Source organism: Haplochromis burtoni, unplaced genomic scaffold (assembly GCF_018398535.1).
Source record: "Haplochromis burtoni strain Fernald_Lab_line unplaced genomic scaffold, NCSU_Asbu1 Contig_145, whole genome shotgun sequence".
In the NCBI taxonomy this organism is placed as follows: Eukaryota; Metazoa; Chordata; class Actinopteri; order Cichliformes; family Cichlidae; genus Haplochromis; species Haplochromis burtoni.
The window spans coordinates 524049-591680 of NW_024582506.1; the positions used below are offsets into that span (position 1 = coordinate 524049).

Below are 67632 nucleotides of genomic sequence, written 5' to 3' on the forward strand. Positions count from 1 at the left end.
CTGGACATGAAGAAGGGTACAGAAACATCATAGAGAAACATAAAACTCCCTTGAATGAATACCAAGGCCAAACATACTCAAAAACCATGACAGGGTTAACAAATCAGTTGTTAAAACAACATTATGTATGAATATTCTCTGTAATAATGCTAGAAAGGTTAAATAGTATATTTGGTAACAGTAACAGGTGTTTGCGAGGTTTCTGATAAAAGGAAAAAAAAACAAATCATAAACTGTGAATGTGTGTTTCCATGTATGCATGAATGCACACAGTATATACTGTGTCTGCCGCTGCTGTCTGCGTCCATTTGGTTTCAAGTTAAACATGCTAATGTTGGTCTGAGGTTGAGGAAAGGTGTGCCTGCCATTCGTCTCCCACCAAACGCTATTCAGAGCCGTAAATACTGGCTGTGTGTTCCCTGCACTCACTGACACACGCTTACCATATACATCTTCAAAGGAGAATTTATTAACAGCTGATTTGCTCTAATTTTGCACTTATTTGCAGACTCTGTTTGTTCAGCACACAGATGAAATAGAGGCATCATGTTTACTCGCCATCATTCATATGAATTAGCTGCTGAATGCTGACATATCAAAAAGAGCAGTGCAAAAATAGAGATGCCTCACAATATATTTTATAGGTTTATGTTGCAGCTTTTTATATTCAGGGAAAGTTTGCCTTGTGATGCACAATGTTTTTTATCCACATTTCCCCCCCATTTAAAGAGATATAGCTCAACAACATTTTCTAATACTGGCAGCCTACTAGCTCTACTGGGAAGCTGTTGTGCAAACATACTTCAACATAAGCTGCTGAAGTCTTTTCTAAGACAGAAGTTCTGGGAATTCCAAATTTGCCTACAATGGTAGTTTTCATAAGAAGATAAACAAGCAGCTAGTGACTGGGAATTGTGTAATACTAAAAGGTGCCACTCCACATGCATTTCAGGAAAAATGTTTGCTCATTTATTTCACTACTGTTCAGTTTTGCCACATGGAAGCCCCCCATCCCACCAACAGCCAGAAGTAACTCGCTTATTTTCTTATCCCAGACTGACTTGTAGTGATTTGTGAGTATGACTTTTCCTTTCTCATGGTAAAAGCGGCCAAGAGTGCTAGTGAGCCAACCTCTACAGATGCTCCACAAGAGAAAAATGTCAGGCAAAGGAACATTAGCTCAAACCATAAGACAAAAGCTGCTATGTCTAGTTTTTTTAAATGATATTGTGAAACAACTAGTGTCCCACATTTCTCTGAAACAAGAAGGATTATCTGGCAGAATTCCAACAATAATATATTAAGGGTTTGATGTAATCAGTAAGAAAATACCTGTTAACAGGAAGTTCTTCTTTCCCACTGTCGCCAAGTGATTACTCTTAGGGGGTGTCTGATTGCTGGAGTTTTCACTGTATTATTGTATGTCTTTACCTTAAGCTTTTACACTCAGAAGCTGCATTATTCTTGTATACTGTCCACAGCTGAAATGTACGAAACATATTGGGTTGTATAAATGACCAAGTCTTCATTGCTGTTGTTCTTGTAAAGCAGATGTAAGACAAGCTCTGCAGCAGCTGCAGTCACAGGTTACCAGTGAGAGAGAAGTCAAATCTTGAAAACCATCCATCTATTCTCTTCCTTATCAGGGTCACGGGAGAGGCTGGAGCCTATCCCAGCTACCATAGGGTGATAGGTGGGGTTACACCCTGGACAGGTCGTCAACCTGTTGCAGGGTTAACACAGACAATCATTTGCACCTTTGGGCCATTTAAAAGGACCAATTAACCTAACTTCATTAATTACAGGTCTTTGGATTGTAGGAGGACGCTAGAGTACCCGAAGGGAACCCATGCAAACACAGGGAGAACATGCAAACTCCACACAGAAAGGCTCCGGCCAGCTGGTGGAGTTGAACTCAGGACCTTCTTGCTGTGAGGCAACAGTGCTGCTAAACACCATGCTCACATTTGTGTTGATTCACTTTCTTTTTACTCGTTTTGCCAATTCTAACATCTCATAAGTATAAAGCCATGACTTGAGTGCATGTTTTGTTGGCTGAACACAGCAAAAAAGAACAAATAACACAAGCGATTGTTGTGAGATTAATGTGTCTGAGATTATCACATGGTGAGAATATGGAAGATGGCGTTTGCACCTACAGTCTGGTGTTTGTTTCTTTTAGAGGTTTTAACAGATTTTTAGTCAATGCTCTGATTCTTTGCTTTAAGGTCAGAACATTGTTCTTGTGGAAGCTGCAGAAAGTGAGACACTTTTGTGTTTTTACTGTTGCAAAAAGTAAAGAAATTATTGTGTCATTTGTCTGAAATTTCACTGAGGTTGTTAAAGCTCTGAATGTACAGTACGGGCTTTATGTGTCGAGCTAACTATAATAAAAGCACATAAGAGTCTCCAGAAACACACAGCCTGTTTTCACAGTTTGGGTCGTAAAGAGAATGCGTGTTCTTGTATCTGCTCACTCACAAAAATCAGTAACATTACTTTTTAAATTGTTGTGATATCCTGTTGCTTGCCAGCTTATACAATATCTAAATGTGGCATGAATGTCCCTTTTGTTCTTAGGAGCATGAGGAATTTGGTCAATTTGTTTTATGAGTTAACTTAACCAGAGATTCGTGTTCACCTAAAATGGTTGTTTTTGTATTTGTTCATGTGTAATTTGTCTGTGCGTCTTTGTCAAACCCTCGCTTGTGGCTTGTTTCAGTTCATTTACTGCCTCTGTGAGGGAAGACTTTCAGCTAGAAGCATTACGCAGCACAGAGTACACCTGAAAGACCTCTCAGAGTGGATGACGGTGGTCAAGACAGAGACGCTTGTGTTTTCTCTCTCAGGCTCAAATGATCCAAATATGAGCAGCCGCATGCTGGAAACAAGCTGGAATATTGCTGACACAGATTTTCAGATGGGATCAACCAGACTGAGGCTTCTTCTTGGGGGTGACAAATTTCAAGCTTTGGAAAAGTGCTGAGATGTTTGTTTAAGTTCGTGGATTTTCTGTTCACACATAGGCAAAACTGCCTATGCACCCACTTACACACTCTTGCAGTATGCTTATACTGAAACATATGGCGATGAATGTTGTGGGTTTATATATCGACGGATTCTTCTTTGATAGGTTTGCAGGATAGCATAACGCACAGAACAAATCAGTGATCACCAACAATGAATGCATCAGACACAGCATGAAAAACAAGGAGCTGGCATAGAGCTGGGTTGCAAAGAGGCTTGGTGAGGCAGTGGCAACAGTAGACAGGCTACTGAAGTTTGCATTGTGCACCATTTAGGAGGTTTAACAGTTAATTGTGTCGAAGGGTATCAGCTGAGAAATCAGAAATGAACTAATGTGCCAAGATCTAGGCAAGAGTTTGAGTTTGTTGCTGCCTTAAAGTAAGGCTATCTTATAATTTAGACTTAATGATTTTGTCATCCTCCCTCAGTCCTTGTGCGACCTGACATTTTCTGTCTGTCTCTCTGGTTTGGTTTTGCTCGCTTCTGTATCTGTGTGTACGAGGTGCACTGATAGGATGCAGCCCTGGTTTACACTTTCCACACGTCTCCGCACACCTGTTGGAAATGATGTACCTGGCTCTGATGACCTCATTGAAGTCGCTTCATGCCGTTTTTCTTACCTGCTTTTCTAGCGCTCAGGTTTGCTTGGAGGACTGGTGGATACTGAGCAGGGAGCAGCTACTTGTTGTTTGGAATCTGTGAGGAGTCTGAAGGGAGACTGGGACAGTCACTAATGTTGTTCTTTGAATATTGTTGTTGAAAATTCACAGTAAATAAATGCATTAAACTCTGACCTGGAGCCTCCATTTGAGTCCTGCGTATTCCCAGAACCTTGACATCTTTAGATGATCTCCTGACATTTGTTCTATAAGCATGAGATTCACACTATTTAATAGGGGAAATTTGGACTAAACTAATGGGTAAAATTACAAGTCCTCCTGGGTTTGTGATTACGGGACTTTTACTGTAGCTTCATTAGGCTGAAGGTTGCAGCTTTGTTTGTTTTTTTTCACAAAAAATTAAACTGCACACAATTATAAATATGTGAAGCTAACTCCAACAGCAGGACTCCAAAACTGCTAAAGGCCCTCAAAACAAGACTTTTCTAAATCTGAGAACACAAACTTTGTTTAGCACACACCACTCAGAGAGTGAGCGGTGCTGCTTTAACACAGTGGTTACCGATCAGTCTCACTCATGCTGCTCATGTGGAAGAGCAATCATGTGTCAGAGAAAAAACGATTTGGCTGTGGTCCTCTGGTTCGACCATGATCAAAGATAGGATGCAGAGTGATGTTTCATTGCAATTTGCAATTTTTTTTTCTTTTAGGTCAGTTCAGATAAATATTTAGTGATAAATAAAGATGAGATAAATATTGCAGTAATAAATAAACATTTCCTTTGTTAGCTTTACGCGTTTGTGCACTGTTTTATTTTAGTTGTGTTGCTCATTGTACATTGTATTCATAAGGTATGTGAAATGATCGAGTTTTACATGTTGATCAGGTTTGTTTAGTACAAATTAGTGTAGATGTTTCTGGTGCACCTTCATGTACAGGTGCACAGATACCTGAAACTATGGTGTTGTTCTATATGCTACAAGTGTTGCTGGAGCTTTAACCTCTAAATAACCTAATGGCCCCTACATATAAAAGTCAGGAAACGCTTTCAAAATAAAACTTGCTAAATTAGAAATGCTTGTAAATGAGTGTAAAAACAACGCTGTGATTTTAGCAGCAGTAAAAATGCACACATCTGGTTTTGCACAAGGACCTAATTTGCTACTGCAAATATCCTATGTAGAATATATTACTGTATAAATGTCAGAGGTCCTGACATGGAACAACTCTACAGTTTACAGAGTTAAACTGGTGTCCATACTCTGCTGGCTTTAAACACACACACACACACACACACACACACACACACACACACACACACACACACACACACAGAAAGACAGACTGGTAAACAGTTAAGAAATAGACAAACATTTACAGGCTTTCCAGGTCTCTCTGCATGGGTGCCTAATGACACTTCTTTAGGATCCAGACACAACCAGATGGCATCTCTATTTCGCAACAGCTTACATGGTGTCATATGGTATTTCTCAGCAACATCATGGGGTCAGGCGACAGCTTGGAGAAACAATAACATACTGTAGGCATGCCAGGAAATCATCAAGCAGAAGAGCTCTTTGCGTTCATTAATTGGCTGCTTGTAAACAATTGTGATTTGATTTAATTGTAATTTCATTTTTTTTCCACGTATGTAATTAAGGCTCATTAGGAGCTGGAGTCTAACACAGCTGTGATACGACAAGAGATGGGGTACACCCTGGGCAGATCACCAGTCTGTCACAGGGCTAACACAGAGATACAAACAACCATTCAAACTCACATTCAAACCTACAGCCAGTTTAGGATCACCAATTAACCTAACCCCACTAACTGCATGTCTCTGGACTGTGTGAGGGTGAACCAAGAGAACCCAGCAAACACAGGGAGAACATGCAAACCCCACACAGAGAGGCTCCAGCCAGATGGTGGATTCAAACGGACCTACTGTGAGGCAACAGTGCTAAACGCCACACCATTATTTGATTTATTTCATGTTATAAACATTTTAACTATGTGACTTTTAGGATGTTTGACAAATCCATCACCTCAGATTGTTTATTTGTACTCCATGTTTATGCAAGATTGCTGGTTAAAAATTTACAGAAGTACAGTAAATGATGGGTCTTATCTTCAGACATATCTCCAAAGCTTTTCTTTTGGAACTATGATTTCTGAGCAGTATTTCCCGCAATGTCACTTCTTGCTCAGTAGATGGCATCAACTCTGCCAAACATACATAGATTTATGTCTGAATGCATGATTTATGTTTAAAATAACTTCAAGGCATGACTTGTAGGGGTTTATCCTGTGAAATGTTAGCAGTTTCAATACATTTTCAGTGCATTCACATAATATATATTCTTATATGCTTTGGAACCTAAAATCAAAAATGTCAGGTGGGGCCACTTTTTTTGACAAATATGATTAAAAATGGTTTTCATATGACACTAAAATCAAAATAAAAACCTTTGCTAAGATATTTTAATTGCTAAGATAAGTTCTAAAAAATAATAACAGTGAAAAGCGTATTTCATCAGACAGATGAGCTCATAGGGTTTTAATGGGGTTATGATAATATTTGTTTCACTCTCTTAAATAAGGTTAAAAATGGCTAAATTCAGCTCTTATGGAGACTGGTACTCTTTCTAAGTCAGGAAGTACAACCAATGTAAAACTAGGACAACCTTAAGTTATCTAAAAAAATCTTTATTTTATTTAAAAATTCAAACTTAGTGCAGGTACCTTAATAAAAGCATATTTAAAGTAGAAATACCTGGGAAAAGTCAAGTGATGCAACCAGGAAGTGAGGAAGAAACATCACTTAATAAAATGAATGATTTTACACTGTAAGGTTATCCATCAGACGTCTAAACTGTGTATCAGATTAAATATGCTTGGACACAAAAATATGCATGTGATGTCAATGACCCATATATAAAGACACATCTTTTCCTCTATTTGCCCAGAACTAAGGAACAAAGGTCTCTAATGTGAAAGTTAAGGCTTCATGTCATAAGGCCTTCTTTCAACCAGTCCTGGCTGCCCACCTCCTCCTGATATCTGTTAAGAACATGGGGTTTTGTGTGTGTGTGTGTGTGTGTGTGTGTGTGTGTGTGTGTGTGTGTGTGTGTGTGTGTGTGTGTGTTGACACAGTCTCTTGCAGTCTATCAAGTGGGAGGGCTACATTTTTACAGGCACTCTGTAGAAGTGAATAGCTGCTTTATATCTGTCAGGCCTTACTCGCTAAATATAAATGCATGTACGCATGTCTGTGTGCCCACACTGATAGCTCTAGTGAGTGCATCTGGGCAAAAAATGGACAGATAGATCTCGTTTTTACCATTCTGTAATTTTCCTTAACAGACTGTGCTATATGCTTCTAGGAAAAGAGAAGAAAAGTAGCTTTATGGTGCAACTGTTTGCTGCAGTCCCATTCCTAATTGCTGAGAAAAAGAAATGTGTCACCAATTAAAAAAAAAAACTAAACAAAAACATGGATACTAATGATTTACAGACTTCGAGAGGAAATGCTGACCAATAGAAAAATTGCACCATTTATGTTTAGATGGATGATAGTTGACTACCCTCCCCCCCTTTTTTTTTTGTTGTTTCAGTCAAAGTTGATCCATTTAGGAATACGCTAACCATGCTAATGTCCTCAAAGATCAGCTTCCTTCAACAATTCAATTCAATTCAATTTTATTTATATAGCGCCAAATCACAACAAAAGTCGCCTCAAGGCGCTTCATAGATACAGAGAAAAACCCAACAATCATATGACCCCCTATGAGCAAGCACTTTGGCGACAGTGGGAAGGAAAAACTCCCTTTTAACAGGAAGAAACCTCCGGCAGAACCAGGCTCAGGGAGGGGCGGCCATCTGCTGCGACCGGTTGGGGGTGACCAATCCAGGTGAGAATCTGTGCATCTTCCAGCATGGTTTCATACCATGTCACAATTCAAAAGTAAGATAACTAAGTGGTTATATTTTGGTTACACAGGCACACAGGCAAACTTAGGCTACTTATACGCACGCTGTGATACAATTACATTGTAATTTCAACTAAAATACATTGGAATTCAGTTTAATTACAGGAGAATTACGCTGTTAAAATAAACACACACACACAAAATCCTACTGGGAAAAATATCCAGGACCATGGCACAGCAGGGTGAAAAACTACAGAAAATACTAACATAAATGGTCTTATTGAGGTGATAGAGCAACTTTGTACTTAGGCACAGATTCTCCAGGTTTCTGGAACTGTTTTGGAGGATGAAGCATCATCGTTCCAACACATTTTCCTTCAGTGGTGTCTTCATGATGGCGGTGGAGAATGTTATTTAATGTTTAATACAACTAAATTCTCCTATAGATGTTCAGTTGAATTGAGATCAGGTGACTGCAAAGGCAATTTCACACGATCATTAATTTCATATTCATCCAACTGTACAGTGACCCCTTTGTGCCTGCTGCAATATCTTTGTATTGATTTGCTGTGACCCTTCCTTCCAAATGAACTGAAAATTCTCTCAGCGAATAGAGCCACTGAATCCCTTTTTCCTTTAATATTTACTCATCTGCATGAATTAGCAGTGTTTTACTTCCTTAAAACCTAATTACAATACTATACTAAAATGCACTAATTGACATTTTAACCACTGTGTTCTACTGTACTGCATTTGTTGACTATTAAACTGTTTTTGATGTTTTTAAAAAACAAAGAACAAAGGTGATTCTTTTGCCGCTCTGTCACTGCTGCATTATTAAACCACAGTGAGAAATATCAGTGTTGTCATGTATGAAGATAAAGGAAATGCGACGGAATGAAGAGCGATAACAAAATGTTCGCTCACTTCAGGGAATCTTTGGGGGAAAAGGAGAGAAGGTAGCACACAGAGAGGCTTGATGAACCCGTTCACCTCTTTAACTGTCAGTAATGACTGTTCACAGTCTTTACCCATGCAAGAAAACTACATGAGGAGAAGTATCCAAGATGGTTTTTTTTAATTATTTGGTTTAACATTAAGCTAAGTTGGCCTCAGTGCACACATTTAACCACCTCCTCTGTAAATGCTCACTGTTACTTTACTGCTTACAGTTTAATGACTTTTTAGCAAAGAAGTCTTTCAAATAAAAAGTTCCCCTCCTGGTTTTTGTCTCCTTGCAAGTGAAACGTGACTTAAAGCATACAAAATAAGAGTGAATGAGAGTGAGCTTACCGAATCAGTGGAGACAGAGTTCTTCAGAGTGCATTTAGTTATTTATTTCACACACAATTCATAATTTCCATTGGGTAAAAAGGAGATTTTTGAACACTGGATAGGTGGTGAGAGAGAAGATGAGAGAAGGAGGGAGTGGTGGTTACTGGTTTTAGTGAACACTACTTCCTTATGCTGCACAGACTGGCTTCCCTTATTCTGCTGCATGATGGGGCAGAGAGACTCTCCACATTTTCTTGACAGGTTGCCAGATTCACATCAGCCTCACCAGGCTGTCTGGCAGTGAACGGTGCTGGTCTCATGCTGGGAACAACTTCATGGGAAGCAAAGAGAACTGCAGCATTGGGAAGTAATACATGTGAAGCTTGCATCATATTTTAGCTGACAGCCTTGTGGAATAAAGTGAAATTAAAAATCTTTGTGTGTTATATAACTCAAAGCATGCAATCCATCCTTCCATCCATGAAATAATGAAGAAGGAGGAATACTTCCATATTCTTTAATTTCACCTCAAATCGACAGCTAGATAGTTGACACTTAGACACAGCTGGATGCTTCAACAGGACGATGATCCCAAACCCAGATCAAAATCGGTTCAGGAATAGATAAAGTAGGCTAGCATTAAACTTCTGGAATGGCACAACCAATGCCCCCAACTGAACCCTATTGAAATGAGGAGATTATGGTTAAAAGCTGGGTCTGTGCAAGGAAACTAACTGAGAAGAGTCATTAAATATTCACCTAAGATTAATGCCAGAAGCCCGCGGATGGCTACCAAAAGTGTCTGGTCGAGGTGCCACTTGGTAAGGGACTCTTAATTAAATATTAGTGGAGGTGTAAATGTGAGCCTGGCCTGCCAACAAAGGAAGAGACGAGGAGGAAAGTGTGTCAGGAGGCATCAAGAGAGAAGGAAACGCAGTAATAGTAGAGCCTCTAAATGTAGGGACGATGCCTGGTAAAGGGAGGCAGTTGGGTGATGTGATTCAGGTTAAAATGTGTTTTAAATCTGCACCACTGCTTTTTGTCATGAAATTACCTCCCACCTACACCCTCATCTTTTTTCTACTGCAGAAACAAAAGTCGGATTTAGGCTTTTAATGAAAAGTCCTTCTGTTAATAATAAAACAACTACATTATTATTACTGGTATTTTTGTTTTTAGGGGTACTGTGATGAAATGTAGGAGCCCAAAAATGGTCTAAACTCACTTATGAGAACAACACAGACTACATGTGTGTGACAGAGATGGAGACAGATGCAAGAGGAAAGCATCAAGGAACAGAATGAGTGAGGATGGATGAAATTCATGGGATCAACCATCCACAGCAATGGACAGTGGACAAGAGAGGTGAAGATGAGACTGCAGGCAGGGTGGAGTGGGTGGAGATGTCAGAGGTTATTTGTGACAGAAAGATAGTAGCAAGAATAAAAGGAAATGTTTACAAGATGGTAGTGAGACTTGTGATGTGTGGTTTGGAGATGACAAAAATACAGGAGACTAGAGCTGGAGGAAAAGTTGAAGATGTTAAGATATTCACTGAGAGTGACCAGGTGATTAGGAATGAGTGGGACAGCTCAGGACACAAGGTTAGAGAGCCGAGATGTAGGTAGCTTGGACGTGTACAGAGGAAGGACAATATGGAGCACCAGGCAGAAGGGAAAGACAAAGACCACAAGAACATCAGAAGATCCATGAATCTTCTCTGATCCACATATCTCCAGAAAACATTCATGGACATAGTTAATGAGGACGTGCAGACTGTTCGTGTGAAAGAACAAGAAAGATAGGGTGAGATTCAGGCAAATGATCGACCTTTGGCGACCCCTAGAGGGAGCGGCTGGAAGAAAAAGAAGCTTTTTAAATATCTGAATTTTCATTTATGTTTTTAAGTGCAATTTTTAATTTTTGTATACTTTAAAAAATCCATTAAACAATTCTTCTATCATTGCTGTGCAGATTCTATAAAATTTTTAGACTATACCAGGGGCGATTCTAGGATCAGAGCTTTGGGCTGCCCAGCCAGGCAAGATAAACTTTACTCTTCACAATGAGACGTCTTCCCTGTCTCTGTCAGTTCCTGCATCCTTAAATGTCTCCAGTTGTCCCAGTTACCTCTGACTGTCTCCTTGGTGTATTTAAACCCCTGTTCCTCCCTGTCCTCATCGTCTGTTGTCTTCATCTCCATTATCAGTCATCATAATTTTACCATCTCTGTGCAAGTCTGCAAATTTCTTTATTAAATCATAAGATTCTTAAATTCATCAAGTCTCTCTGTGCCTGGGTCCTCGTCACAAAACATGACATCACTGTTTTGTACATTTTAACACAATTTAATCCCCACATTTGTGAAAGAAAAGCAAAACACTTTTTTGAAAAGTCTGTAACAAAACCATCAAATCTGATAAAGGTTATTTAAATGCTGCAAAAGAAGAATGGATTGGAATAAAAAAATACATATCCTAACCTTAATTACTGGGGAGAATAATGAATGATGCTCATAGTGAGTAAGAAGTAAACTGAGTGCATTTTTTGGACAGAGATTCACTTTGAATGTGTATTGTATAATACAATACACTCAATACACAAAAATACAAAAATACACTCCAAAAATAGAGTCCTTGAAATGTACAAATGTACAAAATATTGATAAAAAAATGATAAAAATGGAGGCAACTTTGCCTATGGTACAATGTATGAAAAGATCTTTACTGCAGATACTACTACTGGCTCTGCAGATTTTTTCTTTTATTTTAACCTATGTCGCTCACCTTGAGTTGGCAAATCTGTCTTCACTTTTTGGTGGTCAACTCTCTCAAGCAGTTTAACAGTTTCTGTTGTGCCTGTCACTGTTCCCTGTCTGTTTTCTTACCTGGTTCTTCCTGACCTTGTACTTTCTCCTCACGTTCCCCTCTTTCCTCTCTCCCTCTTTGGACTGACAATCATACACAAATAGATTGTATTCAATTAGATGAAAAATTACATTAATATGAAAAAAAATATTATTAAGATCACTAATAAAAAAGTCCTCTCTCAGTGTACTTTCAACCAAAAGGCAAATAACCAAACCACATGTACATCTAATAAAAGATATAAATATTGAAACACTGATCCAACATTATTCTTATTGACGGATCATTTGTTCTTTCATTTTTACCTGAATGTTGTTCCTGGGTTTAATATCGGCACATATGACAAAATAAGCAGCTTCTCTCATTCCATTTCAAACAGGACAGTGGCAACAACAGTAGGCTAAAACAATTTTAAGTTTTAGATTTTAAATAGGCTTATAAATTTCAATCGGAGCAAAAAAGAAACATGGTCTGACTCCTACCTAACCTAACTATATAAAGAGTAACTGAAGGTTAAATGCAGCTAATATGTCCTGTTTTAAGCCAGGCACTAACACCTCCTCCGCTGCTCTCAGCCACCATCGCTCTGGCAGCAAAGCTAGAGCCAGAGTAGGGGAGAGCGAGCTGGAACAAACCATTTTGGGAGGGGGGTTATCTATACTTTTGTTGTTAAAATGTTACGTCTCAACCAAGTACTGTATGCTTTTTATATTTTTATAAGTGTGTCACACAAACAGCAAATATTGTCAAAAAAGTAAGAAATCTTTGGGGGTGCTTTGATTTATTTTGCTGAAGCACCCCCAAAAATGGGCTAAAATCGCCCCTGGACTATACCCTTTTATTCATCTCACCTTGTCTGCAGCGATGCACAATTTGGCCGCTAGGTGGGAGTAACGTCACAGCTTTGACAAACGATACCTTCTGAATAAAAAAGGAGAAAAAAAAAGGAAGGAAGCAGCAGCAGCAAAGCGCCAGCACTGACCTCACGTGAACTTAAAATGTCGTTTACAACTTCACAGGCAGTTCAGAAGTAAAGAGAGAGGTAGTAGCCGTTTCCCTTCAGCTCGGGTCAGTCAGCGGAAACAAGGAAGTGAGCAGCTGACTGACTTCCAGTTCTCTGCTGCCGCTGGTAAGACTTGTTCACTTTAACGCTTTGTATTGTCTCGTCGCGGCGGAGCCGTGTGTTCGGAGAAAGTGTGGGTGTGTGTTTTCTTTTTGTTTGCTGGACTTTGTAGAAATGAAGAAAAGCAGCGCAGCTTTTTGTACCCGGCGTGTACGTGTGCGTGAGGGGTGCTGAGTGGTGGGCAGGCTGACGCACTGATTTGCGCGTGTATTTCGTTTCTCTTTGGAGCCACGTTCCCATTTTTAAACCTCCAAAAGCCTCATTCATTGTTTTTGGAGCGAAAGCGGAGGGAGACCTGTAGTGTTTGTCCCTGTTGAGGTGTGTAAAACATTTAGAGAACGAGGGGTTTGCTATTGTGCAAAAGCCATAGTATCAGAACTCATCTGAACCATTTCCTGAACATGAATTCAATGTAAAACACACTGCAAAGAGACTAGGAACACGTGTGTGTGTGTGTGTGTGTGTGTGTGTGTGTGTGTGTGGCTTCTAACAAGGCGAATACTTGTGTCCAATGAATACGGAAATCGGGTTTTTTTTTGTTATTCTAAACACAAAAAATTGCGTGTCTTTATTTTTGTTTACTTATTTATTTATTATTCAATTTATTGTCGAACTATTTTGGTTCAGAAGTTGAAAAAACGAGTCAGCTGTAAACAAAGATCACAACTATTATCAGTCTGGTCCTCCGTTTGAGCATTTGGAGCACATCCTCTTGTGAAACTCTTGTGAAAAAAGGAATTAAAAAAAGAAAAACGATCTACACAAAACCCTAATTAAACGCTACCTGGTTCACAACAAACTATTGTTCTAACTGACGGTGTTCAACAGATCCGCATTTTTTTTTTTACATCGCTATAAAAGGATCTATTGACTCCAGACTTACCTGGAACAGTAATCAGTTGTATTTGTCTTGGCTTTGGCCTGGTAAGTGTTACAGGGATTGGTAACGTGGATAGACAGGTTGTTTTAAAAACATTTCATTAGGCTGTTTTATATTCTTTCATCTTAAGTGAAGAAAATGGCCTAATGAAATGTTTTTAAAACAGCCTGTCTATCCACGTTACCAATCCCTGTAACACTTACCAGGCCAAAGCCAAGACAAAAACAACTTAAGAAATGTTGGCCACTCTTTATGTATTTTCAGACAGAACCAAATCATCACATGCTATAACTTGTCTGGTTTTGTAATAATAAAACAAAGCTTTTGTTGAACTCAAATTAAAGTCAACACTGTATCAAGACAGTTGGGTCAGGTCACGATTACAAAAACAGTCCTGCTGTACTTACCAACTGTATATCATATATTAAAAGACTTTGAACATTTAAAACTGTCTGAGAGCTGAGCTCTTGTTGGGATGCATTCTCTTCTTGCTAACTGAGATGAGTTGGAGTTGATGAGCATAAAATCTGAACATCATCTTTGAACACAAAGGTTTTGTTATTTGCATCTCCTCATGTAGAGAGAGGTTTATTTCAAATCACACATTTCTATAGTAAATAGTTGAAAAACATGAACTTTTAATTGTTTGTCTAATACTTTGGCATTGTATATGTGACCATAGGTGAGCTCTTTATCAGTAGAAAGAGCTGTAAAAGTAATAAAAATACAGTGAAAAGTCCAAAATGTCTGCCCTCCTGCACATTTTCCAAAGCCAGCCAGTTTTAGCTGTGCTGCCTCTGGCCCCGGGCCTTATGTTTGACACCCCTGCTCAACCGCGTTCAGTGTAAGGTAGCCACACAGTTCTTTACTCACTCTTTAGGATTCCTCTGTCCTCTCACCCCTAAAGCCATTTTCAGAGCTTTTTCCTTTATGAGAAGTAAACCAGTAAAGCTGCGTAATAGTGGAAAAATCAGGTTGTGTATCTTTCAACCTAACATAAATGAACCTATTAGTTTACAGAGGTCGTGTGTCCTGCAGTAACACTCTGATAAGTGTATGTAAGTAGTGGACCTTTATACTGGCAAGCCTTTTATGGGCTCTTTTTTTCCCCCCAGTGAAGGCAATTTGTATTTGCATGCAAAGCTAATTGTGTGCTCAGTGCATAATAAATGTATAATCTTGTAGTGGCCGCTGTACCTGCTGTTCCACTGGCTGTGTCATAAAAACGTCACACGCATGTTATCTAGCTCTCCACGGTGATATATTTCAGGGCTGATGTTCACCTGTGCTTCAACAGGAGGCTTTATTGAATATAATAATTAACAGCTTTGTTAATGATTTAGTTGTTAACAATTTTTGGAGAACAATAACTTTTTCTTTGGACCATCTCAAAAATTATGCTTCAGTGACTCAGTAGTTTTTTGTGTTTAATAAAAGGGAGCCAATAACTATTCAATCAGTCCATGGAAAACAAATAGTCCAGCCGCACATTACGTCTCTGTATTTCTCATTTGATAGCTAATCACAGAATTGCTGATGGCTAAATTGAACTAATGACTGACTCCTCCCCGTCATTATGGCGACACCGGCGAACTGTGGCAGATTGTCTCAAAGGTTAAAAGCCTTTTATTGGAGCCCTGTTGCTGATCTCCGGTGCTGCTGTGATGAGATGACTAATCCCCCCCGGACAAGGAGCTGCAGGTGACAGCTGGGAATGTTATAATTTAGCTGCCTAATTTATTTATGAGCAAGCAAGGTTTTTATTTTTCCAGGGGAACAAAAGAACCGGCAGACTGGAGAGGATGCTGTAGTCATTTTTGTGTGTGGTGCTTTTGTTTATGTCTGTTTGTTCTGCTTTATAGAGAAACATTAACTAATGTGACTTCAGTGGAGCTTCGGTGGTACTGACAGATACAAGATTTCTATTTAGTTTAACAACAGAGAGTGATGCTCTAAAGTTCAATAAATAAATGAAATACTCTCACTTGCCACTGTATTAGGTACACCTTGCTTGTATTGGGCTTGCGCCTTCAGAACTGGCCGACTCCATAATAGCATAGATTCAACAGAGATTTTGTTCCATATTGTCATGATGGTATCACACAGTTGATACAGATTTATCATCTGCACATCCAGTTTCCCTTTCCTCCGCATCTGCATCCTGCTATATTGGATTGAGATCTGGTAACTCTTGCAGTTAAAGCATACACTTATTGGATGGTCTTTATCCCACAGCAAGATGTTATTTCTCAAATAATCCCAGCAAAATGCTTCAAAAGGCAAGCTCCAATACCCAGATCAGATGGAGAAGTTTGTTTGCTTGTGTGAATGGGTGTGATTGGATGTGGCATGTTGTATAGAGTGCTTAGGGTACTCTGGTAGAGTAGAAAAGTGCTATATAAGAATCAGTCCATTTAACATTTACCAAAAACTCTCCAGAGTCTGAGGTTCCTTTCCTCAGGGTAGCTCAGTGTCCCTGCCACAATATGAAGTTAAGTTTGAAGTTAAATAAATGTTCTACTCTATTTTTAAATATTCAGGATTTATGTAATTTATATTTAACACACCCACTCATCTCACTCAAGTCTTATTTTGTTGCCTGTTAACCATTTATTAAATCTAGACATGGGTGGTAAGCAGCGGCATTGCTTACTACCCATGTGTAAGCACTGTGGATACCTCATGAATGCCAATCCAATCTTCAGTGTGCACTATACCTCGAAATATTGTAATGGCAGTGGTGCTAAGAAAGCTGATAGCAAATGCACGCGCTGCTCTCACTGAGCCTTTGCTCAGGCCCTGCCCAGTTATTTATATTAGAATAACTCTAGAATCTGGAATGCTAATTAAAACTTGCACTGCTGTGAAGTGTTTGCATTCAGGTGTTTCTGGCCGTCACGCTATATTTCGCTCTGTTCTTTAACTCTGTCTTACTGGTGGCGTGCTAAAGGTCATGACCTTGGTGTAACAAAGACTGAATGACCTCAGGGTCACTGTCGGTTACTCACAGCAGTTATAGATGTTTATTTACAGTTTATATCTGTTAGAATTCTTTGACCCTCTGGCCAGCAAGAAGGGCTTCCACTTGCTTTACTGCGACCTGTCATCGCCTCAGAGGTCAGTAATGATAAGTTATCTTTGGGCAGTGGCTGGCCTCCCAACTCCCTGCCTTGACTCCTCCCCTTTTAGTTTGTGTATTGCAGAAGAGGACACGGTTATTTCTGGGTACCAAGGTTAGCCAGGGTCACGTGTGGGATTCAGCTTACGTCCGTCCTGGCTAAAAGTCCAGGACACTGGAGGGACGCGTCTGCTCTTCAGCAGCCAAAGCATTTAACTGTGCCACTAAAATAATCTGCTCCGCATGTGAGTGGAAGTGACTTTAAATAAGCTCTTAGAGTCATTCAAAGACTGTGGGGCGCGTGCAGTTGGCTTATGTGCCATCACTGAGAGCTGATATGATCTGCCTCGTCTGTTCCCGACAACTTTTCCCCTGGAATCAGCGGTTTGGTACGGGTGGATGGGTCAGCATGGCAGTGGTGTTTATACCGATGAGAGATCTGGATCTGGGTTTGTGTTCTGTTTGTGGACATATAATAATCTCATACATTAGCAAGCTTCTACTTTAAGCTTGGCTTCATTTCACGTATGGCTCATGGGTTTTGGCTCAGCTAAGAGGGTGTGACACATCAGCTTTGCGTACTTATTGTGTGGTCTCGGGTAACATAACAGATAAGCTGTGGCCCTACAGATGCTTATTATATCAAAATGCTTAGGCTGCAAGTCTGAACAGTTAAGCAACTGGTTTCACTATAGTTAGGCCACTTTCTTCTCACCTGAGCCACAGGTGCAGGGACTGTATCCTCACTGTCTGTCTGACTTAATTCACAAAGGTATAATGACCAAGTATATGTATATGAAAGTCGTAAACAGAAGTTTCAAAGCGAGCACTTTCATTCTGCGTCTTTTATTCTGATAAATCAGCTTTTTTTTTCTTAAATAAACTGTCAAGTCAACTGTAATAAACTCCTTTTTTCCTGCAATAATAAATGTAGAAAAAGTAGTGTGTGTGACCTTTTTGGTGTCCGTTTGCACTTCCCAGTTTTTATGGGTGTTACTTGTACATATTGAGCTTGGAGTTTGTTTGCATTAAGTTCTGCGTTTTTTTTGTGAATGATGTATATCAGTTGGCTGATATTATCAGATGATTGTGGCCTTTCATAGATATACTTGCATTAATATACTGGATGTTGCTCAACATGAAAGCTTTACTGATAATTGCTAGTGGGAAGCCACATTAGCAGTGAATGGTTTGAAACTCCATTGTTTTCTGGCCATTGTTACAACAGTGGCGATAGCGAAACAGCAGCAGAAACAGAGACGATGGCAGGCAGCAGCTCTGGGTTCCATTTACTCGAATGCCTCTGGGAGATTAAACCTTCAGTTATGCATCAGCGTGTTGTGAAGCAGTTGACTGATAACCCTGACCATAAACTTCATAGAGCAAAAATCTAAATCGGAGCGGTTGAGATCTCTAGATCTATGGACACCTAAAACAATGAATGCATTGATGAAAATACTTGGAAAAGTAGAAGATCTACACTTTAATTTAGACTTGTTCATGGTACTACATATGGTAACACATAGAACAGAGGTAATCAACTAAAACTTAACAAATTCTGGGTCAAATCTGTATCAAAACTTAAGAATTTCCAGAATATAAAGTTCCACATGCAGTATCATTCAGTGCGAGGTATTCAGAAATAGCCCGGCAGTTGTGGAAGTGTCGGTAAACAAAGTACAATTCAATTATAAACTTCTACAATAAGCTGAAGGCTACTCTAAAAACAAAATATTAATAAAATCTTATTTTCTCATTTCACATGTAAACTATCTCAGCTTTAGACTCTCTTTTCTCTCTATCCTTCCCCTGACTTACTTTTACAGACTTCTGCATCTCGTGCCTTTATGCAGTCTCTGTTTTCACACGCTCTCTGAGTAAAGGATTTGAGAGGTTGAGTAGTGTCACGTGGGATGAGTTATAAAGCACGTGACTTGTCTCCTGTTTCCTGTGTGCAGTCAGTGAGTGCTGCAAAGGCGAAAGAAATGGTTGCACAGATTAAAAAAACATTTACCGTAAATAGGAGAAATGTTGCATAGCGTGAAACAGAACTGTGTCTGACACGATCATACTGGGGATCTTCTCACTCAGTTGCATCATGTAGACCCAAGACTAGGCAATAAAACTGCCTTAAACCATTTACAGCAGTCTGAAGCTTGAGATTTAGCTTCACGCAGGTTGCATGTCCATACACGGACATCATAAACAGTCTTTGTATGCATTTATATGATAGGTATCGAGCTGTTTGTATTTTCTATCTTAAGAATGTAAATGCTAGCTAGAGTCAAGGCCACAGTTAAATGTACATGTGACTCGATAGAGGGAAGGCCTGGCTTCTGCTTGGGCCTTGTCGTTATGGAAACAACAAGTTTGCCAGACTGGCTCTTTAGAAAACAGATATTCAACTAAAAAAAAACCTAAGCTACAGCATGGGCTCATATTTATGAAAATGACAGGATCTTTTAAAGATTTTTTTTCTATCAATTAAATGTTTAAATTCAATTGGAGGCTTAAGCTCCTCCTCGAGTGTCTAATGAGAGTTTGCAGTGAGGATAAAGCTGGGACAGATTTCACTGATGCATCAGTCTGGCACAAAACTCTGTTTTCTCACACGTCTGTTTGATGGCTGCTCTGTTTTTCTCACAGCACATTATTAGTATAAGCTTCTTTTGCTTGCTCTGTAATGACAAGGGGATTCCTCAGCACTTAATTCCTTATGTTTGATTTGGCAGGGTTGTTTTTTTTAAAATGCCAAATTCCCTTGCTGACACAACGCTGAAAGGATTTGTCTCCCACAGATTATATGTATAAGTGCAATGTCAAACATCGAGGAATGAACATGAATAGACTTAAATAGGATTTAAAAAATAGCAATGCACAATGACTGACAAATTAAAGGAAAAACCTGAACCCTTGACTCCCTACAATGTAGGAATCCAATGGCTCTGGTCAGCATTATGCTGGCATGGGAGGATTCTTCTGAAACTTATGTTACAGTATTCACATACACAAGCTGCCAAGAGATATAAATTTTGTTATCAGAACACAGGACACTATATACACATACACATTTACATAGACAAAATTAGAAAATAGTACAGCAACTAGTCTTTCAGGGTCACCAGAGATCAACTCAGCCCCACCTTCCGGCAGAGGGGGTGGGGGGTGGGGTGTTGGCCTGATATAATGGCCAACTCACTCCATCACCATCGTCAAAACACAAAATGAAGCAAGAAAAGCATTTCATGCTTCCTGTATGATGGTAGTTTTTTTTTTCCCCCTTTCATACTATCTACAAAAAAGCTACTATTTATTTGGCTTTTTAGATGATTCATACAGAACTCATATTTGTATATATTAAAAATAATTACAGTTTTTTTTAAATACCTCCGCTTCCATTTGGGAGGTTTTATGTATCAGGGCGTAAAAAGGATCTTTTCCTTAGTTCTTAAAATACAACTTAAGATAAACTGCAACACAAGATGTCATACTGTGCCATTTATTAATTTAACAAACTAGTTAAAATGCAAAAGCAATGAGTGGGGAAAAAAACCAACAACTAGGGTAAGCACATAAATATTTGGGTGAGTAGTAGCCAGTTGCTGCTAATCAAATTCACTTGATTATCATCAGTAAGTGTTTTCACCATTTTGGCAGTTAGCAGCATTCAAATGTGTTAACAAACGATAAGGTAGAAAAATATCAGAAGTGAGAATCATTCAAGACACAAAGAGTGGACCTCCAAGCAAATTCACCCGATGTCAGAAAAACTGAACAAAACAAAACAAGAGCAACAGCTCAGACTCTACAGGCCACAGTTACCATGTTAAATGTTAAAGTTCATGACAGTACAATTAGAAAAAGACTGAGCAGGAACATGGCAGCACAGCTTAGCTTTGCAAAGTTACAGCTGAACAAACCATAAGACTTGTGGGGGGTCATTCCTATTATCCAGTGCCATTTGAATCCCTGTGACAGAAGTGAAAAACTGATCATTACTTATTTCTGAAAGCTTGCCTTATACTTGTAACCCACATCTACCATAAAATGCAATTATGTGTCAGAAATGATTTAACCAAAATCCCACACCCCCAGTTACCTTTGTTTAAAGTCAGTTACCAAGTAGGTCGGTAACAATTATCACTGTTGCAATCCCTTGCATTCACAAGGACCACAGGAAGTGTCACTCTTTTGTTCTTTCAAAATGGTTCACTGATGTGTTAAAGCATAACATCCCCACCCTGTGACCCTTATTTACAGTTCAAACTGATATTGTTTTTGTAATCTTGATCATATGGATGATAAACATGTTGCAAATTCTTTTGTCTTCTGTGTGTGCATTTGCATGTGTGGTTCTGCATCACATGAGTAATCATAGCTGACTTGAGAGCAACATCTACCCTGTTAGTGCTTTGCATACTAAAATGGTAACGTGCACACACTACTGGGCAGGTTGGTCATTGATGTGATATGCATAATGTTTGAGTGTTTTTAATTTATTTTAAGCATGACTTGTAGAGGTTTACCCTATAAAACCTTTTTAGTTTGAATATTTTTCCGTGCAATCATGTAATATAAATTCTGTCATATTTTGGTATCTAAACCACAAACATGTCAGGCAGTGAGACTGCCCATGTGAGGAAGACTGTTAAAACTATTACAAGTTGTGTTTACACGATATGATAGTAAATTTGAAAGGAAGTACGTCGGAATGATATTTATTTTCAATTTTTTTATCTTGTGCTGTTGAAAGAATTAAAATAAGCAAGCTTTATAGCCGTTTGAGTTTTAGCTCTCTCTGAAATTTGAGTATGAATAACTTCAAAAAGGTGGACTAGTATTCCTTTCTATGCCAGGTGCAGCTAAGAACATATTAACTTGTCATGAAATCTTTATTGTATTTAAATGTTATGTGTATGGTCTTGTTATCAAAACCAAAAGTGAATGCAGGTGTCCAGGTATTTTTATTTAAATAATGTTAGAAACTCTTAAACATTTTAAATGATTATAATTTCATTAAACAGGGTGAATTAAGCATTTCATATAATGATGTAGTATGAGATTGTACAACTTTTGTTTGTTTTTGCTAAGCCCTAGCCATGAAACAAAATAGATCAAACTGCATTAAAATTTCTTTTCAATTCACATATTTTAGATTAAAGCTAGGTTGTAGTTCTAAACAGATCATTCATGTTCTTTGATAATACTTATCTATTAACACACTCTTAAAATTCGTTTCAGCTGTTAGAAAACATAAATACAGTATGAAAGCGACTGTACATTCAAACCCCTTAGTAATAGAGGTAAGATTGTCTCGTAACAGGGGGAAGATTTGACGTACATCACATGTGGAGAATTTGGACAGTTGTTATAGCATAATATCCTGACTTGAACAGTGTGTTTTTCTAATAGTTTAACAACCCCTATTTTTAGTTAAATGATAGAAAAGTCAAGATTTTCATGATTCTATCTACTATCTTGAAATGACACCATATTGTAGGAGTGATCCAGTAACATCCATAGTGGAGAAAACCAAACAGAGGATATCATCAGAACCACCTCATTTCAACTGTCAAGCATGGTGGCGGAGAAGTCATGATTTGGTCGTGTTTTGCTGCCACAGGAACCATGAAAATACAACAGCACAATGATCCCAAGCATAGCTGCAAATCTACAACATAATGACTGAAAATAAGGGGGAAAAAGTCAAGGTGTTGCAATAGTCCAGTGTAGTTTTGATTGAAATGCCTTTAAGAGAGATGTGCTTAAATGAATGCCAGCGAACCAAAATTAATTGAAGCAAAGTTATAAAGATTCAAGGCCAAAATTCTCAACAACGATGTGAGAGACTGAAGTCATAGAAAATGATTACTTTAAGTTACTGTTCAAAGGCAATCTGCAAACTACTGTGTCATGGGTGTACTTAGTTGTTTTTTTTCTTAGTTTTTGTGCAATAAATAATGACAAAGTGTAATATGTTATGTGTCATATGTTATGTGTTTTAATGGTAAATGTTCTATAGGGACATAATTGGACTTCTCCTAATCCTGTATTTCTATTTTGGTACCTGGTCATTATTACTACATGCATTGTGAATATCTCTCGATACAAAAATATAACAATAACAAATATGTAAATGTTATTTGACTGTGGTTCAATAAATGATTGCATATAAATAAACTGCAGTTATCTTATAGGTAGAATGGCCTTTAAAATTGCAATAACCCAGTTTCATCATTGTTTTTATAGCCCTCCATTTCATTCTCAACTGGTAGATGTAACGACACTGTGCAAACTCGTAATGTTGTGTTTCACATACAGTTCTGTCTTTTTTAGCTACTGAGTGCTTCTGCTACTACCAAATACTGCTTCATTAGGCATGCTTTTTAAAGTATTTGTGTACTGTTTGTTCCCAGGGCAAGAACAATGGTATGCAGATGTTGGCTGTGAGGTTTCCTGTGTCAAGAAGACGCTTCTACGCTGGGACATGACTCTCTACCTCAGTCCACGTGGAGTCCACGCCATCTTTTCTACCTCTTAGGACAGCTGCTGTTGTTTTTTTTTGTTTTTTTTCCTGTTTTCTTCTTTCTTTCCTACCTCAGCACATACTTTATCAAACTTGTTATCAGCCAACAGACTTTCGTTTATGACCAGGCCTTCAAGTTTTAGTCACCCAGTCACGGTCTATCACAGTTGACTGGTTTTGTTCTTGCTTAGTAGCCACCTTGATCACAGCCTACCCCCTTCGACGGCAGGAGCAACCTGAAGGAGCCATGTCACATTGGAGTGTGTGATGTTGGAGCCCTGCGTAGGAGCAGCAAGAAAAAAACAGGGTTGGAGCTGCAGAGACATTCCTCAGTTTGTGGTTGGCTATGAAAATTATCAACGTGACATGGGCCAAATGGACGCAGGCATGAAGAACGAGATGTTTCGAGAAGAGGAAATGGACGATGATGATGAGTCGGTAAGTAGCAGGTGTACAATATTAATATAGTTACAATACACTTTTACAGTGCGCAAAGAAGATCTCATTTTATTACAGAACAGGAAGCTGCAGTGTTGGACATTTTTAGGTATGAGGAAGTGACAGAGCTGGAAACTTATAAAAGTTATGTTTGGAATTGGATAATGGAAAAAGAAATGGAAACAAAAATACTCAAAGAATGGCATGAGAACAGTGTAGCAGATAAACAGTGGTAAGGCTTCTGGGCCTTAGTGTCCTGTTGCTATAAATGGACTATAAAGTACTGCTTCATTAGGAGCCGTAACCTTTGTCTCCGTCTTTGAGATTCACAACGTTAGCTTGGTTAATAGGATTGTGGCTGACACTATATTGTGTAGTAATCTTGTATCCAATATATTCACCATAAATGTAATCAAGTGTCCTTATCAGTAAAGCTTTTGTTTCTTTTCGTGTGATGTTTAATGCATTTGCAAAGCTGCAAGAACCATCATATTTTTCAGGTTTCAGAAAGGGTAATTACTGACTTAATGTTCTAATGGTCATCCACGGTTGTTCTTCTCGCCCTGTGGGACTGTAGCGCTCATTACCCACAAGACGGGGTGTTGATGAAACTCCTATTTTAGGATCCTTATCAGATGAGGAAAAGTAATCCAAAGTTTGGCTCGAGGACAGAGTGTGCTGCAACTTAAACACCGCTCTGTCCCCTCTGCAGTGGTCCTCTTTATTATCACACTTGTAGCAGTGCTCTGAGCTGGACTTTGAACAGCTTCAGTTTGTGTTTTTTGCACTTTTCAAATATCATTTTCAGGGTTTCTTAGCCGCATTACTAATTAACAACATAATCTACTCTTTGCCCCCCACAAAATCTAAATTTAAATGTAATAAACAGTCAGAGGGAACTTTAGAAGCAACTGAAGGTGTCTTATTTCTCTGTCGGTCACTCTGAACCCTCACTGCTCACTCATCAAGTGAACACAGAAGAAAGAGAGCTTGCACTGTGCTTCCAGTTGGAGAGGAAGATGTCATAAATCAGTACTGTCTATAGCTTAGATAATAATTCTTTATTGTAAAGAATTAGAGAATTAGAATTACTAAAGCTTCAGCTCACCTGATTTTTAACAGTTACTGCTTTGAAGGAGAGAGATGTCATTTGGATGTTTAGTAAAATAAATAATAACCATAATTAAAATAAAAAATAAATAAATGTGTACCCTAACAAATATCTCAATATTTAAATAATTAGGTTGAACTCTACACAACAGTGCAGATGGCTCAATGATTAGCAAGCTAATGAGACATAAAAAGCTTTAGCTTAACTTAAATTTTCAGCTGCGCTGTGAACTGAAAGTTAGTGATAGTTCAGTTAATGCTGCCCACTACATGGCTTCACTATACATACTTGTATAGTGCACATTTTCCTTTTTTGATAGTATTATTGTGGGTATTACCTTAAACTGCAGCTGTTTATTCCTACTCTGCCCACTTTGCTGCTGTGATAATGTGAATTGCCCAACTGTGAAAGTAATAAAGCCCATCTTTACACTGCCCGGCCACTCAGACATGTTGTCAGGGTTAACTGACTCTTGTCTTCTCTAGCTTAACCTTCTCTGCCCTCTTCCTTGCTCCACCAGCCCTCAGAGCGACAGATTGTGGTCGGCATATGCGCGATGACAAAGAAATCCAAATCCAAGCCCATGACTCAGATCTTGGAGCGCCTTTGTAAGTTTGACTACATTGATGTGGTCATCTTTCCTGAGGAGGTCATCCTGGAGGAGCCTGTGGAGAAATGGCCCCTCTGTGATTGCCTCATCTCCTTCCACTCCAAAGGTAAAAATTGCAAACCGAAGCATCTGTTGCATGAGGAGAAATGCGAAGGAAATGCGAAGGTGGGAGGGAGACATGACTGGGGGATATTAGGGTTGAAACCTTACCTGGTTTAAGTTAGATTTGAAATGCTATTTTTATTTCTTTACTTTTTGTGATTCATGTTTTCTTCTTCTTCTTTTTTTTTTTTTTTTGTACCTAAACAAGATGAGATGCTTCTCACCACAGATCAGTTCATTAGTAAACACAGGAAAAAAACTGTCCTTTGTGAAGAGATCATATAGCAAGTACAGTAAAATAGTGCAACAGTAATAATTAAAAGGACTTTCTCACCATTCTGACAGAGTTTGACTTGTGAGAAACAGTAAAGTAGATCCTGTATACTTCTCATTATTTTCTGTCACACATGTAATGTGACAGCGGCATTTTTCCCCAAGTTTTCAGACTTAGCATCTATGCTAAGACTTAGCATCAGACTCGCACTCATTTAGATCAAATGCTCTGCTTGATCTAAATGAGTGCAGATATCCTTAATGAGCAAATGAGAATGCATTATGAGGCCCGTGTTATTATTTCTGCAGATGTGTCTCCACTGCAGACTGTAAATACCTGTTTGTTAACCCATTTATTTTGACCACCTCACATGTATTGCCCAAAGTCATTTCTGCTCTTCCAGATTTTTGAAGAATTTCATCCCCTCACATGTTGATCACATCTTCAAAAAGCAGGTTGAACATGGCCCTGCTAAATTATACCAACTTCATAACACAGAAAGCAAAAACATCTTTATATATTTTTAAGTACTGAGGCCATTAAAGGACATAATTTTGCTCCTGGGTGTCAGAGGGTTTCAGTGATGACTGTTTAAAACTTCAACGAACTGTAAATGCTTTTAAACACTTCCTGATTAAAAATGCTCATTTTGGAATTGAAGTAAAAACATTTCCAACATTTGCATCTAGGAGATGTTCAGTTTTGTTGATCTCTTATTTGAGGACTCATACACTGTTGTATATCCAGAGTTTTCAAAGCATAAAAAAATCTCGATTACTGTATTATTTTTAAATGCTGGTCCAGCTTGTACTGACGAAGATATGTTTTACTTTTTAGGTTTCCCTCTGGACAAAGCAGTGGAATATGCCAAACTCAGGAATCCACTGCTCATCAATGATCTCAACATGCAGTATTTCATTCAGGATAGGTACGTGTGAGCACACACGCACAGCTGAAGGTTATCACAATGTAAAAACGTAACTAGCTAGTTTTAAAATTAGGCCTCAACTGTGTGGCCGCCAGTGAGATGGTGGCAGCTGTGCCTAAAGGGTCCTCCTAAAATATCAGTTTAACTCTTAAAGTACATTTATCAGATGCTGTTGAATTTTCCAGAATGTATTTAAAAAAACAAACTCACTGTTTTGCTTGGAAGAGTTTTGATGTCAGTGAAGCTGAAGGGTGAGCTCATTCATTGGAGCGGCTTGCAGGAGAGATGGGAATCATTTTCAAACATTTGCATTGCTCTCTGCCACGGTCCTCATGCAAACCCCCACACCTCTAACACCGGCTTTTGCTTGCCAAAGGGAAATTCTAAATGTGAAATTCTTTCATGAATCTGATTTGTTTGCATCTTTGTTTTTGTTTTTTCCTGGATAATCAGAGCAGCGAGAGGTTGTGTCATGTGAACAACATTGCTATTTTCACATGTATTGCATGTTCCCTCCGACTTGCCCGGCTCTTGCATACATACACTGCTCATGGCCACATTAAATAAACTGTGACGTTTGTTCTCGGAGGCTCACTAACTCCAATCGTTCCATGTCAGGAGGGAAGTGTATCGGATCCTGCAGGAGGAGGGCATCGACCTGCCTCGTTACGCTGTGCTGAACCGAGACCCTGACAATCCTGAAGGTGGGCTTTTACTTTGTGTTAAAGAAGTATTTTCATTTCAACAGAATGAACACAAGATAACATGGTAAATCTTAAATGTGGTGATTTCTGCTACCGAATATCACATAGAAAACATCAGTAATCTAATTAACTGCCATCTTTAAGCAAAACTAATTTCATTCCATATGTAAACATCAATGCTGTAGATTTTTCTGTATGTTTTAACTATTTCCTGGCAACCTGAATTTAAAAGCTTTAGTCTTGCCCTGTGCAGAGTGTAACCTGGTGGAGGGGGAGGACCAAGTTGAGGTGAATGGGGAGGTGTTCCACAAACCCTTTGTGGAGAAACCAGTGTGCGCAGAGGACCACAACGTCTACATCTATTACCCAACATCTGCCGGAGGAGGAAGCCAAAGACTCTTCAGAAAGGTACCCGTTTATCACTGAAGCTGAAAAAATACCATGTTTTTATTATGACAATTAGCTTAACATGCTGAACATTAAATGTGGCTATATGTTTATTTTGGGGGGGGGGTTTCTTCTTCTGTGTTTTTCTCTCTCTTTGCTGCAGATAGGGAGCCGTAGTAGTGTGTACTCCCCAGAAAGCAGTGTACGAAAGACTGGCTCTTATATCTACGAGGAGTTCATGCCGACAGATGGCACTGATGTAAAGGTACCGTTCATAGTTATTTGAGGTTTATACATTGTTGAACTGATGTGGTGGGAGCTACCATATTGGTCAAGAATAGACAAATGAAATATTTCATCTGCTCTGAGACGTCTTCTGAGTCGTTGGCTCTGTGCTGTTTCTTAGGTTTATACAGTGGGCCCGGACTATGCTCACGCTGAGGCCAGGAAGTCTCCAGCACTGGATGGGAAGGTAGAGAGGGACAGCGAGGGGAAGGAGATCCGCTACCCAGTCATGCTGACCGCCATGGAGAAACTGGTGGCCCGCAAGGTCTGCCTGGCATTCAAGGTAAAAGACTCGCACAAGCACACCATGTGTGAATGTAGTGAGTGTTCACTGTGAGCCGTGTAACCGCCGTGGTCTCGTGGTCCCTTTCTGTTATTTTTACTGCTTCCTGTGCCTCGAGTGGTCAAAGACTGTACACCTGTTTATGTAACCCTTGTAGAGTCTCCAGATGTGGGGAAAACGATGAGTGAAAGGTGAAACTACTTAGATTTTTTTTAAATAAATGAAAGGAACTAAAATCACTTTTTGAGTACACAGTGTAGTAACCAGCTGCTTTCTGCTGCTTACTCTTCTAACACCTACAATTCACCTTATACGACTCATAAATAGAAGAAACTCCTTCACTCTGAACAAAGTAAAACACATGACTGCAGCAGAAGGCAACAAAAAATGTATTACTGCTAAGAAATTTTATGTTATTTGGAGAAATGTAGCATTTTGTTCCCGTAATGAAATCTTAAAACGGCTTCTCAGTTGCTCTATTTTCTATCCAGTGGAAAACAACACATACGCACATTCTTTATGTCCAATGTCACCAAATTAATTAAAATTAAAATCCTACTTCACCTGTTTAGTTGTTTGAATGTGTTTTCTGCTCAGCGGCTAACTACATTCTCATGCCCTGTGAACCGTCTTTAATGCTTTTGCTTGTGTGATTATAGCAAACAGTGTGTGGGTTCGACCTGCTCAGAGCCAATGGCCATTCGTTTGTCTGTGACGTTAACGGCTTCAGCTTTGTCAAAAACTCCATGAAATACTACGACGACTGTGCCAAAGTCCTGGGGTAGGTGTCGCTGCTATACTGTGTTAAACACTGGACTGTGACTTAGATGGACATGCTCAATTTCAAACAGCCGTGGATTGATTAGCACAAGGAAGAGCTGATGGAATGAGCTTTGCTTCGCATTTAGTCATTTTGTTTGTTTTTCTGCTTTTCTCGACATCTCCAGGAATATGGTAATGAGGGAGTTAGCCCCCCAGCTCCACATCCCCTGGTCCATCCCCATGGAGGCTGAAGACATCCCCATCGTCCCAACAACCTCAGGAACCATGTATGTAGAGAAAAACAAAAGATTAACTAATTCTGAGGAAAGATGTTGTTGAGCGGGCCACTGTGTGTACTACACGTCTGTCTTATAAATTCCTTAAATGATTTTTTTTTTTAATTAAGGGACATGTTAAAATATTTTTGCACTTAAAAATATTTTTAAGTGCAAAAATAATGAAAACATAAATTCGTTTTTTATTTTATTTAATTAAAAATGTTTTGTTGCTTAGTACTACACGGGATAATAAGTTCCATTTTTCATTTCTCGTTTTAGCCTTCACTTAAAATTATTCCCAGATGGGATTATGCAAAATCCTCAAAGGATTCCCAGAATAATTCTTAAGGGAAAAAAAGTAGTTATGGGAAAATGACACAACACATTAACAGATGGTTGCTTGGGTCCACTGAGATCCCAAACTCAGTTTAGCGTCTGTTTGAACTCTCTGGTGTGTTTTGCCTCATTTTTGTATTTCTTCAGGATGGAGCTGCGCTGTGTTATCGCCATTATCCGACACGGAGACCGCACCCCAAAGCAAAAGATGAAAATGGAAGTCCGCCATCCTCTGTGAGTCGCTCAGACTAAGCCTTGAGTTGTCTTCCTTCTTCCCTGTTCATACAACTCAATGCTTAGTTTTGTTTTTTTAAAGTACAAAAATTTATAATAAAGTTCTGTATATGAGGGAAAAATAAACAAGACAAAGGAAAACATTTGTGTACTGGATATATTCCCCATCCCATAATTTACTCATGAGCGTGTCCATATATACATAATTTAACATGAAAAAAGTAAACCTTGTGTTGTTAAGAGATAACAGATACAGCTCACTGTCATGAGTAAATTATAGTATAGAAACATCTATTTACAGGATTTACAAGAAGCAGAATTTATTAAAGGGACTGTGGAAACAATTAGATTTATTTTCCACAGAATGAAATTAACACATTTAGAGGATGACATTTGACGACCTTCCCCCTCCTGTACCCATAATGAGTTTTGACACGTCAGTAGATATTAATATAGATATGGTTTGATGATTAGTCAGAGTAGTTTCCAGGTTTCTCCGTGTGTGGCTGCATAGGCAGAGACCAGCTTATGATGCTCACTCAGTCATTTTGTTTTATAAGCCTGAATGACTTCCCGAAGCATTGCTCTGAGTAGACTTTCAAGGAGTAATATAGAAGAGAACAGATGGTAACAACAAGTTTATAAGCTACCTCACAGAATTAATGCTCACTCACGGCTTTGAATTGGGCAGCCACTGTTGAATGTTGCTGTGCATTTTATTTCAAGAACTTCCCCTCAGAAACTTTAACTCTGGGTCAATGATGGCAGTGTCTGCTGTCTGCAAACCTCCTGGTTGTCTGCTTTTCTGTTTGTGCCTGCATGGGTTTCCTCAGGCCGCTCCGTCTAGAGTGCATGCGTGCATGCGTGCACACGTCACTCTGTTGGCCCAATGATGGACTGGTGACCTGTCCACTGTATAAATAGAATGGGCTCCAGCTCTTTGCGAACTTTTGTTGGATAAACATTTAACATAAATGTTTTGTTTTTTAATTATTTTCTGATTTTTTTTTTCCCTCTGCTTATCCTTCACCAGATTCTTTGAACTGTTTGAAAAGTACGGAGGATATAAAACAGGAAAGCTAAAACTCAAAAAACCAAAGCAGCTGCAGGTGAGAGACAACCCTAATAATCTCCTGCTTCTTTTTTCCCAGGCTGTCTCTTATTTGCATATTTGTTTTTCTTTTGTTTGTTTGTTTGTTTGTTTTGACTGATTATGACTGAATCCTTTAAGAATAATAAAGTACTGTTAAACATTCCCACATATTAAGCGTTATCATCATCATGGACCACAAACCTTCATTGTCTTGTTGTCTAAATATTTACACTCCGCTGTCTAAATCCCGTCTTGCACACTGCGTTCATGCCATCACTGCGTGCAGCTCAAGCTCCAATATTTCACCAGCACTCGAGCTTAAAGGTAAAAACCTCTGTGCTTCCAGGAAGTGCTGGACATCGCTCGCCTGCTCCTGGTCGAACTGGGTCAGCATACTGACTGTGAGATTGAGGAGAAGAAGTCCAAACTGGAGCAGCTTAAGACTGTTCTGGAAATGTGAGTGACATTTCACCTGGAAAACAAACACACACACATATCATCACTCATCACCCTCCTGTCATCTCAGTCATCAGCAGACTTTCTCATACTCACAAACAGACACCTTCACCATGAAGACGCTCCCTCCCTCTTGGCTTGTCTTTAACTGCGTTATCTTTTCTTCCCTCCTCTATCCCTCTTTCCCACCCACCCATCCTTCCCTTCTTCACCCATCTGTTCTCTCAAAAGGGAATCCAGCTTGAATGACAATCAGTACGCACCCTCTCCCTTCTCACTTGTAAAGGATGAGGTTTTACTGGCCTCCTTTTCTTTAGCCAACCTAGACTGTGTGTGCAAAATATTAGAAATATTACAGATCTTTTTATGTTTCAGGCAGACCAAAACTCTGTGAAACTTTTTTTCCCTCAGATTTCACTGATTAAAAAATAAAGGAAGCAGAAGATGGATTAGTTATTGCATTTTAAGATTAGGCATTTGGAAGATATTTCTAATGTTTTGTACACTAACTGTCGACTTAATTTCCATTAAAATTCATTCATTTGTAGCTATTAACGTCAGACACATACACAGTCAAATGTCTCTGATTATTTCACTGTGTTTCTGTGTGTGTAAATCAGTGTGTGTGTGTGTGTGTGGTGCTACTTCGTGTGCATGCTTTCCTCACCACCTATCAGCTACACTCTAAACCTCCTAATGTCTTCCTTCCTCCCGCCTCAGATCTGCATTCTGGTAATTTGATGGCGCTGTACTCTGCACAGGAGCACATTAAAAATCATTAGAAAGACAGGGACGGTCAAATTTGCAAGAAAAGCACCGTTCAAACTACTGGCTGTTTAAACGCAGGGACATCACCATTTTTAAGCCTCAGCGGTAACATTTTGCCTGACGCTATGTTTGTTTTTTGAAGCCAGAGGTTTACCACATTTGGATGAGAGGGTGAAGTACTCAGTTATCCAATAACACTAGCTAGCATGATTGGCAAGCTGCATTCATAAACTGTGCAAGTGCAATGCAAAGATGCACACATGTGCAAATTAGTTTTTAGTAACAGTCTAATAAAATGCTAGACTTTCACTCAAGAAGACTGGAGCACAGTCTTAGACAGACAGTACCACACAGCAGGGTTTATCATTTTTCAGATGATTCCATTAAAAGCGCTCCAGAAAGCACCACCGACGCTAAGACGGCAGGGCGGTCCATTTCAGTGTCTCTAATTAGTTTAGCTGAGACTTGGTAGACAACGGTCGACTACAGCCTTACATGTCGGCACATTTGCCAGTTAAAGCAGCCACACCCATGTTTCCAGTAACAAAGTTGTTTTAAAGAAATTCATCAACTGTAGAGTTGTTAGGAAATCTGTTGTGACGATTCTGAGGCCAGGACTATAGTGTTTTCTGGCAGGCTGTGAAGCTGTGCATTTTATGTCAACTAATTTTACACCTTGATGTAAGTGGGCCAGACCAGCACCCTTTTCTGCTGGTGTAAGGAAGATTAACTACACATTTAATTCGTTAGGCATTTAATTATAAGAACAAGAAGTGCAGTCTCAACAATACGTTTTAGTTTTTCTACAGGATAAAGACATCTATCAGGACTCTTTGGGCTTGGACTGTTTGGACTGTAAGAAATGAATGTGGAGGATTAAATGTCTCCTAGCTCATTTGCCCAGACTGTCCTGTTTTTGTTAATAGACAGAAAATGTCCTGTTTTTTTTTTTTGGTTTTTTTGTGTGGGGGGGGGGGGTTCTCTCAGTTAATTGTTTATCTATTAATTACTTACTTATTTACTTTGGCGCCGTGTGAATGGCCGTAGAGGAGGTCTTTTACGGCTTTTTTACTACCGGTAATGAGGTTATAAAAACGCGGTTAAAACTCCAAATTTTATACTCTCCTTTTTCCATCCACTGGGCCAAACTGGAACCTTTGATGGGCCGATTCTGGCCTCTAGACCTTATGTTTGACAACCCTGTACTAGAGGAACTGCAGTTTTTGACTTTTGATGAATAAATATAAAATTAAACTGTCAGTGAAGTAGAGAGGAAAGCCAGCTCATGTACAGTGATCAAGCGTTGCATAGCAAGGCCCTTAAGTCTGAAGGGCATCTATATGCGTGCTGTGAGCTTATGCAGTAGTGTAAGCTATCCTGCTTTTTCAATCTAAAAAGGCTATAAACAGTGATCATGTTGCTTCCATTAAGACACAGAGCTAGGGAGCTGGCCACTTTAAAATCATGTGGAGCTACGCAGATGAGACCAAACCACATTTCCACATTTCTATAAGCGTCTGCACCTGCTTTCCCTTATTTCCTCCCTTATTATTTATAGACTTTGTTGCATCCTCCAATACTGCGTTTTAATCCAATAAGCCCCACCTGTCTGATTGTTCTGGGTGGTCCTTTTGCTCCTGCTCACATTCTCATGTGCTTACACACAGATACGCAATTACAAAGAACTGCAGTAAATATTTACCTCCAAAGTGACTGAAACAACTGCTAATAGTAGTGCTTACTGTAGCAGCGTGTATGATCGTTGTGTCATTGAAAGTTGTTGCCTTGGTCTTATCTCTCTTAAGCTCGCCTTGTCATAAACATGGAATGAAAGTCAGACGTGTGTTTGCTGCTAAACATTTGGACAAAACTCGTGGATTTGAGATGAAATCTATTCGATTGTCTCACTGCGTACATATGAAACTTTTGTTGTGTTTGCTTGATGGTGTGTGTGTTCATCCCCCCCACCAGGTATGGTCATTTCTCAGGTATCAACAGGAAAGTCCAGCTCACCTACCTGCGGAATGGCAAACCTAAAGCATCCAGTGAGGAAGAAGGTATCGTACTCGGACACCGATTGTTGTGTGTGCTGGGTCACAGAGATAAATTATATGTAAACAAATACACACGAATGGTGATTGGAAGTGAATGTCAGTGTAATCAGTCATCAGTTAGTAACTGTGTTTTGGAGCCTCGCCTTCAGTGTTTTGGTTGCACCTCACCACGGACAACATTATTTGTCAGTATGGCTACAGAAAAAAGAGTTTTGATTATTTATATAAAGAAAAATCAAATGTTAAACTTTCTGCTTCTTGTTTCAGATTCTAAGAAGGATGGCCCATCTCTGCTGCTGGTGTTGAAGTGGGGTGGGGAGCTGACGCCTGCAGGCCGGGTTCAGGCTGAGGAGCTGGGCAGGGCTTTTCGCTGCATGTACCCCGGAGGTCAAGGTACCAGCCAGACACATGCTCTAGCCTATAAGATGTCGTTACAACGGCTCTCACGCCTTCTGCTCTGGTGTCAGTTTTCAGTCCTCCTTTGTAGTTTCTAAAAGCGGCACCGTTTGCAGTGCCAACACATGATAGGAGTCATACATGCACTGTGTGAAAAGAGGTCAGGCTGAAACGGCTATGTTAGAGTTGACAAGCCAGATTTTCAGGCTTCCAGCTGCCGCTGCACTCTTTTTATCCCACTCATTGTCATTTGTGGCTGTGATGTTGTAGAAAGATTGCTGACTCACTGTTGCCAAGAGCAGGAACTTTAAAGTGTTACTCAACAACAATTATATACAATATTATTATAGTGTGGGACATCTTAGATTGTAGCAATAAAAATAAAAAACATTAGAAAGGCTACTCGTAGCAAATCTCTTAAGTTTACTGAAAAGTGAACTGAGCAGTTGCATGCACAGCATCTGTAAATAAAAATTACTGATGCCTAAAGTAATGATGGACTGCACATTTTTCTTCTTGGCGCAGCCCCTTAGCTCATCTGCTGTCTGAAACAAACTGTTTCAGATGGCAGTAAACTTTAAGTAAACTTTGCGTGATTGGCCTGGACTTGCAAGGAAAAAGGTGTAAACAATGGGGGGGGGGGCTTCTGTGCTCACAGTCAAAGCTGTCCCAAAGACAATCAAATTAAAAATTTCACTGTTGTCAATATCGTACAGAGCAAACACCGGAAAATGTTTGGCCAGGTTTAGTATGAACAGCCAGTGCTGTAACAGTGAGACAGAAGATAAGGAAAACAATGATAGGGATGAAGGACTTTGGTGACCTAGTTACACTGTTTATATATAAAAAGATTAATTCATTTCTTTTAAATGGAACAAGCATTTTAAGTTTAAAGAAATTGCAGTTAATTGGTAGTAAAATAATCTTTAGTTTCAGGTGGAAAAATTAATGAGACTAATCTTGCCACTTCAGTACAATCACTCATGTCTTGCAGACACCTTCTGAGGACATTAAGTCACATTTTTACCTCAAGGCTTTAAAACTGTTTGAACAAACTGCTGCTCCATAACAGAGTGAACTCTCTCTGTTGAAGATCACGTGGTCTGCACCACAATAAGCAGGAATTATGACCTGGATTTAAGAGTATACTGTCAACACCGGCTTAAACAGTCTGATGTGAAAGGTTGTTGAGATTAAGCAAAGATGCTGAGCTGCAACTCTAGTGAAGGCTAACAGTATCAGGACAAAAAATGAGAATCGGAGGACCTAAACAGAAATGCACTATTACACTCGTAATAATAACTACTTCTTACTGACACACTCAGAGGTATTCATTTGGCTCTATTCATTCCTATAGTGTTGTAGATTCAATTATACTGATTTGTCCCACTCTAATAAAATTCAATAAAGATATAACTTTAATAAAGAAATAATTCACGTAAGACTGCTGTAACCTTACATCGTAGCCATTGTGCTGGATTGAAGTGTAGCCTCAAGTATGGGGGGGAAGAACTGCTTACACATTTTTTAAAGTACTGATTTAAATTCATGACATTCAATATTTTTTTTCTATTTTTTTTTAAACCGTAACAGTACCTAAGCTGAAAATGCTGCTCGCACTGCCACCTAGAGGCTGTACCAAGTTGTCCTGCAGTTAGGTGTGGCCTCATCTGAGAACACCCAAAATGGGTTTTGTTCAAAGTGTTTTAAAACAGAAAAGCAGCTTTAATTTCTCTCTGTTCAGATTGAGCAGTAAGAAGTCAGCTGCATAAAGGCTTTTCTTGACATTATTTCCTGTAGGGTCTTACAATTAACAATAGTGCCATTTAGTCATCACCTGTCCTACCTAAAGGTTTGTTTTGTGCTGCATGCAAAACTCAAACTATAAAGAAAACCAACCTGAAGCAGAACTAAAAGTAGACCTTGTGTTGCTTCTTTTTTATCTATAAAAAGAAGACAATTGTCTCATCCCAGCCACTGTTTTCAATCCTTTCTTTCTCTCCACCACAAGTTTTGTCGATTAACTCTGCTCTTCTCTGTTGTTGTTGCTCTATGTAAACTACTAGCCGGTAATCGCCGGTCCCTTGGCTGCGATTCCCCTATTGACTTTGGTAAGAGAAGGGTTTCCTGGATATCACCGCTCTTCCGCTCCTCTGTCATTCTGAGCGTTTGTCGCTCCGTCCACTAACGTGGTCTGCTCTCTCCTCATATCATCATGATTTTGGTTAATTTCACATGGCGACTAGTCCTGTTTTGTATCAGATTGCTGTGGACTGCTTTATTTTGTGTCGATGTGTTTCCAAGATGATCCTCCAATGTAGACACTGTTTAGGTCACTTGCCCGTACATATGCGGGCAGCTAAAGTGACTGGAGCTTTTCTTTTTCAAAGCTAACGCGCATCATCTCACACTAATCCTACTGCATTTTTTTTTTCACGAGTTGTTGAGATGTTGTTTGATAAAAATCTATTTTGGCCTGTGTTAAGCTTTAAACAGGGATATGTCTTCATCACGTCCCAGATTTGCTGATCTCTGTCAAATGAGGCATGGCGATGCAGTGTCAGGCTACCTGCAGAAGAGAAATGCATGAAGCATCAGTGTGATTTGATCTGTAGCGTTAGTTTGCATCCACCCCCTACATTAACATGGCATACTGGGAATGTTAAAAGACTTGGTCTGTTTTCAAAGAGAGGTAATCTAGGATATTTAATCTCATCTGCAGGGGAGTTATTGTCACAAATTTTGGGGAGACTACTAAAACTTCAGTTCACTTCACTTTCACTTCATTTTATATTCAGCTTAAACAACAACATTTAAGTTCACATTTAAGTGAAACGAACCCTATTAAAATCTGACAAGCCGATGCATTTGAACTGAAAGTGATGTTGCACTCGCACATGTGCTGTACTGGCCCGTTGTGCAATATTTGATGGAAATCTTTGCTACTATTGGGTACAATCAAAACTAAAATTTGTTTTTCTCTATTCTTTCAACTACCTCACCGACTCAGTCGTTTCTTTAAAAAAGAAAAGGAAAGGGAAAAAATGTGTTGTACTGTACATCTGAGTGCTGTAATCATGCCAGTTAACTGTGGCGCTCCACTCTGTGTTCAATTCTACAGGTGACTATGCCGGGTTTCCTGGCTGTGGCCTCCTGCGCCTGCACAGCACTTACCGCCATGACCTGAAGATCTACGCCTCTGACGAAGGAAGGGTGCAGATGACTGCTGCTGCTTTTGCCAAGGTAACTATGTCACTGTATTGGAAGACTAAACTCTTCATATAAATGTTACTTTAGTACTTAAGCAATTCTGATGGAGCTTGAGGAGAGCATTTAAAGCAGCTTTGCATGAACAAGACCCACTTGTTTGCCATAAATTGGAGCCGCTTGGCTTGCTTTCCTGGCCAGTGTGGAATTTATGTTCCCACTGCTCAATATTAAACACAGAAGTGTGATGGCTGTAAAACGGCTAACTGATCATCTGCAGAGGAATGGTCTGTTTGAAGAGTTTGAGACAGGTTGAGAATTTATCCCAAAAATAGAAACAACATTAGTTAGGGGTGATCGTGGCTCAAGAGTTGGGAGTTCGCCTTGTAATCGGAAGGTTGCTGGTTCGAGCCCCAGCTCGGACAGTCTCAGTCGTTGTGTCCTTGGGCGAGACACTTCACCCGTTGCCTACTGGTGGTGGTCAGAGGGCCCGGTGGCGCCAGTGTCCGGCAGCCTCGCCTCTGTCAGTGCACCCCAGGGTGGCTGTGGCTACAATGTAGCTTGCCATCACCAGTGTGTGAATGGGTGGATGACTGGATATGTAAAGCGCTTTGGAGTCCTTAGGGACTAGTAAAGCGCTATACAAATACAGGCCATTTACCATTTAGTTAAGGTTATGAATGACAAGACAAGCGTAGTGATGAGAATGGACTCATCTACCTTGTTTGCTTCGGGTTACTCGTCACGACTTAACCCTCACATATTTATTTATGTAATTTTTTTTAACCATTTCAAATCTGATGCATGTCTGCAGGGTCTTCTGGCTCTAGAAGGGGAGCTCACGCCCATCCTGGTTCAAATGGTAAAGAGTGCCAACATGAACGGACTGCTGGACAGTGACAGCGATTCTCTGACTGACTGCCAGCAGAAAGTGAAAGCCAGGCTGCACGAGATCATGCAAAAGGACCAGGACTTTACAGAGCAGGACTACCAAAAGGTGTTGTCACACATGGAATTGCTCAGATAGTGATAAGCTGTATGAGGCAATTTCTTGTTTGCAAGTAAAGTCTCCAGTTAATTTAAACAGTTAAATGCGCCTCTTAATCCAGATAAGATTTGGATTATTCAAAGAATTTTGCAACTGCTCATACATATGTTGACCGTCTTTTCTGGCATAATCTCATGCGCGGTGTTTGGCAGAACATGTTATCTATTTACTTCTGCTTCTATCATGTCCCAGTTGGCTCCGACTGGCAGTCCGTCACTGGTGAACTCCATGAAGGTCATAGAGAATCCAGTCAAAACCTGTGACAAGGTGTATGCCCTCATCCAGAGCCTTACATCGCAGATCCGAAAGAGACTAGAGGACCCCAAGTCTGCAGGTACTGAGAACCTGCAGAAAGGCTGCCTTTTAAAATGTTTTACTGTCTTTAAACCCTCAGTATTTATTTTAGTCATCAGGTGTTATGTATGAATAAGACTGATGCAGAAAAGCTTGTAACTGTAGTGTATATATGGAGTTCAAAATTGATCCACCCCTCATTTCTTTATATTCTGGTAGGAAAATTGGAACCATGTGGAGTTATTTATTGAAACATGAGGTTAGCCAGCTTTCTTGTCATTTCTTTAAGAAGTCTTCAGGAATAGTTCTCCAGGCTTCTTCAAGGACATTCAAAGCTCTTTTTTTGGATGTTGGCTGCTTTTTGTTCTGTTCTCTGATAAGATGATCCCGCCCTGCTCAATAGTGTGTTTTTGTTTTTTGTTTTTTGTTTTTTTCTATCCAGTTATGCTTCTTACACTGCCTTCTTACATCGGCAGTGTGATTCCCATGGTTTCATGCTGAAAAGTGAAGCCGTTGCAAATAAAACGCTTTCAGTGTGGTTTTGCATTAATCAAAATCTGAGGGTGTTTTTTCTGTATTCATGATTTCAACAAGATCTCTGACACCAGTGCCTGAAATCCAGAGCCATGACAGAGCCTCCACCCTGTTGTACAGGTGGCTGTAGAATGTCAATGTCCCAAGAAGAAATGTGTGAAAACCTTCAGAAAGCTGGAGAATTAATATTCAAGAACCTTTTTAAAAATCTTTTATAGTTAGGGGTTTTTTTACGACAATGATAAAAATTAGTCGCTGTATTTTTAATTTTTTTTTTTTTCTTTTCTCCAGACCTACAGCTTTACCACAGCGAGACGTTGGAGTTGATGCTACAGCGCTGGTCTAAGCTGGAGAGAGACTTCCGCATGAAGAATGGGCGCTACGACATCAGCAAGATCCCAGATATCTACGACTGCATCAAATATGACCTTCAGCATAATGCCTCTCTTGACCTGGAGGACACGCGGGAACTTTTCAGACTGTCCCGTGCTCTGGCTGATATAGTCATACCACAGGTAAATCACACCAATGTCTTTAATTGCATTTTTTCCAAGTGCTGCCCAGCACTTATTTTTAAATTTTGCACAAATTTGGCATTAGTAATGAGTGATGTAGCAACATTATTCCAATGGCGCATTTAAAATGTCATGCTTTAGTCAGAAAACCTTACCAGCGAGAGCAAGGTTCAAATCAACCCTCTATTCATTAACATGTCTTCTGAATTAAAGTGACTTGTCACAAATAACATGCAAAAACATGGTATTTTAATGGATTGCCCTCTTGTTCATTGACATCAGGAGTATGGCATCAACAGAGCAGAGAAATTGGACATCGCCCAGGCTTATTGTGTTCCCCTGATGAAGAAAATCCAACTGGACCTGCAAAGGACCCATGAGGACGAGGCTGTCAACAAGTTGCATCCTCTGTGAGAATGCAGAACACCACTGAAGCGCACAAACATGTTTATAAGCCACATGCATACATGTATTAACAAGTATTACAGGTGTTGTGTTACTCACTTGTGTCTCTTCCTCCGCCCTGGTGTTCAGGTATTCTCGGGGTGTCATGTCTCCTGGGCGTCACGTCCGCACACGCCTCTACTTCACGAGTGAGAGCCACGTTCACTCCCTGCTCAGCATCTTCCGCTACGGAGGCCTGCTGAATGTATGCAGTGGTTTTGTGTCACCTTTGACTTTTTGATTTCCTGCAGGTGTGCATGTGCACATTCAGAGGGCGAATTGCCAGAACAGAGCTTTTGTAGCGTTGCACTTATTGCAGAGGGTATTCCTTCCAAGACAGAAGGCTTTTTGAAGATGACTTCAGTGACTTGTTCTGATAAGACCAAGCTGAACTGTAGTTCTAAGTTAATAGAACGCTTATGTCTAAATTGGACTGTAGAACTGATGTTTACCTTGCCCTTGCATGAATTTTCACAGATCTGTGGTGTTTCACTCATTGGCTTTAATTTTACATCTGCTTGTCTTTGCACATCAGGAGGAGAAGGACCAGCAGTGGAAGCAAGCAATGGACTACCTGAGTGCTGTGACTGAACTCAACTATATGACACAGATAGTCATCATGCTGTACGAAGACAACAACAAGGTGGGCAGGATGAAATGAAACGCATACCTCCTCCTCCAAACTGCAGCTTCCTTTGCAGGATTGCAGGCTCCTTTACGCAGCCTCCTTTGTATATTTGTGTCTGTGTGCTGAGCAGGACCCCTCCTCAGAGGAGCGCTTCCATGTGGAGCTTCACTTCAGTCCAGGAGTAAAAGGATGTGAAGATGAAGAGACTATTCCTCTTGGATTCGGCTTCCGGCCGGCCTCCTCAGAGGTGTGTGACCATACCGCACTCATATTGCTGGTTGAAAATTGTCTAAAAATGTGAAAAATTTCAGTTTCAAACCAGACAAGAGGCCATTTAAGGTTTTAAAAAATAAAAATCTCCCTTGTAGTTGTGTGTCGACATCAGGTGTGTTTTGTTGATCAGAGATGTCAGTCACTTCTTTCTTCTCTGACCAATTAGAATGAAGACAAGAAGCCTAATCAGGGCAGTCTGGAGGACCTTTCTCAGGATGAGCCGGACCAGGCACTTCAAGTCTCTGATCCAATCAACATTCAGCGAAGGTCTCCCATGATTCGGAACCGCAAGACTGGCTCCATGGAGGTACCAGACTGCCAGAGTTCAGTGTTAAAATGACAAAATGCGGTCTGGGTGTGAACTAGCTCTTCTGACACTTTTGCCTGTCATTTTAAAAGTGCGATGATGCTCTTGAAGCAACCATTAAACATCAGGTCCCTGAATAATATGTTGAGGATATCAGTATTAATCCCTGGTCTCTTTGGCCCCACTCAGGTCCTCTCTGAAACCTCCCCCACTCATTCCGCCAAAGGCTGCACCTCCCATCGACTCTTCATATCCTGCTCACGCCAGTCTCCTGAGATCAAACCAGCCAGTGGCTTAGGTAGGGATCTAATTTTTGGAGCAAGTGTGGGAGAATGTGTGTTTTCGCTGTGTTCATATCTGCGTTCATGGCCTCACCGCTCATTCATTTCCAGCCGTCATCACTGCGCCTCCTCTTCATCACGAGCTGCAGCTGTGACTTTTTTACCCCCTTCACCCTCCCACTTTTCCATTTCACTTTCAGTCTGTCCCTCGTTTCTTTCACATAGCGTCCACCCCAGCTTAGTTTAGCTTAGCGGCAGCCGAACAGGATCAGAATCCAAACTATGCTGGCCAGAGGTCAGCGGGGAAGAGTCATGTTCACAGCCAACTGCAGGATCACTGCGTCATATGGTGATCAAAGACGTGTTCCTCTCCTCTCTAGGTGATAAGGTGACAACACGGTGAACATGCTAATACCTTCATAGTCAAACAAAACCCGACTCTCTAGTTACTAATGTTTGCCTTTTCTTTGTTTAATGTCACTATAACTGATATTGACTTGACTAACATAAACTAATATAATTAGTAAAGATTATTAATATTGTCATATAGTGACTTGGAGACTCAGAGACTCAATAACTCAAATCCCTGCTCCAAATAATGAGGTCAGCATATGTGCTGATAATCCAAAGTTCAGGTGTTTGTGAATAGCAGCCAATCAGAAGAAGCCTGGCTGAAAGGGAAGGAGAAGGGAGCAAAAAAACCAAAAACTAAACTAAACCAAAACTTTTTTGTTTAAAACAGTGGATGAACTGAGGAGCTGGACCGAAGACCAGTATAAGATAAATTATTATTTTTAACAGTGAATTATACAAAGCATCTCTAGTAGAGGCCAAGAATAAAAATACCGGTGACCACCAGTTCTACCCCTCAGCCTCCTGGTAGACACAGCTGTGGTATTAATTTCAAAATCCTACGGCGATGCCTGCCCAGCAGGATTAAGCCAAAACCCCATCCGCCGAACGCAGCTGTGGGGTAAAAAGGTTGGAACTGAGCATACAGTAACAGGTCACCTTTGAGTATACACCTATTCTCAACTATTCACGAGACCAGTTTGCTGCATTTGTTTTTTCGGATGAAGTTTGATTTTTTTTTTCTTTCTTCTTCTTCAAATCTTCACATGTGAATAATCAGATCTGACCAATGCATTTAGCTGCATTTGACAAATGTGTGCTCGAAGTTCAAAACTCAAGACAGTATTGAATTATACAAATTTTCCGTGCTGTTGCCTTGTTGTGAGAAATGGATGAATCCACAATCTCAATTTCTTCCTTTTCTCACCAAGTTGGCATCCCCAAAATTTGTAACTGAATTTCATGTTGTTGTTTTTTACAATGCGCTCGGTGTGTAAAGGCCTTAATTGTGCCACATTAGCATCAAAAGATGTCAGAACAGAAGAAGTGTTATTATATTGCCAGAAACTGAATTTGCTGTAAGCTCACACAGTTGAAACAAATGCAGATGATAATATTACAAGTATTTGACATGTTGCGCTGTTGTAACCACTCCAGATATCAGGTTGTCCTGCTAAAGAATACATCTGTGATTTAAAAGAAAAGCGTCTTCATTAACATTAGTTGTCCCTATATAAATAAGTTACATGTTCCTCCTTCAACTAGAGAAAACTGCCCTCACAAATTCTTAAAAATCTACTCTAAATATTATTAGTCTTATAACAAAACATTTTTGGTCCCATACATAAAGTAAGATATCAGTGCAGGTCCCTTTGACCTCTTTAAAGTGTTCCAAATCAGACCACTCTGGGTCCATGAATGTAGTTTAACCTCAGCCTAAATAAAGGGACTTTTGAAGGACATGCAACATCCAACAACCTGCTAACATGGTGACACTTACAAGCATGACATGCTTCCATCTAAATAAAGACGTGTGGAGAAAACCATAAAACCAACAATGTGAGCAGAGAGTGGAGTTGTGGTGTGGAAAAAAACAAGAGATCGAAAGCTTTCAAAGACTAGCGTACATCAACCTGCGTCACTTCTTACTGCTGGATATCACCAGGGAATGAGTGATGGTCCTTTAAAAATCCTTATTGTTTTAAATGTCACATCGCTACAGTAGGTTAACGTGCCCCTTTCTGTATAATGCACCGATCGTCGTGCTGCTCGGTGCTTAATTATCACGTTTGAAAGCAGCAGTTGGCTTTATGTCCACGTTACACTAATGTTTTAAACCCTCTCTGAGTGGAGCCATTCAGTTTGTTGTGTGCTGCGTTGCTGAGGTCACAGTTCTCCATCAGCACACTGACGCTCCGTTAACACAACGCTTAGTTGGTGTTTCAAATATTTCAATAAAATATTCATTTAAAGTCTTTGGACATTGAATTTGTCCTACGAATATGAGGATTAGTTTGTTTTATTCGTGTACAGCAAGTCTAAAACTCATTTCCACTCTCGGCCTGCTTGATATGCTATTGTGACGTATAGGAAACCCACATGTTCTGTGCATGTGCACACATCACTCACACAAGGGTCTTACACACTGAGTCACTGTTCTGAAAAACCTTAAAGCTTGCGTGTCATCTAGGTATTTTCCTTCTATTATAAACTTTATCAAATCTATATAATAAATATCTGTTTGCAGGGTGTTCATACAGGTAAACTAATTTTTCCCAAAGCACAAACACACTCTTGGGCCACACCATTTAGTGTGTAATTAAAAAATATATATAAAAAAAAAATCTCACCCTTCACATGTCCACTTCACCCATCCCTTCACCTCTTCCCCCCGCACTCCCACGGCTCCTCCACACAGGCTCGCTCTGCTCTGGCCTCTTCAGTGCCTCAGCCCTCGGGGTGTCCTGTAGCGCCCCCAACCTTCGGGACTACGTCCGCACACACCACCGTCACCACCACCCGAAGCCTCCTCTGTCCCCCGGCAGTTTGCCGTGCAAGAGTGGCATGTTTGGTACGTTCACCACGCTCTCTGTCCTCTCGCATGGAGCTGGTCTTTTCATCTGTATCCATTTGAAAAGCTTTTTTTTTTTCCTGGCTTTGAAAAGTCTTGTTTTTTTCCTTCCTACTTTGTGTTTTTTGCTCCTAAATTCATCTTATTGATTTTTGGGGACATTTTTTTTTCCCTTCAGATCAAAACAAATCAGCAGCTGTAATATATTGCATCGTTTCTCCTAATGATTTTTGCCCTGGAAGAATGGGCAGCAAGGGCACTGATTTGACAGCAGAGGGATTGGCTGTGTAGTAAATGCTGAGCATGCAGGCTGGAATACAATTAATACTTTTCCACATCAACCCGCTCTCCTCTCGGACTCAAGTGTTTTGTCTCTCTGTGCATGTTGTGTTAACATATCCTCTTTATTTCACAATCCTTCGTAAAGTGAAGTAGTGTGTCTGTAAGCCAAAAGCCTGGCTTTTTATTTTTTCATATTAATCACAATTTACGGTAATCCTTACATTAAGAAACTCAGCCTGTTATTTGGAACAGATATAAGACCCAGTAATCCACCTTAAAATAATCCCTTTTCCCTGAGTCTGGTAATGGCGGTAATGGTAAGTGAAAGAAAGCTGCTTCCACAGCCACCAGGGGTCCTTGCAACAGGTTTAATTACCACAAACATCTGGAGTGGATAGATTTCTCATGGTTGCAGCTGGTTAATCACACAAATTTGTTTAGTGTGTCCCGAATATGAATGTGACTCATCTACAGGTGATGTCATCATTTTCCTATTAGGTGTATTTATGCATATGGATCCGAACTGCAGGGATTTGTTTTCCCTCCACTGCAGCTTTTTAAACACAGCAAACTGAGCCGGTCAGTTCATCCACTTGGTGTCACTCTGACTGCAGAGCTACACACTGGCAGATGCTTTACTTTCTCAGCTCTGTTGCATCAGGCCTATGGGCTGCTGTCTGAGAGACAGGTCGGGGTCTGGACCTGACGTCAGTCCAGTTCGTTTAAAGAAAAAAAGAACAGGGCAACAAGAGATGGGTTTATTGCTGGGAAGGTGAAAGGAAGTGCACACTTCAGATCTGAAGATGGCCTGCAGTGTCAGTGGTAAGTGCATTTCAGAGAGGCGGTTCCCAACCTTTATTTTACAGCTTTCCGCAATACCAAAAATGACCTAATGGATTCTTACCTGACATAAAAGTGGGTTTTCTTCTTTCGTAAACCGTATATTACATGCATAAGCTCTACAGAGCTTTATTTCACCTGTCAGCTCAGTTTTTTTTTTCTGTTTTATTTTTCCCAGTCTGCAGCGTTACTGCGTTAGTAAAAACTACGTTACACCAACATATTGAATGTGATCAACAGCCAGTAGTAGTCAGGCTGGAGGAAAAAGGAGATGTGTTCCTGTCGGTGACATTTAGATCAGCACACTTCTTACGTCCGTTGTTTACTCCACCCACTCCACAGCAGCCTTAGCACTCAGTCTCCACTCTGTTCATTCAAAGATGACCCACCTTTTCACACAGATCTGTTGGCAGACAGACACTGATGAATCGACAGGCCAACTCTGCTAATCGGTTTTCTCCTTTTTTTTTTTTTCTTTTTCCTTTTCCCCCCTTTGTGTTCAAACACACAGACTCACAAGCAGACTCAGATCCCAGCTGCCCCAGTAATGCCAGTTACCTTTCTTATCTCCTCAGAGCTGTTGTCTATGCCGGCAGTAAAGAGATTTTCTGTGTCGTATGCCAGGCATCCGACTAATGGTATGTCTGCCTTTTTTTTTCGACACTCCTCCAGTTCTCCTCTTATCTTGCATGACGGTTTTGTGGGAAAACATTTTCTATGTTTTCTGTTTTGGGAGGTGTGACGTGTGGCTACATTACTTACATCATCTCAGATTTTTAGTTTTTTTTTGTTTCTCTTCCAGCGCACACCTTCGGTGTTTGGGTTTTGTTTTGGTTTTTACTTATGTTGTCAGCCCTTCACCTCTAACATCACCTGCTCTGCCTGCAAGTGTTTTCATCTCCAATCCTGCTGTTCACAGGATGGTTAGCTATGTGGAATATATCGTGTTCCTTAGATATATCTCCACGGGTAGATAATCAATGCACATAAAAAAACTTAAAAAATCCTCACTGGCATATGCACTGTTGATTCTAAAATAATTTATTTGATAAATGTCTGGGTTTTTGCTATAAATGCCAAATAAAACTTTAAATAGGTGTTTCTCTTGTTTTAGTTTAACCCCAGTTTAACCACACACATACTTACAGTGATGTCATAGTGTACTGACCACACACATACTAAATAAAATCTGGACCAACCCATTTTAGGAAGAGCATCTGTTAATCAGGGGGCCTGTGGTTCAATCCCTGGCTCCTCCGGTGTGTAGTAGTTGATGTACACGTTGCTGCTTTACTGTTTCCATATTTGGGCCTTTTACGGTATTTGGGGTTTTATATGAAAAGCTCAGAGACAGCTGATCACATGTTGGCAGTTTGAGTAGTGCTGGCTGTATGTCAGCAGAATTGATGTCAGCTGATCCACAGGCTGGTCTCACATGTTGGTTCAGAGTGGCTGAAGAGTTGGTGGAATTCACAAATCTCATATGTTGAAACGTGTTTATTTATTTATTTTTTTAAAGACAGCTGGAGCCACAGTCATGAGCCTTTCCCTCCAGTTTGCTCTCTTGCTTCTCTCCTGTAGTCACATTTTGATTTATAATAATAGGCGCTGATGATCCATTTAAAAAGTGACAGTTTTCCTTAGATCCACTAACATTGGTGTGATCTGCTTTGTTACAGGTATTTGCTTTCAATAAATATTATTCTTATATTTTATTTACAATTGTCCAAGTTCAGTTTTGAACAGCCACCTGCTCATCAAGCTGCTGTTTGTTATATATATTATTATTTAACTAAGGACATTCCTCACTTTATCAACGATGAATTATCTGTTGTTATGATGCAAAGCGGAGAAAAGGGCAATCACAGCTGTGGTTTGTTTTTTTTTGTTTTTTTCTGAATCATAACCATGTTGATGGGTAAAATATTGTAGATAAAGTAACGTGTGCTTTACACATATTCTCATTTGCTTGGTCACTCAAATGGCACTAGAGGTGAAATTGTTCTCATTTGGTCGTTTTGATGTGAAAGCCAGGTGGGATTAACCAGCCGAGGAGCGATGTCGGGCAAAAACGCTGAAGAATGGGTCAGTAATGAACTTGCATTCATCAGGTTCACACAGACACATGTTTGAGGGTCTGTGGTGTCCTGTTAACTGTTCCATTTGTAAATATGCAAATGTCTGGTCTTTTATTGCAGATTGAAAGCTCATGCTGCTTTCTGATGATGGGATTGAGTGGTGCATACAAACAAGTTAGGAATGAGTCACCATTAGCCGCCTGCCACACAGTGAACACCGAACCTTTGAACCAACCCCACCCCTGAGTGTTCTGAGCCCTGGGGCAGTTGCCCAATTTGCAGAGCTAGTGATAGAAATCTGTCCGAAAGTCACGCCTTCATGCTACAAATCTAAAATAAGACTTCTCTTGTCACATTGCAGTTCTGTTGCCACACATACAGTTTCTTGAAAAATAGCCCTGGGGGTCACTGATGTTTGAGCACTGATTGACTGAAAAAGCCTCTCATTCAGATTACGTGGAGCAGATCTCAGGTGTGTTTTTATTCATTCGTTTCCCCCCCTGACGTCTCTATTTCACCTCAGGCTATCTGCTTTGCATTTGATTTCTTTGAAATGGAAAGGTGGGACTGAGTCTGTTTTTTTTTTTTCTGTTTGAGCCGTGAGGTTTTTGTCCGTTGCAGCCTACAATCGATCGAATGCCCTCCGGCCGCACTGCTTTTCAGCTCCTCCCGTTTCTGCTCCCGCTCCGCTGCACTTTCCAGTTCTACTCTTCTCTCCCTGCTCTGCCTCTCATCCCCTCAGAGCCCTCGGACGTGCCTCACGTAACCCAGCTGCTGGAGTGGCTCCCTGCTGAGACAGCCCTGCTGGGGTTTGCCCCTCTGGCTGTGGATGGGGCCATGGCCCACCACCTGCGTCACTGCCCCTACCACTTCCGCCTCTTCAAGACTGAGCTGGTGTCTAGTCAGGAGCTCCCAGAGTCTCACTACGGTCAGCCGCTGCAGTCCCTGAAAATACTTGGTGCTGCCTCCTCTTCCTCACTTTAGTCCTAGCCAGTCGGTGCTGGGAAAAGGGGGATGCTGCCAGTGCCAGTTCAGCTTAGCATCTGTTGTGGCTCATTGCTTTTATTTTTCTTGCAGCCTGTGCGTTCATTTTCCCTCCTAGGTCTGCCTGTTAATGATATCTATAGCCCTGCCTCATGCTCCATTTATTGTCCGACTATAAACATTCTCATTTTGCACATCTGCCCAACGATGCAAACGCTGTATTCCTCTGCTTATTTAAAGACACAGTGAAACTATTAAAGCAACTTAGCTTTCACTCGAGCACTGCAGCTCTCAACGTTTTTTAGGTGTCACCTGACAGAGGTGAACGGGGGGGAAATCTAATGGACATCTAAAGGTCATTAAGTTTCCAGCTTCCCAGCTGAATATCCATGTAATGTCTACTCGTGACATTAGTGGAGGTAATTGCCCAGATAATTCCAGTCAAGCAAGGCTGAGGCATGTGTCCTGAATGCTTCACCCAGACGGAGTATTCTTAGGAGAATAATTAGGCCTGAAGTTTGAGAGGCGTGAGGAAGGACAACTTTCTGACCTGAATCTTGTAACACTGTCTTGGGTTCATCTGTAAAAACAACTATAATTTCCAACTCAACCAGAATGTTGTCCTTTCTTATGAATGGCACAGAAGGAAATGGACAAGCTGCATCCACACGGCTGGGAATACACGGATGGCGTCCCTCTGAATTCTCCACCCTGTTAGCTGCTCGGTTTTCACATCATTATAATCCCACATCACACAGCTTTGTACCAGGCATCTGGCAGATTAAGATGCGTTTATGTGACTCAGTTCAAGGGACATTTGAGTTCTCACATTTTATAAGATGGTTCTGATTTGATGTGAGCACTGAGAAATGCTCATGGACTAAGGAGCTGTAGAGACTGTTAGCGTTATTGTAGTTTCATTCTTTCTGCGTCCAAAAAGGGGAGAATACTATGACAAGGAGTGAGAAAAAGGTTCAATCCATATGAAATGTGATGCGTATATATTTTATTTATTTATTTTGAAAGGACCAATAAGTAACCGAACAATTAGGACCTGATAAGACACTTTGAGTGTATTCTTTAATTTCACTGTGTCTTTAAGTCTTTGCATATGATTGGACATTTATAGCTCACTTGTGGAATTGGTAGAACATAGCAATTCATTTTTAACCATAATCTCAAATTATAACAAAATACATCTGCAAAAAGGACGACTAATGGATCTACATGCATGCGGTTCAGTCTGGTGAACCAGACTCTTTTATGCGATGGTTAGAGGCCTGCCTAATTGCATTGTGTGCATGTTCCATCCTGAGCAGTGGGTGCAGGAAAAGGAAGCCTTTACAGCTGGGCTTTTGTTCAGGAATGAGGTCTGTGTGGAAATACGTGTCGGATATTGATGGCGCTAATTTGGCCTTTGCACTGGGAAGTAACAACTGAATCTCCACAGTGTCTTCCTCAAAATAACAAAATATCTCTTGGCTGGGTTGGAGATATTTCAGTGTCTGTCTGAAAGATCTGGGTCATCATCTATTGGCTGATTTTAATTGGCTAATTAAGTGGCGGCCTGTCCGTTAACTGTCGATCGCGTAAAGTGTTTGTGGAGCAGGTCCTGGCACATTGTCAGTTTAACACAGCTTGCCTGCACTCAGCAGAGATGACCGTCTGTTATGACTTGTGCCGTCTTTATCTGCATTCGTTCCCTGCCTCATATGTTTGTCTGCATTTGTGGAGAGTGAATAGTGCAGTGAAGGATCAGTGGGCTTTTTTTCTCTCCTCTCACTGCATCTACTGTGTGAGCTGAATTGTAAAGTCCATGTGAACGCACTGCAGCAGCGATGAGGAGGGAAAGGTGATAAAAGCCAACTAATGTGTTTTTATATAACGCCTGCTCTATTACACAGTACACTAAAGACAGAAGGAGAAATACTGTAGCATGGAACTTGTCTGAACTGGCAAAACATTTCCTCCTGAGGCTTTGTAATATCACTTTAAACAGTAGAATAATTTTTCTGCTGTCATCACATCTTTGGCAGGAAGCTGTTTTCACATTCCACATTAGTCTTTGTTTTGTCAAATGAATAAAGCTGCTCAAGGCTGTATCGGGTAAGGAAAAGATTTTTTTGATTAGTCCATGGAAGGCCTGAAGGTCTTTGTCGTATCCTGCCATTCCTGTTCTTCTTCTAAGCTTTAGATTAAAAAGCAGAAGCAACAGGTTGTTTAATGTTCTTAACTCTTGAAAGTGCACACAATCCCATGAGAAACATTAACAACAAGCAAGTCAACTAATTATAAATTGATATCTTGGCCCCTTGAGGCCTTGAAAGGTTCCTCTCCATTAAGCATTTCGTTCCGCTTGAATTGAATAAGTTGTTTTAGGTAATAGCCGTGCACACATTCGTGGTTGTTGCACATTATTCATGGTGAAGGCAAGGATGACCAGCATGCTGTCTGGGTAGATGGATAAAGGTGGCACTTCAACCTCCATCTATTCCTTACTGTCATCATAGAGCTTCATGTTCTCTGTTGGGCTACTGTGAATGCTGATGGACTGTTTCCTGCATGTGTGAAAGTCACCTTCTTGCCATTGCACTTTAGTGTTTAAAAGTTGTATTTCACAGGATGTAGATGTTTTGTTTTGTTTTGTTTTTTTTGTCCCGACCAACAAAAGAAAGCAAAATATAGAAATGTAATTGTGAATACAGATATAAATTTTATAGAACATAAAGGTATATGTAATGCAATTTTACATATGACGAATCTTCTAATAAAATGAGAAAAAAATAATTAATTGATTTTTTTAAAGAATACAGTTTTTCCTGTTCATTTCCTCTTCATTGTCGTAACACGAAAATTTCCGCACCATTAACAAACCTCGAAGAAAATTAATCTTTTATGTGTGGTTCACAGTTCATTACAACTTGCGCTGCAGCTCATCATCAAATCTATGTTGGTGATCCAACCCAACCGGCTCAGGAAACAGGAGGGGAAATAGACTGAACATTTGTACCGGTCCTATTTAACAAATTAATTAATTAATAAATTTATACAATACAGGCATAACATTATAACCACCTGCTTCATATTTTATTTTCCCTCCCTTTTGCTGCCAAAACAGCACCGACCCGTCGAGGCATGGACTCGTATTGTAGCACCAGGATTGCTTTTAGATCTGGGGAATTTGGAGGCCAAGTCAACACCTCAAACTTATTGTTGTGCTCCTCAAACTATTTCTGAAGCATTTTTGCTTTGTGGCAGGGCGTATTATCCTGCTGAAAGAGGCCAGCGGGTAATACTGTTCAATGAAAGGGTGTACATGGTCTGCAATATTGCTTGGGTAGGTGGTACGTGTCAAAGTAACATCCACATCAAGGTCAAGGTTTCCCACCAGAATATTATCCGAAGCATCACACTGCCTCAGCTGGCTTGCCAGGTGTTCCCCAGGTAAATGCCTCACATGCACCTGACCATCCACGTGACGTAAAAGAAAACACAATTCATCAGATCAGACCTTCCATTCCTCCATGGTCCAGTTCTGATGCCCTTCGTTGGTGCTTTCAGCAGTCAACGAGGTCAGCATGGACACACTGACTGCTCTGCTGCTATGCAGCCACATACACAACAAACTGTGATGCTCTGTGTACACCTTTACATCAGAACCAGCATGAACTTTTTTCAGCCGTCTGAGCTGCACTTACTCGTCTGTTGGATCAGACCACACAGGCCAGGCTTTACTCCTCACATGCGTGAGTGAGTCTTAGCTGCCCATGACACTGTCGCTTATTCACCACTGTACCGAGCACTGCAGATCAGGACCGCCCCACAATAGCTGCAGTTTTGCAGATGCTCTGACAAGCACCAAACTCACTCCAATCCTTACACTTGTCATTTTTTCCTGCTTGCAACATCAACTTTGAGGGCAAAAGGTTCACTTCGCTCTCTAATGTATCCCCCCCCCCCAACAGGTGCCATGATGAAATCAGTGTTTTGCACTGCACCTGGCAATGCTCATAATGTTATGCCACATCTCCCCAGAATTTTATTTTCTTCTTTGTGGTTTCAGAACCTCGTCTGTAGCTAATATAAATTTTTGCTTTATATCACACACTTCACCTGAAGGAAATACCATTTACAGCATCAGCTTAGAAATGAAGTTGACCTCGAGTACTGACATCGTAAACACAAGAATCTCTGTAGTCCTCACCTACTTATTACATATACAAACACAGAACTGTATTTTTTCTTATCTTTAAATCAACAAGCATATCATATCCTGTTAACACACAAGTGAGCTCTACTATAATCACTTCATGTATCAGCAGCAACATGTAACGAGTGTGTTTTCTTGTCATTTTAAGCAGAGTGCTCTGTAACCATGTTAGAAACAAGACAAAAATATTATTTTTGTTCTTGTGGTCTCACTAACTCAGGAATTGGTTATTTGTGTTTGCATTATATCTGGCTTGCTTGTGTTGTGTAGCTACAGCCAGTCAGCTGCTGTGAGAGGTCACACGCTGCCGACTGTAGCTCTTGTGTGCAAACGTTTGTGTGGCTGGTAACAAATATAAATCACTGCTAGATTTTTTTTTTTTTTTTCTTAATATGGCACTCAAATCACGTGGAACCGTAATGCACAGAGAGCAGTACTTTCCTCTCCGCTCTTCCTGCTAGTACACGATCGGCTGTATTGTACCCTTTGTCCTGCAGGCTTTGAAGGATGCTCCATGGTGCCTTCCATCTACCCGCTGGAGACGCTGCACAACTCACTTTCCCTGAAGCAGGTGGACGAGTTTCTCAACTCGGTGTGTGAGAGCAACAGTGAGGTCCAGGCCAAAACCATGAAAGGTGCGAAAGCTTCAGTGTAATTTTTGTTTTATAGAATCTGATCGTCAGATCTTGAGCATGAATATAAATGGCCACAGTTCACTGGTTTTTAATCTGTTAATTCATATAAAGACATTTAAATAAAGCCTGAGAGTCGGCAGTTAAATTTCAAAGCCATTTCCACGTCTAGCAACAAAACAACACTTTCTGAATCCAAAAGCAGAAGAGAGCAGTATTTCTCAGTAGCATAATGAGCTTCAATTACATTTGTAAACTGATCCTAATGTGTTTTCTTTTCTCTCTCTGCTCCAGCGCTCTCTGGCTTGTTTGCCTCTCAGAGCCAGATTTCTCTCTATAGCCCGCAGCAGCCTCTTTCCTCCTCTGGATCTGAAGCATCTCTTCGACCGCCTGGCCAGCCTTTGTGGCGTAAGTGCAATGATTTTCATGGCATTATCAGTGTGTTGACCTGCTTTCACTGCACAAAGTGTTTTTCAAGAGAATGAAACCTCTTTAAACGTATCGGCTTCATGTTTAAATATTTACCCTCCTTACTATCGTGTAAAAGTCTAAATGACAACACAGACCGCAACAACTCAGTGGCGTCACTACAGTTTCACACAGATTTAAATGCTTCAATACTGTGGTTACTGCTACAGCTCAACTGATATAATGATTCTTTTTTCTTCTTTCAGACACACGAAACAAACAGGTTTCCCCTAAAGTGCGTCATGTGTAGTTTTTTTCTGTACATGTTTACACCCTGTCCAGCTCTGCTTGGTTTCACTGTTTGTTGTCTGGTGCTGAAGGGTGTTTGTCCCGTCTCTTCTTCTTCTAAATTGTTTTTTATTGGCTGTTAGAAATGCTGATAAATCAGCAAATGGCTAATGGCAGCTCAGCTAAATTGGTTCTAGTTACCACAGTGAAGATGGAATCTCAGGTTGGAGAGGTGAAACTCAGCACTTTATCACATTCACAAATATCATAGACTGTGCAGGGGGGGGTGGATGTAGCCATCGAGATGTCAGCCATGCTTTTGTGAAGCGTTCATATGTGGATGAGACGGGGGAGTTTCAAGACAAATCAGCCAAAAGCAGCCAGCTTGGTTAGCAGGGTACTGCATGGATATATCGCACAGACACAGATGAACTGCTAATTAGTGTGTAGGGGAAAAAATGCACAGTTTCACTCAGTTACACTGACAGACTGTCCCAGTCTGCTCCAGTTTTAACTACAAAACAATCCACATATTTGTCATATAATATCACTGAAATGCTTCGAAATGCAGATTTTCACCCACCATACAGCCGCTCTGAAAATTATTATAGAGACCAAAACACAGGAGTCTAAGCACACTGATTTACAGACTCAAGTAGCCGAAGGAGGAACTGCAATTTTTGGCAATTTGTTGTCTTTTTTTTTTTTCTTTTTTAATCCCTCGATATCTTATTAAAACTTTAAAAAACAAAAAACGGGGGGAAAAAACAACCAATTTATGACCTAGTAAACAATAGCACACTTATGAATTTAAAAAACAGCAACAAAATATCCAAATAAAGAAACTAGAACAAAAAAATGTGTGGTTGTTGTTTATAAGTATATAAATAACAGCAGACTGTGCAGCAGATTACACCGCGGCATCAACCGTCACTTAAAACTGAAGTAAAAAGTACTCTGAAAATCACAGCCCCTTCATCTTTAACCAGCTCATTGTTCTCCTTTCTCCCTCAGATGGTGAGCTGAATTCATGCACATGTTATACGTGTGCACTCGGTTTGGGTGGCTGCTCCAGATTCTGGTGCCTGTAACTGCACAGAACTCATTTAGCCTCATTTACCACACAGTGTGCAGACAGACGGGGAGGCACTTCTTCTGCTGCTCGTGTAACTCTGTTCTCTTATCAGCTGTAGTTACAGGGCAGCTGTTTACAAGTGCAGCCCTGTGACCTGTTCAGGAACATTTTTTAACCGCAGCTTCTATCTTTAGTGTAAAACACTTTAAACCCTTATTCTTGATTTTGCTGATTTGTGATTGACGGCAAATCTTCATTACATTCTAGTCAGATTATTGATATAAACATTCATGTGGCTCAATTTATGAAACCCAGCACATAAAGTAACAGTTTACATAAAGTTCCCCATGGCAACGAGATGAAGAGACGAGCAGATGATGCTTTCCTGTTATTGTGCCAGCTCCCTCTCTCATTTGTGTTCACTTTGTGTCCTTCCCCGTGACGCATGTACAACAGCAAATAACATGGCTCCTGACTCGCAGAGTGAAGCCAGGGCTCCGGGGTGGAAAGTAATGGGATTATTAGTTGCGTCATGGATGGACTTTTTAAAACATCGACAGTTTGTACCAGTGGGGGAAAACAAGTGTTTACAGAGAGCTTGTGTGTGTGTTTTCTGTTCAGATGGCAGCATCCCCTCCAGTGCTGTATCCAGTGCGGGCCCCTCATCCCCGATTACAGAGTCTTCTGGTCTGAACTTCAGCTTCAGTGAGTAGGTCGTCTGTTTGGAGAACCACAAGGACCTCTGGGAATCGGAGGCCACGGTGTAACGACTTCACTTCCTGCGCTGTTATTCAGCCTTCTGCTCATATTCACGATGTCAGACGCGATATGATCAAACAAACTGTGCACAGCGATTCTCCTGCTGCACCCCCGCTGCACCACCACTGACTGCACTATCCTCACCACGCCTGCTCTTCTCCATAAAGAGGAAATAAAGAAAAATACGTGGGACCTCTCATCGCCTCGATCCACCTCCTCAGATCACTCACACTTTCCTGAACCGTCCATTGTGCCAACATTCAGACCATTTGTGCCTTTAGTTTAATTTGGATCAGAGCAGTGCTTGCTATTTGCTCTGGAGATGGTTTTTCCCCCTCACACATCAGCAGTCTGTTTTTCTCACCTGAACTGCCGACATTTCAGGTTCAAATGCGTCACGGACTTTAAGTCTGTGGTGGATTTCATCCAAAGATCAGCACGCCTGCTTTCTAACCAAGAATTACATTATCAATACTGCTCTCATATCTAGCTGTTAGCTCAGCTTGGCAAATAGACTGGGAATGGGGAAACAGCCTGTTTTAAAGATGGCAGAACAGTAGTAGTCTTTTCTTTTTATAAATTCTATGTTTTATCTTTTTTCTTTTTTTAATAATAGGTAAATTGAACATTAAGTGTTAGTTTTTCAAGCAGTTTTACCTTAGACAAGGCCACTGTTAGCTGTTTCCATTCCTTAAAAAGGCTGAACTACCTGCTGGATTTGAGAGTTAATCATGTTATTTAAGGCTTCAGTCATACAGACTTGGAGACCAGTTAGTGAGCACTGACGTAAAACGTCCTCATGATTCCTTTTTATCAGATTTGCCACAGTCACGTGTAGTTTGCATGGAAGATGCCAGTCTGTCTGTAAACACCTCCGTCAATAACTCAAAACCAAACAGGATGCTCAAACTGATACCAGAGGTTCATCTACTAAAAATGTCGGACAAGTTTGAATCTAAGAGGTGTGAAAATCGAGTCTGGTTTCCTTCGCACTTTTCACAGTTTCACTGCTGCTTGGTGACTGTTTGTTGACAGGTGTGCAGACAACAGATGGGATCTGCAACAGCCACCAACCAATCGCCAACTGGATTTTGGATACATATTTTTCCCTAGTTGTCGCCGACCCGTCTCTAAGCCTGTTATGACTGAAGTCTATCCTGTTGCAAGAAAAGAAGGAAGGGTAATTTAACCAAAAATGTCAAAATGTTCCTATATCTGTTTCACACATCAAACGTCTGGATTACAAAATCAGGTCTCCCGCAGACTGAAAACCATCATGTAAAGCTTGTAACACTGTAACCAAAGCAACCACAGCCCAAATACTCTCTAATGTAACATACAAAGCATCTGCAGAGATGCAAGTTTGCAGTGTGCCTGATAAATTATTGCTCACATGATTTGTTTTACTTCATGCATTAAACAAAAAAAGAGTAGTATATTTTATAATTTTTCACTCATGCCAGCCTGATCAAGCTGTTTAGCTCTGTGTTCTTCAGCTGTTAAGTAGGAACAAAGACGCATCTGTAAATGTGCCTTCAGATAATAATGTGATATTAAATCCAAATGTTAGGAACCTGCTGTATTCTTTTACTGAGATGTTTTAGAGTTACAGGGATAAGCCACTTGATTAAGTCAGTAGTATAGTTGTGTCTGCAGTCTGTCACCATATATTGAGATGTGTTTTTAATGTCAAATGACTGTTTCTCATCTCATTAATCATGCTCAGGTAAAGCAGTATAATCCAAAGGTTGCAACTGGTTCATCAGTTTGTGACTGAACTGTTGGACGGTCAGTTCACTTTCAATTCAGAAAATAATTACAGTTAATTGAAATTCCAAAATATATGTTATTACTTTGACAAAAGCCTGTAAACAAAATGAAAAGCTGAATCTGATTGTGGGCATTGTGGTCAGTCGGCATTGTCAGCTTTAACAAAGTATAAACAGCAGGGGGGGAGTCCCTCTTTTCATTACAAAGCGGTTCAATTGAAAAAAAACCCTGACCTTCGAAACTTGAAACTTCTGCTGTTGAATGAATTTCTGAATTTTAGCCATCTTGTAAAAGAGTTCTAGATTTTTGATTTTTGAAGGCTAATAACCTGTTTTTATCGTAATTGTGAGTTGATGTTGGTGTAGTTGTGTATTTATGTGGTTATTTAATGTCAGCCAAAGAGAGGTGCGTGTGTGTGCGCGCTCTGTTTAACGAGGTTTAAAGGTGTAAGATGTCTGTGATGCCCTGTCTTCTGTGGTTCAGGTCAGGCTGTGACATCGGGGAAAGGAGAGGGGCAATAATAAAAAGAGAAAATAAAGACTGAAAGTGTTGTTTAGTGTGTTATCAAGCACAACAAATCATGTTGTCACACCTGCTGCAATAGATGGTGTGAGAGTGATGTTTTATTGAGCACAGTCCAGACACAAGTCTGTTAGTGCTGCATAAACAAACTGGCCAACCTCCTGTGCTCATCTGTCTCTGCTCTTCTTCAGTCTTTTTCTCTCCCTCCTATGTCTCATTTTGTCCTTTTATCCATTTCAAGACTCATATTTTTTTCCCAGTCTATTGTCCAGTTTTGTCTTCTCTTGCAATATCAGAGCTTCAACCGCTTGTGTTGACCATGGCTGCATGCTAAGTGGATTGAGTCGATGCCATGTGATCAGGTGATTAGCTATTTGCATTAACAGTTAAGCATTTGAACAAATGAAGTGGCCAGTGACTGCATGTCAGCTACTGATTGTGAAATTCATCATGTTTGAGAACACAAACATGGGTGAAGAATTATTTCCCTGTAAAACTGTACAAGCAGGCAGCTTTTTGAAACCAGAGAGGTCGCCCCCTGCTGGACATGAGAAAGAATACACTTCTACGTCACCTTTACCATGCTGGCCCAGAATCTACAAATGTTTTGAGTTTCTGTGGCCCCAAGATATGGTTTGCTGGTGTGCTGACCACATTAGGCTTGCTCCTTTTTTTTCTAGTTTTAATGACATCTTGAAGTTCTCTGTAAAACGGACAACTTGAGCTCAAACAGGACACATTTTGGAGTTTCCAAAGCATTTTTTTTTTCCAAATTGATATATGTATATTATTTGTAATATTAGCCCTCTGGACCTCTCCTGATACGGTCAGTAAACACCACATTTTAAATGTTATTAGCTACTATAGTGCCTTATTAAATAGGGGTCGCATATTAATCATATGAATCATATTAATCATTTTACCGATCTTTACCCACTTGTTTCCTCCTGTCTCCTGCTTGCTTCCTCTCCTTGTTTCCTCTCATCACTTCTTTCTTCCCTTTTCTTCTGCCTTTCCTCTCCTGGTTTTCTCCTCTACTTCTTGTCTCCCCTTTCTATCCTCACGTTTTCTCTCACCGACCACCTGTTTCATTTTTTATGCTTTATTATCTTATTTTCTTCCTGCCATTAGTGCTCACAAAAAAACAAGAGAGTGGACTTCTTTTCCCTCTCTACCTTATTTTTCCTTTTCTTTTTCTTCTCTTGCCTTCTAACCTCATCCTATTTACCTCTCTCCTTGTCTCCCTCTCCACTCTTCTCTGAATGGCTTTTAAGAAAAGTGATGACTCATGTCTCCTCGTATTGCTGCCATGCGTTGCTATGGTGACACCCCCAGATGTAATTGGCTACTCCTGAGCGATGCTGGGTGAATGGAAGGAAGGGAGGGAGGGATGGGGGTACGGACACAGACTGCCAACTCACCGGAAGCCAAAAGCTGATGTCATTTATTCTGTCTGGATGACAAGTCTTTCCCTCCTGGGTTTTATGTCCTACATTCTCTCACACACACACTCGGCTCTCATGCATGTACACACACACACACACACACACACACACACACACACACACACACACACACACACACACACACACACAACATGGTTCATCTCCAGACAGCTTTTTCCAGCTTCAAAACAAATAACAGTTCCCAGCTTCTATGAGACAGCTTCTATGGCTGTAGGGTAGTTTTTGTGACCTTTATCAAATTGCAGTCACTCCAGCAGGAATCAGAAAAAGATGCATTAATTACTTTCATTTGTGTTTACTTCTTAAATATTCTAAACCTACTGTCACATATTAGGTTTTACATATCGCAACGTGATTCAAAATCATCTGGTTCCAAATTTGTCTAAATACAGAAAAATAGATAACATATTACACTGTGTCATTATTTATTTAATAAAAACTGAATGAAAATACAGAAGCATTGTGTCAAGAATTAAGTGCACCCTATGATTCAGTAGCTTTAGCAGCAATAACTTGAAGTAGCTGTTGACTGAGTCTCTCACACTCCAAAACAGTATTTTAAACACTTATTGAAATTTGCAGTTTTACCCAGTTTAAAATCTACTTAAGCCCTATACATGTGTACACACAACAGAAACGTTCCTATTCTGCACAGCTAACGGTTGGGTGTGTAAATGATGGGCGGGAGGAGGAACACCGAGCACATCTGGATGATTTGGGGGAAGAAATCATGGGCTTCTGAATGTGAAGATCAGAGGTGGTACTTGACTTTGGGACAGGATGTTGACATGGTGGAAGAGTGGTTGGTGGAAGCACCTGGGCGTCCACACCAACAACAAACTGAAGATCGACACAATTCAATTCAATTTTATTTATATAGCGCCAAATCACAACAGCAGTCGCCTCAAGGCGCTTTATATTGTACAGTAGATTGTACAATAATAGATACAGAGAAAAACCCAACAATCATATGACCCCCTATGAGCAAGCACTTTGGCAACAGTGGGAAGGAAAAACTCCCTTTTAACAGGAAGAAACCTCCGGCAGAACCAGGCTCAGGGAGGGGCGGCCATCTGCTGCGACCGGTTGGGGTGAGAGAAGGAAGACAGGATAAAGACATGCTGTGGAAGAGAGACAGAGGTTAATAACAGATATGATTCAATGCAGAGAGTGAGAAAGGTGACTGGAAAGGAAAAACTCAATGCATCATGGGAATCCCCGGCAGCCTACGTCTATTGCAGCATAACTAAGGGAGGATTCAGGGTCACCTGGTCCAGCCCTAACTATATGCTTTAGCAAAAAGGAAAGTTTTAAGCCTAATCTTAAAAGTAGAGATAGTGTCTGTTGAGATTCGAACTCGGCAGAGGCTGTATACAAGAATAGTAATAATATAAAGATAGCTTTATTTTTGAAAGTCACTTTATAAAAACACCATTATGTATGTACACGTGTGGGTATGTGTGTGTGTGTGTGTGTGTGTGTGTGTATATATATATATATATATATATATATATATATATATATTGCAGAGTTTACAGCCATGTAAAGAAGAAAAAAAAAGACTTTTCCCTGTTAATGCCCTACCTGGCCTCCTGGCAAAACTGTGGCACGTGTGCCTAGGGTTGCCGACCCCTGATTATAGTACATAAAACCTCAGAAATAAAAGCAGGCATACTTTTCCACATGACTGTAAAGTCCTTTACAGTCACTCAGAGGAAGCAGAACCATTCTTTAAAAACAACCTTGACAACCTTTTAAGGTTGTTGAGGCAAATTTTGGCATCGATCATTACTAAATCCAACAGTTATAAAGCACCACATCATCATTTTGAAGTGATATTTTTGGCCACCTCATTAGTGAAATAGTCTGAAATTTTGGGTGGCATCAACTGCCAGGGGATATGTATGGTTGTCAACATTTTGCTGCAGATATTAAAGAAAGCCAAAAAAAGTGTTCAGCAGTGCAAACATGAAAAAAACATTAATAGGAAAAAATGAATTTGCCCCACAGAGAGACGCTTCGACAGACAAGGATTGGATATGGTTTGATTTCAGATGAAATGGGAGGGAAAAGCAGCAGCACATAATCAGATAACTGTCAGAATGAATCAACTTTATAAAATGACAATGTAAATTTGCCACTCTGTAAAATGCTTGAAGTCTGTTCCCACTGTATGAATAACCTGACCAATATTAGAGTGAAGTATGAAGTGGAGGTGGTCATTCGGTTTATTTCTTGCATTTTTCCAAAGCCAAATTATTCATCTAAAGGCAAAAAAAAAGTTCAAAAGTATTGATTTTTCTTCTAACCTGATCTAAAACTCCAACTAGGCTTCCACTCAACTTGTTTTATTTAGCTATTTATTTCAGTTACATCCCTTTTACATGACTTGTTTACATTTCAGTTTCCCAGAGCATCAACTTCCTGCTGGTTCCATTTATTTGCACTCAGTAAAGAGAGAAGTGGGAGGGAAAGACAGGAGACAAGACTAACTATTAGGCTGGTCTTGTTGATGAGACAATTACCCTCATCCAATGGGAAGGTGTCTGGTTCGACCTTCAGTGCCACCTCCCCACCCACCTTCCTCCAAATTGTGTCGCCAAGGTAACGTAGGAAAGTAAAGTAAAAGGGAGCACATGCTGCTTTCCTTGATGATGTGGCAGGACCTGGGTGATCAACGGGTCACGTTTATGTTTTTTCCTTCCCTTTCATTGTCTTCTGCTGTGATCACAGACAGAAAAAGAACAAGAGACTGCCACACTGACTGCAGAGGAGTAATGAAATGGAGGCAAAAGATAAATTAGGAGCCATTCATCAGCAACTGACACGAATGCACCGAGTTTGCTGGAGTTTCAGGTCTGGGTGTGGATCCATCAAGTTTGATGCTGAAGCCCAAATTGATCTGCTTAATTCTCTCCCCGGGAGTTTTTTCCTCCTTCTATTATTGAACCATTCTATCTCTGTTTGTTTCAGTTATCATGATGAGTAACCTCAATAAACAGTGTTGTGCAATGCAGCTGGAGTATAGCATAACCTTCATTTTTCAGACATGCTTGGTCTGCTTTCTCTCTCTATTTTTAATGCACTTATTAGTAAGCTTCTAACGACTCATAGAGGTGTTGCTTCCTACTTTCAGATTTTAAAAAATGTACCTCTAGTCTTTTATTTTAATGCTGCCAGCGTTAATCTCGTTAAAATGACGTCAACGCATTAGCACGGTTAGCTCGTTAATGCGTTAACACCGTGCAGCCATAAGCATGGGGCGATCTGCGTTAACTCGCTAACGGAGATTTGCCGTGTTAATGCGGCGTTAACGTCATTTTAACGAGATTAACGCTGACAACACTAGTTTATTTATTTATTTATTCATTTTTGATGGATGGAGTTCTCTCATTGGACGAGAGTACAGGATGTAGTGTAAAATACATTGAGTGACATCCCTTTTCCTGGGGTTTAATATGATCTTGTCCCACCCTTTACAGCTAGAACAGCTTTAACTCTTCTGGGAAGGCTTTCTGCAGGTTTAGGAGTGTTTATGAGAATTTTTGACCGTTCTCCTGGAAGCAAATTTGTGAGGTCGGACAGTGATTTCGGTCAAGAAGGCCTGACTCGCAGTCTCCAGTCCAATCCATTCGAAAAGTGTTTTATTAGGGTTGAGATCAGGACTCTGTGCAGGCCAGTCAAGTTCTTCCACACCAAACTCACTCATCCATATCTTTATGGACCTTGCTTTGTGCACTGTGTGATAGAAAATTTGTGCTTCACCTCATCTAACCTCTGTGTACTATTGATATGTATTTGTAACTTTCTTGTACAAAGTAAGCGTGTATGTAGCTGGGGAAACAACGCACTGTAAACTTTGCTCAAGGCCATGACGTGGTTCATTATCAGGCTGGTGCCCACATGATGGTGAGAATTTCACTCCCAACCGCTGAATAGACAAGATTGTATCCACACGATGGATGGATGTAAAGGACATGTTGTAGTTCTGCCTTTTTGTAAATTCTGGTATGAAGAACCCCTTTTGTGTTGTATTGATCCATCTGCAAATGTTTTAACTTTCTTTCAGTAAATCTCCGAGAATCTTTTTGGTTTTGAAGCTCAAATAATTTTTCCACAGCACACTGGTGTGCAGCCTTGCTGGAAAAGGGGGCCATCCCTAAACTGTTCCCACAAAGTTGGGTGCATGAGTTATCCAAAATGCCTTGATATGCTGAATGAAGCATTAAGAGTTTCTTTCACTGGAACTGAGGGGCCGAGTCGAACTCCTGAAAAACAACCTCCTCCTAAAAACCCCTGCTCCATCAAGCTTTACACTTGGCACAATGCAGTCAACAACATGTTCAATTCTCATAGCAACCACCAAACTCAGACTTGTCCACTGATTTACCAAACAGAGGAACATGATTCATCACTCCAGAGAACACGTCTGCACTGTCCAGTAGCAGCATGCTTTACACCACCTCTTCTGTCATTTTGCATTGCATTTTGTGATGCAAGGCTTGGATGCAGCTGCTCTGCCATTGAAACCCAGTCCATTAAGCGCTCTACGCACTTTTCTTGAGCTAATCTGAAGGCCACATGAAGTTTGGAGGTCTGTAGTGATTGACTGATTGCTGACTGATTGATTTTATGTGGCTCTGGCTGATTCTCAATCACTTCCACTTTGTTATAATTTCGCCAATCTTTGTAGAGGCGGTCTGCATGCTTAGGTGGTTTATTTTATACACCTGTGGCCATGGAAGTGATTGGAACGTATTTTGAATCATTTGGATGGCTAAGTGAATACTTGGGCAATACAGTGTATGTTTGTGTTGTGTCATATTTTCCACAGACCTATATGACAACTTACACAGCTCTGACTTCGATCATGTAATGCTGCTTTGTTTTTCAAACCAGCATTTTGTTTTAACTTAAAACCACAGAGGAAGGTATTTTATAAAACCTGAATCTGTGGAGTACATTCACTCATGTTCTTAATCTGAGGAGACTAAATTGTTCACCTAGAAGACTGAGATCCTTTACCAAATAGTTACCAAAGTATCTCTATGTATAAAGTTTTTATGTGGGACCTCTAAATGAAGGTTCATGGGGGAACGGGGGAAAAAACCCAGGACATTCACTGGCCAATTTTTAAATTGCATTTTAGCTTAGTTCTTCATGACATAGATTAAATAAGGTATTGGAAATATTGCAAAGAGATCCCAAAAAGTTGATTCTGTTCATCTGGACGTAGCATTTTCAGTGGGAGAAATGTTTCATCACTCATCCAAGTTCTTCTTCTTCAGTCTCAGCTGACTGCAGGTTTCTCCAATCTTACGAAAATTACATTTGCATAATGACTGAAACTAGCGCCACTGACTCTGAGGTCAGTTTCTTGATTATTAATATGCAAATTGTCATACTCATTAACCAACAACCACTGATCAATGACCATTATTCAATTGCCACGAGTACCATTCACAGAGAGTTGGGGAATGGCTGCAATCACAGCACTGTAAGATGGTGAAAATGTACCCTTAGGCCCCCTCCTCGATTCAGAGATGGTCTTTCCCTTTTCACATGATCAGTGGTTATTGGTCAGTGGCGTCCTCTCAGCTCAGTGCAGTTTAGCCACTCTCCTTTGACCTCTGATATCAACAAGGTATTTTCATCCAGAGACTTGCTTCTCGGATATTTTCTCTTTTTGAACAATTCTCTGTAAACTCTAGAGATGGTTGCGTGGAACATCTGAGATGATCAGCATCTTCTGGAATGCACCAAGAGCTCATATGCACCAACAATCATGCTACCTTCAAAGTCTCTTAAATCACCTTTCTTTCCTACTCTGATACTCGGTTTGAAATTCAGCAGCTCTTCTTGACCATGTCTACATGCCTAAATGCCTAAATGCCTCGAATTGCTGCCATGTGATTGATTTGCATTAAGAAGGGGTTGAATAAGTGCATTTAAGAAAGTGGGCAGTGAGTGCATAGCCTCATGTAAAAATAATCGATGTGAGTCAGGAAATTTATTCTGATGGGAAAAGAAATGTCTAAAGTAACTCTTACCGCAGTCCAAATATTTCAAATATAGTCAGTCTTAAATTAAATGATGTCATCACCAGTGAGACTGGCCAGTGCTTTCATTGTGAAGGGTCTAAATAATAAACACAAATAGCATGACTGAGTATATTAATATGTTATGATGTCCCATAACACTCGTGGTAATAGACTTGTTAATCAGCTGTCACTGTTTCAACCAAACGCGAAGATTTGGTGCTAATCCCGTATCACAGAGTGGTAATGTCAGACTGTCAGACTAGCACTGTTGAGCTGCTGTAACTAGAATAGAAGCAAATAGCTGGATGTCCACCCTCTGGAACTAATCACAGTTAATGAGAACAGCCCAATAAAGCGAAAAAAAAAAAAAACATGTTCAAACCAGCTTCACTTTATGTGACAATATTACGTTGCTAAAAACAACATGAATGCTCTGCTTTATCCTATATTTGCTATGTGAAAATATAGACATCATGCTTAGCAAGAATCATTCTTACAAACTGTCTTCATTTCATCTTTAATTGCAATACTTTATGCAATTTTCTGGTTGCTTATTACACTTTCGAGTGTAGGGTGGTAGGTTTTTTGTTTGTTTTGTTTTATTTGTCAAAAATCCTTTAGTTTCCCAACCTAAAAAACTAAAATAAAGTAAATTATACCTGGATAGTAACTGTTGTGTGGATCAGCTGACACAGTATTTTGGTCTGACTGCGTCAGATATTTGATATTGTCACTGCAGGCAGTGCAGACACTGTTGTCCAAATTCACCCTTGTCCCCAGATTATTTTGGACAATATATGTGCTCTACGGTGTACATTTTAGGACATCGTCAGGTCTCAAGAAAAAAGTTGTCAGGTATCAGACAAAAAAATTGTCAGGTCTCAGTTGTCAGGAAAAAAGTTGTCAGGTATCAGGCAATAAATTGTCAGGTCTTAGTTCTCAAAAAAGTTGTCAGGTAT

At 40.3% G+C, this 67632-nt stretch overlaps 1 protein-coding gene across 6 annotated transcripts; it reads left to right on the forward strand.

Annotated features, from left to right (window-relative positions):
• Positions 1 to 12647: 12647 nt before the first annotated feature.
• Positions 12648 to 59190, forward strand: ppip5k1b (diphosphoinositol pentakisphosphate kinase 1b). 6 transcript variants are annotated; one of them, XM_042224635.1, is made up of 31 exons: positions 12648 to 12847; positions 23256 to 23803; positions 25435 to 25630; positions 26738 to 26828; positions 27447 to 27532; positions 27786 to 27940; positions 28083 to 28184; positions 28326 to 28487; positions 29147 to 29268; positions 29435 to 29536; positions 30011 to 30097; positions 31131 to 31206; positions 31537 to 31646; positions 34386 to 34471; positions 34736 to 34861; positions 36931 to 36975; positions 37986 to 38107; positions 38886 to 39068; positions 39312 to 39453; positions 40239 to 40462; positions 40745 to 40872; positions 40997 to 41111; positions 41442 to 41549; positions 41665 to 41781; positions 41974 to 42114; positions 42304 to 42412; positions 45166 to 45318; positions 47016 to 47078; positions 54210 to 54347; positions 54639 to 54752; positions 56737 to 59190. In XM_042224635.1, exons 2-31 carry the CDS (start codon positions 23633 to 23635, stop codon positions 56826 to 56828), a joined length of 3666 nt encoding a protein of 1221 aa, XP_042080569.1. In that variant the 5' UTR covers positions 12648 to 12847; positions 23256 to 23632; the 3' UTR covers positions 56829 to 59190. The 6 variants fall into 6 exon arrangements, with proteins under 6 accessions (XP_042080569.1, XP_042080570.1, XP_042080571.1 ...); XM_042224636.1 differs by lacking the exon at positions 47016 to 47078; XM_042224637.1 differs by lacking the exon at positions 45166 to 45318.
• The last annotated feature ends 8442 nt before the right edge of the window (positions 59191 to 67632 follow it).

Bases quoted from the DNA above. Each gene is read 5' to 3' on its own strand.
- ppip5k1b (XM_042224635.1), top strand. From the start codon at position 23,633: ATGTTGGAGCCCTGCGTAGGAGCAGCAAGAAAAAAACAGGGTTGGAGC. The intron at 27,941-28,082 runs GTACCCGTTTAT...TCTTTGCTGCAG, and splicing joins GCCAAAGACTCTTCAGAAAG to ATAGGGAGCCGTAGTAGTGT. The intron at 28,185-28,325 runs GTACCGTTCATA...GCTGTTTCTTAG, and splicing joins CAGATGGCACTGATGTAAAG to GTTTATACAGTGGGCCCGGA.